Genomic DNA, 72089 nt, shown 5'->3' on the forward strand with positions numbered 1-72089 from the left:
AAATAAGTTTATGAGTTTAACAACTTCAGTTCGTCTACGCAATCTGTCTTTAGCGATTTCTTCTTTGTAGCTGCAATGGCTTTTTTAGCTGTGGTAGTGGACTATAGGTTTTGTGTCCAGTTGTATGAAATCGGAAACATATGAAATATTTATTTCTTTTATTTCAGTGAATAATTTGGTACTTCTTTTTACACAATAGCAAAAAAACAGGAACAAACCGCAGAGTATTTTAGCTCACATATTCAAATATTCAGCTCCGGGGACCTGTAAGTACCGAAAAAGGCCGTGAAGTGATCGACAGCCCTTGTAGGATTCAAAGATAATACGAAAGCTAAGACAGATTCCACTGGAGATTTAACAGACGTCAACGCCTTGTTAGCAAACTAAAGTTGAAAGAAGCGAATGTAATCTTAAGGAGAAGAATGCGAAAAGCTTTACCAAAACCGTGGGGATACTAGTCTTTGGTAAAGTCAGTAGCTCACCCAGGGACTGTATTGGAACATACACGGAAGATGACAGAGACACTGCCGGGTTATTGAGTTCCGTCTTCGAAAAATGTTTCACCGCAGAAAGTCGTTATAAGGTACTGCCTCTCATTTATCTCACGGCCCAAATGGCGTATATGAAAATAAGCGATAACGCGAAAGGAAATCAGCTAAAACTGCTCAGTAGTGGAAAGATATTAGGATCTTACGTGATTCTTGTAAGATTCTGCATAGAACTTGCTCCTCTCGCAGCATAAATTTATCGTAGATTTCAGGACCAACAGACGGTACCAAGTGACTGCAGAAAAATGCACACGATTGGGGATCTATATCGTTGACGTCATGCTATTGCAAAGTAATTAAAAAGCTTTAATGACAACGCCCTATGACATTTTTGGAGAACTAAAATCTCCTCTATAGATATCAAAACGAATTTTGGAAACAGAGATCTTATGCTACGCAGCTCTGGTGGACCACGAGATGCGGAGCCGACACGATGATGCCATGTCCCTTGAATTCCGAATGCCAATCGATACAGTTCCACATTGTCGACTATTGAACAAAGTTCGAGCAAACCGAATGTCTGACCAGAACTTTGGCTGTACTCAGTACGTCCTTGCAGACAGGATTCAAGAGGTAGAACATAACAGAACAAAATCGGTAGGTGGAAAGGCAATTACAGTAGTAAGAAAAACAACTGTGCATATATGATACATGTACAGTCTACGTCACAAAACTATCGTAATTAAGACCTGGAATGGACTGGCTGTTGGTGTTGAGCGCGGCCGTTGACCTTCAACGTAATTAAATGTAATGTATTGCGCAGAACTACGTAAAGAGCCCCAGTACTGTTCAGCTGTACTTCTGGTAAAGAATCGTTGGAATCATTAAAATACATTAATGAGTAACTGGCCGAAGGGATCGAACTTTGGTTCACATAAACTGGTTGCAGGAAAGCAAAAGCCAAGCGATGGGTTATCAGACGAATCCTAAGAAAATGTAATTCATCCACGAAACAAATGGCATCCATCAATTTTCGAGTACTGTACGCATGTTTGGGAACGATAGAGAGGACAGGGAATATACAATGAAGAGCAAGGGTATTCATTGTGCGTTTCTTCAGTAAGCGCGAAAGCATTACGCAGATGTTGGACGAATTCCAACCTCTTACTATAAAACTTCGACCTTCAGCTACTGCAACAAAATGTTTACGGCTGTAACTAACACTAACATATATTATAGTTTTTCATGTCCTTCCGCCCTCTTTCCGTACATCCATTTCAGAGGAAATCTTTTACTCCATACACAAAGCGAATTTTTCTTAAGGTCCATCAGGTTTTCTCTACTGTCACAGCATACAATGTGATTATACTACTCACATTTTTTGATGGATCGTTCCTTAACTGCTATATTCACACCAGAGTCATTTCACTGGTACCATGTAATCTGCCTTTCCCTTTTCAGTTTGCAGTCCTGCGAAGTTCAACATTCACTACAATCTATTTCGCTCTTTTTAATCTTCAAATTGCACAAAAAGTGTTTTCCTGCGTTGCGCGCTCCATTTCCAAGTTCACTACTCATTGGTACATAAGTGCTAGACTGTAACTCTTAACATTGGTAACTTCTCTATTCATACTTTTAGGAAATTTAAGTTATTGATAAAGACAACTCGTAAAACCGTCGCTAGCGTATATGCTCAGCGTTTCTCGTGAGCACAGCTAAATGAAGAGACACTCCTCATGCATCCTCTGTACTCTAAGTTCTGTTCAGTTTCTATCGAATACTTCGCTAATTGTGGTAATAAACGTTTCTTCGACACATATAGAAACAGTGTTTCGCCCGAATCACTATCTGAGAAAGCATGCAAAAAGGAGGGAAGAAAGGAAAAAGCTGTATCGGAATAAAATAATACATATTCTGCTAATACTTACCAATAACAAGCAACAGAGAAATCTTCATGGTGCTCGGGATGCCCTACTACTGTTTTATGGGTTGTATTTATACCAGGACCACAGTTTTATCACCCGCTAACGAAGGTTATCATACAGTTTGGCTAACCGTTCCGAGAATGACTTTCCTTGTACTTGAAGAGCTGCATTCTCGTTTTCCTGTCTCATATTTAGCGTTATCATCTTTGGCAAAGCGGGGGTTATCGTACTGCTTCATCCACGTTTTCCTTATAAATGTCTTTCTACGAGTTACACACTCCTTCCACGGCGAAGAAAATTCCGCTCACATTTAGGTATGGAAAGAGAGACCGAAAGAGTTTGAATATGGTAGATTTTATTAAAATCTTTATTTAGCCAAGACCGCAATGTAGAAAGAAATGATAGATTACTTATTTCAATCGATTACATCGTAATGTTCCGATCTGGAAATCGTTAGAAAATGTCACACGACAGAAGAATTACGGAATGCAGCAACGTTAAATAGAATAAATAAGTAGAAATCATAATGAAGATTGTTAAGAATAAAAGAATATTAGTGTTAATATTTCAATCTCTGTTACTATTAATTTATATTATTAGGCGTTGTGTAGACGTCTTCTGTCTTTGCAGTTTCAGTTTTCATTACACGTATTTCAATAACTTTATAGCTGTAACCATTTTGGCTACACGATTCGTTTTAAATTAAAATTTGAGGAATTTCCTCTTTTTGAATTATTGATTACACCGTATTCCGCCATTAAACTGTACTGTCACCTCATGGCATCTTCGTCGACTTTTAACTTGTGCACCAGGCGGTCAGTCTGTCTGCTATTGAAATTTGTTTGCTGTTACTGACACTGCAGCTGGGCATTACGATATATGTCAACTGTACAGTATTACAATCATGTTCGTGCAGTAGGTTTTATATACGTATATTGTGCATACGACAGCAATGTATGTTTTTACTGCAACTTCGTAGCGCGTAGCTTCGTACCAATAACTTCCGATCGTAACCATTTAATATCATTCTATTTTGTTCCACAGTTGGCTTTTCTTTAAGGATGTTAACGCGATGTTGACGAAGAGTCTAAGACGACGAAGTCAGCGTTTCTCCGATAGTTCTGCAGATGCTGCTTGGTGCGCGATGGTATTGCTCCCTTAGCGCAACTCTGCAGCTATGTCTGTTGCACTGCACTCTCTTGGTCGTTTTGTTTTGTTGACAACAGAGGCTTCGAAGTAGACTCTGTTATTGTTAACAATTTTTCCTACAGGTTAGATAAGTTTCATGTAAGTAAGACATGTACATTAATGAATTTTTGTCGAATGCTCTTATGGCTTATAGATTTACTGTTGCTTTAGTAACGATGTAATGAAATTATTCAGTGAGATTTGGTGCATGTTTAATTCGGTATCCCAATTGTCGACTGCTATTAATATGGCGCTTTATGAAGAAGCTAAAATGGGGATTTCGTTGTCTTACCAGCCTCTCTCTCTGTTGCCTTCCTGCTAATGGGGACAGTGCTTAAGAGGAAGACAGATTGACAAAAATGGAGCAAAATATCAGAAAAATAGGTTCGCCTAATGCCTTACTTTACGTTACCATACAAAATAAGAAAAGTCGCATTGAAGTAAGCTCTGCTTTTACTCATATTTAACTATTTTCGAAAATCTCATTTTAAATTTATATTTTCTACATTTATTTTTCATTTAATGTAGAACTAAAATGAAATCTTTGTGACTTACGATTTCGAAAACATCACAGTGAACGTATTTATTCACAGTGGAGTTCCTAACTCCATTTTTTATCCCCCCCCTAAGGCTAGAACGCAGTCTATTGGAGGTGACCATGAATCTGGTTGGAAAAATGCTGAATGTTTTGTAAAGTGGTTGGAGCATTTCCTTATACAAGTATAAACAATAGGAAGGAAACCCAATACTTCTGCTTATTGATAATGGAGTAGAAATTTAAATCCATGGAGAAGAAATAAAAACTTTGAGGTTCGCCGATGACATTGTAATCCTGTCAGAGACAGCAAAGGACCTGGAAGAGCAGCTGAACGGAATGGACAGTGTCTTAAAAGGAGGGTATAAGATGAACATCAACAAAAGCAAAACGAGGATAATGGAATGTAGTCGAATTAAGTCGGGTGATGCTGAGGGAATTAGATTAGGAAATGAGACACTTAAAGTAGTAAAGGAGTTTTGAGATTTTGGGGAGCAAAATAACTGATGCTGGTCGAAGTAGAGAGGATATAAAATGTAGACTGGCTATGGCAAGGAAAGAGTTTCTAAAGAAGAAAAATTTGTTAACGTCGAGTATAGATTTAAATGTCAGGAAGTCGTTTCTGCAAGTATTTGTATGGAGTGTAGCCATGTATGGAAGTGAAACGTGGACGATAAATAGTTTAGACAAGAAGAGAATAGAAGCTTTCGAAATGTGGTGCTACAGAAGAATGCTGAAGATGAGATGGATAGATGACATAACTAATGAGGAAGTATTGAATAGAATTAGAGAGGGGAGAAATATGTGGCACAACTTGACTAGAAGAAGGGACCGGATGGTAGGGCATATTCTGAGACATCAAGGGATCACCAATTTAGTATTGGAGGGCAGCGTGGAGAGTAAAATTCGTAGAGGGAGACCAAGAGATGAATACACTAAACAGATTCAGAACGATGTAGGTTGCAGTAGGTACTGGGAGATGAAGAAGCTTGCACAGGATAGAGTAGCATGGAGAGCTGCATCAAACCAGTCTCTGGACTGAAGACCACAACAACAACAACAACAATGGATAAACATACTACTCAGCTGCCTTCTAAAGCTCTTACTTTCCTCAGACGTATCTTGACAACTGTCCTAGGGTTTCCATGTCCCAGAAGCCACAGATTTCAACCGTTGTGTTATTTCACGGGCATATCAAAACTGCGTATATAAAATCTTGTTCTGACTCTCTTGCTAATGGTTCAGAGCAAGTGATGGTAACACAAATCATTGCAAGGTTGTTCAACATTACCACTAGAAAAGCTGCAACTTTAAATAATGCGATCATGGGCTCTGTAGACACAGAAGCTGGGCCATTACATTCACATATGTTTAGTGATGAAACTCTCCGATCTTTACTAAAAACAGACAAAGGCATCAATGAAATTCCGTCTGAAGCAGATGCCCTTCCTTGAATATCAGCTAACCCAACTGCAGAATTTGATACATTACCAGGGCCCTTATGTAACTCTAAAACTACTTCTATCTTACCTCCGTTACCCCATACACAACGTCCATCAGGCCTTATCTAGCTGTACTCTTATTTTACTTCCATTACCATACAAAGAGCTGGGTGCATTTTCAGTGGGCTCACCGATCTCTAACTCCACAGCTTCCTCTCCTTTAGAATCATTATCTCAAGCTGTACCTATAGGTGGTTCAAGTAAAGGAAGAAGTGAGTGTCTACCTCTAAACCTGTGAAGGTGCCCCAAAATTATCTTATCCAGCTCTAAGGTCTAGTTGACGAATGTTGCAATCACTAACAGAAATAAGTCTAACAAAGGGGTTTAGGTTTTAGGACATGTATAAGAGTTTGAAATTAAAAGAAATATATGAAGTAATAAATCCCCCGATTAGTGACCTTTTGTTACTATTTCCGGATCTCAAGATTAATTAATTTCAGGTCGATTCCGTATTTCTGGATTTCCGGAAGGCTTTTGACACTGTACCACACAAGCGGCTCGTAGTGAAATTGCGTGCTTATGGAATATCGTCTCATTTATGTGACTGGATTTGTGATTACCTGTCAGAGAGGTCACAGTTGATAAAAACTGACGGAAAGTCATCGGGTAAAACAGAAGTGATACCTGGGGTTCCCCAAGGTAGTATTATAGCCCCTTTGCTGTTCCGTAGCTGCATAAACGATTGCTGAGACAATCTGAGCAGCCGTCTTCGGTTGTTTGCAGATGACACTGTCGTTTATCGACTACTAAAGTCATCAGAAGATCAAAACAAACTGCAAAGCGATTTATAAAACATATCTGAATTGTGCGAAAAGTGGCAGTTGACCCTAAATAACGAAAAGTGTGAGGTCATCCACACGGGTGCTAAAAGGAACTCGTTAAACTACGGTTACGCGATTTATCAGTCTAAAAGCCTTAAATTCAGTTTAATACCTAGGTATTACAATTACGAACAACCTAAATTGGAAGGAACACACAGAAAATGTCGGGGGGAAGGATAACCAAAGACTGCGTTTTATTGGCAGGACACTTAGAAAATTTAACAGACCTACTAAGGAGACTGCCTACACTACGCTTGTCCGTCCTCTTCTAGAAAACTGCTGCCCGGTGGGGGATCCTTACCACGTAGGATTGACGGAGTACATCGAAAAAGTTCAAAGAAAGGCAGCAAGTTCTGTACTATCGCAAAATATGGGAGAGAGTGTCACAGAAACGATACAGGATTTGGGCTGGACATCATTAAAAGAAAGGCGTTTTTCGTTGCGACGGAATCATTTCACGAAATTCCAACCACCAATTTTCTCCTCCGAATGCAAAAATATTTTGTTGACACCGACCTACTTGGGAAGGAACGCTCACCACAATAAAATATGGGTAATCACAGCTCGTAAGGAAATATATAAATGTTCATTCTATCCGCGCGCTTTGCCGGATTGGAATAATAGAGATTTGTGAAGGTGGTTCGATGAACCCTCTGCCAGGCACTTAAATGTGATTTTCAGAGTATCCATGTAGATGTAGATGTTCAGACTAGTGCTCAATCATTGTTTGCTACACTGAGATATGGCCAATTATAGACTTATATAACATGTAATACCTTAAAGTTTGTGGAGCGCTGTCTCCATACTGCCAACGTCTGGTAAATGCATTATGAAATACATTAAAGAAGTTCTTGGAACATCAGCACACAGGTTTTGTGTATCCATTCAGTGCTAAAAGCACGTTCCTTTTCAGATGCACTGCACTTGTCGAGCACATTTTCGCTCTTGCTACAACAAATTTTGTGAGCGACAGTACTCTTATTTTCACATAATTCAGCGGATGTAAGCAGTAGATTCCGAGGTTTATTTCTAATGGTTTGTTTCGATACCATTATGTGGTGTGATGCTACCGTTTAGCCAGCTGGTGCTCAATTCGAGTATTCGTAAGAGGGCGTGCTGAAAAGTAAAGCCTCCGAATTTTGTATGAGAAAAATCATAAACTTTTTAAATAAAACCAACTTTCTTAACATTCTCCATCATTATTCTTCAGATCTACAGATTTATATCTCAACATAGCCTCCATCGCGATGAACACATTTCTCCCAAGGAAAGACTGTTACTGTAGAATGTTTGACTTTATTGACTGAACCACAGTATCAGCTCAGCTAGCAACGCTTCATCAATATCAAAGTGAAATCCTCGCAGGTATTCTGCAGGTTTTGTAAACACATGAAAATCGGGCGGGGAGAAGTTGGAGTTGTATAGAAGGCGATCGATGGCAGTGAATCCAAAGCATTACAGCGTTGTTTGTGGTTTGTTAATGTCATGCTAAAGGTTTTGGTGTCCCACATGTGGACAAAATTTTCGAGTATCTGGATTCAGAGGCATGAATTTCAGATGCACTTTGAACTATCTGCATCACTTTGCCTGTTGATGGCATGGTCTCGAGAAGTTTTATGGGGGCGGCGATCTTTTCTGGCGGAACTCTCTTGATGCCCTGGCTTTCAGTTTCAGAATGAAGAACCCTAACGTTCATCATCTGTTACTATGTTGTTGACAGTGTTCTAGTCCCCTCTGTTTCATGACAGCAGTGATTATATGAGGAACAAACCCTGCACACAGTTTCCTGTACAGCAGTTCTGCAATGATATACCATGCACTGCACACACGCTCGTTACATGTCGCACTTACGCGAGAGCTGTGTCTGTTTTAGCCGACGATTATCACTGATTGATTCATCAACACGTTTCAGATGAGTCTTGTTGTTTGCCGAACTTGGTCGTCGACTCCGCCCTCTGCCACGCACGTTAAGTCGTTTCCTACATTAAGAACACGAACCAGCCGACATCGTGCGTTGTTGACGTCGATACCATTGTCACCGTAGACAATTTTCAATCTTCTGTGCATTTCAAATGGAGGCGTGTTTTCTGCAGTAATAAAATCGATTACATCATGTTCTTTTTTACTCGCCGATATAGTTACGATACACACTACAATTCGACATATTTAGACAACCTGCTACAGCGAAGAGGCGAAGTCGACCAGGTAATATAAATGAAGGTCAATACCTCAGTCTATTTTGAGCACTACATATAGCGCGTCATCCTATGTACACAATACGATTTTCTTTCAGTATTCTGAGATCGATACTGGAAAATTTTCGTTCGTCCGTAGGTAAATTTGCCTCCACTGCCCCACAGAGCAAACAAAGCAAATGGTATTAGATGGTAAACAAACGGGTATAGTAACTTTCGATTATCACTGCGCAGTAAACAACTCAGATACGATATGCTTAATATGGTACTCATTAAATTTAATGTTAGTCAGGACATACAACCACCACGAATTTTTTTTTTTTTCCATCAGTCTACTGACTGGTTTGATGTTTGATGCGGCTAGCCACGAATTCCTTTCCTGTGCTAACCTCTTCATCTCAGAGTAGCACTTGCAACCTACGTCCTCAATTATTTGCTTGACGTATTCCAATCTCTGTCTTCCTCTACAGTTTTTGCCCTCTACAGCTCCCTCTAGTACCATGGAAGTCATTCCCTCATGTCTTAGCAGATGTCCTATCATCCTGTCCCTTCTCCTTATCAGTGTTTTCCACATATTCCTTTCCTCTCCGATTCTGCGTAGAACCTCCTCATTCCTTACCTTATCAGTCCACCTAATTTTCAACATTCGTCTATAGCACCACATCTCAAATGCCTCGATTCTCTTCTGTTCCGGTTTTCCCACAGTCCATGTTTCACTACCATACAATGCTGCACTCCAGACGTACATCATCAGAAATTTCTTCCTCAAATTAAGGCCGGTATTTGATATTAGTAGACGTCTCTTGGCCAGAAATGCCTTTTTTGCCATAGCGAATCTGCTATTGATGTCCTCCTTGATCTGTCCGTCATTGGTTATTTTACTGCCTAGGTAGCAGAATTCCTTCCTTGACTTCGTGACCATCAATCCGGATGTTAAGTTTCTCGCTGTTCTCATTTCTACTACTTGTCATTACCTTCGTCTTTCTCCGATTTACTCTCAAACCATACTGTGTACTCATTAGACTGTTCATTCCGTTCAGCAGATCATTTAACTCTTCTTCACTTTCACTCTGGATAGCAATGTCATCAGCGAATCGTATCATTGATACCCTTCACCTTGTATTTTAATTCCACTCCTGAACCTTTCTTTTATTTCCATCATTGCTTCCTCGATGTACAGATTGAAGTGTGGGGGCGAAAGGCTGCAGCCTTGTCTTACACCCTTCTTAATACGAGCACTTCGTTCTTGATCGTCCACTCTTATTATTCCCTCTTGGTTGTTGTACATGTTGTATATGACCCGTCTCTCCCTATAGCTTACCCTTACTTTTTTCAGAATCTCGAACAGCTTGCACCATTTTATATTGTAGAACGCTTTTTCCAGGTCGACAAATCCTATGAATGTGTCTTGATTTTTCTTTAGCCTTGCTTCCATTATTAGCCGTAACGTCAGAATTGCCTCTCTTGTCCCTTTACTTTTCCTAAAGCCAAACTGATCGTCACCTAGCGCATTCTCAATTTTCTTTTCCATTCTTCTGTATATTATTCTTTTAAGCAGCTTCGATGCATGAGGTGTTAAGCTGATTGTGCGATAATTCTCGCACTTGTCAGCTCTGCCGTCTTCGGAATTGTGTGGATGATGCTTTTCCGAAAGTCAGATGGTATGTCGCCAGACTCATATATTCTACACACCAACGTGAATAGTTGTTTTGTTGCCACTTCCCCCAATGATTTTAGAAATTCTGATGGAATGTTATCTATCCCTTCTGCCTTATTTGACCGTAAGTCCTCCAAAGCTCTTTTAAATTCCGATTCTAATACTGGATCCCCTATCCCTTCTAAATCGACCTCTGTTTCTTCTTCTATCACATCAGACAAATCTTCACCCTCATAGAGGCTATCAATGTATTCTTTCCACCTATCTGCTCTCTCCTCTGCATTTAACAGTGGAATTCCCGTTGCACTCTTAATGTTACCACAGTTGCTTTTAATGTCACCAAAGGTTGTTTTGACTTTCCTGTATGCTGAGTCTATCCTTCCGACAATCATATCTTTTACGACGTCTTCACACTTTTCCTGCAGCCATTTCGTCTTAGCTTCCCTGCACTTCCTATTTATTTCATTCCTCAGCGACTTTTATTTCTGTATTCCTGATTTTCCCGGAACATGTTTGTACTTCCTCATTTCATCAATCAACTGAAGTATTTCTTCTGTTACCCATGGTTTCTTCGCAGCTACCTTCTTTGTACCTATGTTTTCCTTCCCAACTTCTGTGATGGCCCTTTTTAGAGATGTCCATTCCTCTTCAACTGTACTGCCTACTGCGCTATTCCTTCTTGCTGTATCTATAGCGTTAGAGAACTTCAAACGTATCTCGTCATTCCTTAGTATTTCCGTATCCCACTTCTTTGCGTATTGATTCTTCCTGACTAATGTCTTGAACTTCAGCCTACTCTTCATCCCTACTATATTGTGATCTGAGTCTATATCTGCTCCTGGGTACGCCTTACAATCCAGTATCTGATTTCGGAATCTCTGTCTGACCATGATGTAATCTAATTGAAATCTTCCCATATCTCCCGGCCTTTTCCAAGTATACCTCCTCCTCTTGTGATTCTTGAACGGGGTATTCGCTATTACTAGCTGAAACTTGTTACAGAACTCAATTAGTCTTTCCTCTCTTTCATTCCTTGTCCCTAGCCCATATTCTCCTATAACTTTTTCTTCTACTACTTCCCCTACAACTGCATTCCAGTCGCCCATGACAGATTTTCGTCCCCCTTTACATACTGCATTACCCTTTCAATATCCTCATAAACTTTCTCTATCTGTTCATCTTCAGCTTGCGACGTCGTCATGTATACCTGAACTATCGTTGTCGGTGTTGGTCTGCTGTCGATTCTGATTGGAACAACCCAGTCACTGAACTGTTCACAGTAACACACCCTCTGCGCTACCTTCCTATTCATAACGAATCCTACACCTGTTATACCATTTTCTGCTGCTGTTGATATTATCCGATACTCATCTGACCAGAAATCCTTGTCTTCCTTCCACTTCACTTCACTGCCCCTACTATATCTAGATTGAGCCTTTGCATTTCCCTTTTCAGATTTTCTAGTTTCCCTACCACGTTCAAGCTTCTGACATTCCACGCCCCGACTCGTAGAACGTTATCCATTCTTTGATTATTCAATCTTTTTTCTCATGGTAACCTCCTACTAGGCAGTCCCCTCCCGGAGATCCGAATCGGGGACTATTCCGGAATCTTTTGCCAATGGAGAGATCATCATGACACTTGTTAAATTGCAGGCCACATGTCCTGTGGATACACGTTACGTGTCTTTAATGCAGTGGTCTCCATTGCCTTCTGCATCCTCATGTCGTTGATCATTGCTGATTGTTCCGCCTTAGGGGCAATTTCCCACCCCTAGGACAAGAGAGTGCCCTGAACATCTATCTGCTCCTCCTCCCTCTTTGACAAGGCCGTTGGCAGAATGAGGCTGACTTCTTATGCCGGAAGTCTTCGGCCGCCAATGCTGATAATGTATCAAAATTTAGGCAGTGGCGGGGTCGAACCCGGGACCGAAGACGTTTTGATTATGAATCAAAGACGCAACCTCTAGACCACGTTCCCTGTTTGAGACATGGGATAGACCTATACTGTTCGGCTCCTCTCATTTAAGTTTTCCGAGGTTTTTCTACGTCTCCTAAGGTGTTTAACGGACTGGCTCCTTCCAAACCGAGGTCACCGATTTCCTTCACCATGCTTGTCCCATCTGAGCCTCTGCTATGATTACTTCGTCTTCTTTCGTCAAGACTTCCTTGCGGCTACACGATAAATCCTTACGTTATGGATTTTATCTCTCTGTCACATTGCCTCCCATGCACATCAACCAAGATTACATGTACATCTACATCTACATTTATACTCCGCAAGCCACCCAAAGGTGTGTGGCGGAGGGCATTTTACGTGCCACTGTCATTAACTCCCTTTCCTGTTCCAGTCGCGTATGGTTCGCGGGAAGGACGACTGTCTGAAAGCCTCCGTGCAAGCTCTAATCTCTCTAATTTTACGTTCGTGATCTCCTCGGGAGGTATAAGTAGGGGGAAGCAATACATTCGATACCTCATCCAGAAACGCACCCTCTCGAAACCTGGACAGCAAGCTACACCCCGATGCAGAGCGCCTCTCTTGCAGAGCCTGCCACTTGAGTTTATTAAACATCTCTGGAACGCTATCACGCTTACCAAATAACCCTGTGACGAAACGCGCCGCTCTTCTTTGGATCTTCTCTATCTCCTCCGTCAAACCAATCTGGTAGGGATCCCACACTGATGAGCAATACCCAAGTATAGGTCGAAAGAGAGTTTTGTAGGCCACCTCCTTTGTTGATGGACTACATATTCTAAGCACTCTCCCAATGAATCTCAACCTGGTACCCGCCTTACCAACAATTAATTTTATATGATCATTCCGCTTCAAATCGTTCCGCACGCATACTCCCAGATATTTTACAGAAGTAACTGCTACCAGTGTTTGTTCCGCTATCATATAATCATACAATAAAGGATCCTTCTTTCTATGTATTCGCAATACATTACATTTGTCTACGTTAAGGGTCAGTTGCCACTCCCTGCACCAAGTGCCTATCCGCTGCAGATCTTCCTGCATTTCACTACAATTTTCTAATGCTGCAACTTCTCTGTATACTACAGCATCATCCGCGAAAAGCCGCATGGAACTTCCGACACTATCTACTGGGTCACTTATATATAATGCGAAAAGCAATGGTCCCATAACAGTCCCCTGTGGCACGCCAGAGGTTACTTTAACGTCTGTAGACGTCTCTCCATTGATAACAACATGCTGTGTTCTGTTTGCTAAAAACTCTTCAATCCAACCACACAGCTGGTCTGATATTCCGTAGGCTCTTACTTTGTTTATCAGGCGACAGTGCGGAACTGTATCGAACGCCTTCCGGAAGTCAAGAAAAATAGCATCTACCTGGGAGCCTGTATCTAATATTTTCTGGGTCTCTTGAACAAATAAAGCGAGTTGGGTCTCACACGATCGCTGTTTCCGGAATCCATGTTGATTCCTACATAGTAGATTCTGGGTTTCCAGAAATGACATGATACTCGAGCAAAAAACATGTTCTAAGATTCTACAACAGATCGACGTCAGAGATATAGGTCTATAGTTTTGCGCAACTGCTCGACGACCCTTCTCGAAGACTGGGACTACCTGTGCTCTTTTCCAATCATTTGGAACCCTCCGTTCCTCTAGAGACTTGCGGTACACGGCTGTTAGAAGGGGGGCAAGTTCTTTCGCGTACTCTGTGTAGAATCGAATTGGTATCCCGTCAGGTCCAGTGGACTTTCCTCTATTGAGTGATTCCAGTTGCTTTTCTATTCCTTGGACGCTTATTTCGATGTCAGCCATTTTATCGTTTGTGCAAGGATTTAGAGAAGGAATTGCAGTGCGGTCTTCCTCTGTGAAACAGCTTTGGAAAAAGGTGTTTAGTATTTCAGCTTTACGCGTGTCATCCTTTGTTTCAATGCCATCATCATTCCGGAGTGTCTGGATATGCTGTTTCGAGCCACTTACTGATTTAACGTAAGACCAGAACTTCCTAGGATTTTCTGTCAAGTCGGTACATAGAATTTTACTATCGAATTCACTGAATGCTTCACGCATAGCCCTCCTTACGCTAACTTTGACATCGTTTAGCTTCTGTTTGTCTGAGAGGTTTTGGCTGCGTTTAAACTTGGATTGAAGCTCTCTTTGCTTTCGCAGTAGTTTCCTAACTTAGTTGTTGTACCACGGTGGGTTTTTCCCGTCCCTCACAGTTTTACTCGACACGTACCTGTCTAAAACGCATTTTACGATTGCCTTGAACTTTTTCCATAAACACTCAACATTGTCAGTGTCGGAACAGAAATTTCCGTTTTGATCTGTTAGGTAGTCTGAAATCTGCCTTCTATTACCCTTGCTAAACAGATAAACCTTCCTCCCTTTTTTATATTCCTATTAACTTCCATATTCAGGGATGCTGCAACGGCCTTATGATCACTGATTCCCTGTTCTGCACTTAAAGAGTCGAAAAGTTCGGGTCTGTTTGTTATCAGTAGGTCCAAGATGTTATCTCCATGAGTCGGTTCTCTGTTTAATTGCTCGAGGTAATTTTCGGATAGTGCACTCAGAATAATGTCACTCGATGCTCTGTCCCTACCACCCGTCCTAAACATGTGAGTGTCCCAGTCTATATCTGGGAAATTGAAATCTCCACCTAAGACTATAACATGCTGAGAAAATTTATGTGAAATGTATTCCAAATTTTCTCTCAGTTGTTCTGCCACTAATGCTGCTGAGTCGGGAGGTCGGTAAAAGGAGCCAATTACTAACCTAGCTCGGTTGTTGAGTGTAGCCTCCACCCATAATTATTCACAGGAACTATCCACTTCTACTTCACTACAGGACAAACTACTACTAACAGCGACGAACACTCCACCACCGGTTGCATGCAGTCTATCCTTTCTAAACACCGTCTGTACCTTTGTAAATATTTCGGCAGAATTTATCTCTGGCTTAAGCCAGATTTCTGTACCTATAACGATTTCAGCTTCGGTGCTTTCTATCAGCGCTTGAAGTTCTGGTACTTTACCAACGCAGCTTCGACAGTTGACAATTACAATTCCGATTGCTGCTTGGTCCCCGCATGTCCTGACTTTGCCCCACACCCGTTGAGGCTGTTGCCCTTTCTGTACTTGCCCAAGGCCATCTAACCTAAAAAACCGCCCAGCCCACGCCACACAACCCCTGCTACCCGTGTAGCCGCTTGTTGCGTGTAGTGGACTCCTGACCTATTCAGCGGAACCCGAAACCCCACCACCCTATGGCGCAAGTCGAGGAATCTGCAGCCCACACGGTCGCAGAACCGTCTCAGCCTCTGATTCAGACCCTCCACTCGGCCCTGTACCAAAGATCCGCAGTCAGTCCTGTCGACGATGCTGCAGATGGTGAGCTCTGCTTTCATCCCGCTAGCGAGACTGGCAGTCTTCACCAAATCAGATAGCCGCCGGAAGCCAGAGAGGATTTCCTCTGATCCATAGCGACACACATCATTGGTGCCGACATGAGCGAACACCTGCAGATGGGTGCACCCTGTACCCTTCATGGCATCCAGAAGGACCCTTTCCACATCTGGAATGACTCCCCCCAGTATGCACACGTAGTGCACATTGGTTTTCTTCCCCTCTCTTGCTGCCATTTCCGTAAGGGGCCGCATTACGCGCCTGACGTTGGAGCACCCAACTACCAGTAAGCCCACCCTCTGCGACCGCCCGGATCTTGCAGACTGAGGGGCAACCTCTGGAACAGGTCAAGCAGCCATGCCAGGCCGAAGATCAGTATCAGCCTGAGACAGAGCCTGAAACCGGTTCGTCAGACTAACTGGAGAGGCCTTCCGTTCAGCCCTCTGGAATGTCTTTCGCCCCCTGCCACACCTTGAGACGACCTCCCACTCTACCACAGGTGAGGGATCAGCCTCAATGCGGGCAGTATCCCGGGCAACCACAGTCGTAGTCCGATCGGGGGATGCGTGGGACGAGCTGGCCGTCCCCGACAAACCCCCATCCGGACCCCCACAGTGATGCCCATTGGCATCAGCCTCAAGCTGTGTGACCGAAGCCAACACTGCCTGAAGCTGGGAGCGAAGGGATGCCAACTCAGCCTGCATCCGACCACAGCAGTTGCAGTCCCTATCCATGATAACAACTGTTTTGCAAAGAACGTCTGAACTAATCTACAGAGAGCGCAAACAAATCGACAAAATTTAAACGGTTATTAAAATACAAGATTGCCTAGTAAATGCAGTAGGATCGCGTTTTAGTAACTGAATAGTGTAAAGTCGCGTAGTCTCCTTCTGCCGCCGAGCAGTGTGTCAGCAGTGCGCAAGTAGCAGCAAGTGGCTTATTTAGCGTTCATATAAGTGTAGCAGTCAAGTTGAAAGTTTGTTTGAGTGTTCGTAGTTCACTTGTTTAGTCAAATCTGTCAAATGATTGTGCAGTTTCGTAATTAGCAGGGGCAGATTTGCATTTTAATATCTATGACGAGTAAAGTCGCACAGTCGTCTGTCATTTGTTTATTTCTTTCAAATAGTCTTTGTACGTTACTGACAGTACAGTTAGCCTTCTGCCGACGAGCAGTGTGTCAGGAGTGCTCAAGTAGCAGCATAATTGCAGTTACTAGACTGCCTTGTATTTTAATAACCGTTTAAATTTTGTGTCGAATTGTTTGTGCTTTCTGTAGACTAGTTCAGACGTTCTTTGCACAACGGTATTTAGCATGGATAGGGACTGCGACTGCTGTGTTCGGATGCGGGATGAGTTGGCATCCCTTTGCTCCCACCTTCAGGCAATTTTGGCTTCAGTCACACAGCTTGAGGCTGTTGCCTATGGACATCACTGTGGGGGTCCGGATGGGGGTTTGTCGGCGACGGCCAGCTCGTCCCATGCATCTGCCCATCGGACTACGGCTGTGGCTACCTGGGATACTGCCCACACTGAGGCTGACCCCTCACCCGTGGTAGAGTGGGGGTCTCGAGGTGTGGCAGGGGGCGAAAGACATTCCGGAGGGCTGAACGGAGGCCTCTCCAGTTTGTCTGATGAACCTGGTTCAGGCTCTGTCTCCGGCTGATACTGATCTTTGGCTGCACATGAATGCTTATCCTGTTCCAGAGGTTGCCCCTCAGTCTGCCAGTCGCAGAGGGTGGGCTTACTAGTAGTTGGGAGATCCAATGTCAGGCACGTAATGGAGCCCCTTAGGGATATGGATGCAAGGGAGGGGAAGAAAACCAATGTGCACTCCGTGCGCATACCAAGAGGAGTCATTCCAGATGAGGAAAGGGTCCTCCCAGATGGCTTGAAGGCTACAGGGTGCACCCATCTGCAGGTGGTCGCTCATGTCGGCACCAGTGATGTGTGTCGCTATGGATCGGAGGAAATCCTCTCTGGCTTCCGGCAGCTATCTGATTTGGTAAAGACTGCCAGTCTCGCTAGTGGGATGAAAGCAGAGCTTACCATTTGCGCATCGTCGACAGGACTGACTGCGGACTTTCGGTACAGAGCCGAGTAAAGGGTCTGAATCAGAGGCTGAGACGGTTCTGCGACCGTGTGGGCTGCAGATTCCTTGACTTGCGCCATAGGTTGGTGGGGTTTCGGGTTCCGCTTGATAGTTCATGAGTCCACTACACACAACAGGCGGCTACACGGGTAGCAGGGGTTGTGTGGCGTGGGCTGGGCGGTTTTTTAGGTTACATGGCCTCGGGCAAGAACAGAACGGGCAAAGTCAGGACATGCGGGGTCCAAGCAGCAACGGTACTGTACTTGTAAATTGCCGAAGCTACGTTGGTAAAGTACCGGAACTTCAAGCGCTGATAGAAAGCACCGAAGCTGAAATCGTTATAGATACAGAAAGCTGGCTGAAGCCAGAGATAAATTCTGCCGAAATTTTTACAAAGGCACTGACGGTGTTTAGAAATGATAAATTGCATGCAACCGGTGGTGGCGTGTTTGTCGCTGTTAGGAGTGGTTTATCCTGTAGTGAAGTAGAAGTGGATAGTTCCTGTGAATTATTATGGGTTGAGGCTACACTCAACAACCAAGCTAGGTTAATAATTGGCTCCTTTTACCGACTTCCTGACTCAGCAACATTAGTGGCAGAACAAAATGATTCAAATGGCTCTGAGCACTATGGGACTTAACTTCAGAGGTCATCAGTCCCCTAGAACTTAGAACTACTGAAAACCTAACTAACCTAAGGACATGACACACATCCATGGCCGAGGCAGGATTCGAACCTGCGACCGTAGCGGTCGCTCGGTTCCAGACTGTAGCGCCTAGAACCGCTCGGCCACTCCGGCCGGCCCGTGGCAGAACAACTGAGAGAAAATCTGGAATATATTTCACATAAATTTCCTCAGCATGTTATAGTCTTAGATGGAGATTACAATTTACCAGGTATAGACTGGGACACTCGATGGTAGGGACAGAGCATCGAGTGACATTATACTGAGTGCACTTTTCGATAATTACCTCGAGCAATTAAACAGAGAACCGACACGTGGAGATAACATCTTGGACGTACTGATAAGAAACAGACCCGAACGTCACGACTCTGCAAGCGTAGAACAGGGAGTCAGTGATCATAAGGCCGTTGCAGCATCCCTGAATATGGAAGTAAACAGAAAAATAAAAAAAGGGAGGAAGGTTTATCTGTTTAGCAAGAGTAATAAGAGGCAGATTTCAGACTATCTAACAGATCAAAACGAAAATTTCTGTTCCGACACACATTGTTGAGTGTTTATGGAAAAATTTCAAGGCAATCGTAAAATGCCTATTAGACAAGTACGTGCCGACTAAAACTGTGACGGGCGGCAAAAACCCACTGCGGTTCAACAACAAAGTTAGGAAACTACTACGAAAGCAAAGAGAGCTTCACCGCAAGTTTAAACGCAGCCAAAACCTCTCGCACAAACGAAAAAATGGTGGAAGTCGAAATAAGTGTTCAAGGAATAGAAAAGCAACTGAAATCACTCAACAGAAGAAAGTCCACTGGACCTGATGGGATACCAATTCGATTCTACACATAGTACGCGAAAGAACTTGCCGCCCTTCTAACAGCCGTGTACCGCAAGTCTCTAGAGGAACGGAAGGTTACAAATGATTGGAAAAGAGCACAGGTTGACCCAGTTTTAAAGTAGGGTCGTCGAGGAGGTGCACATAACTATAGGCCCATATCTCTGACATCGGTCTGTTGTAGAATTTTAGAAAATGTTTTATGCTCGCGTATCATGTCATTTCTGGAAACCCAGAATCTACTCTGTAGAAATCAGCACGGTTTCCGGAAACGGCGATCGTGTGAGACTCAACTCTCTTTATTTGTTCATGAGACCCAGAAAATATTAGATAAAAGATCCCAGGTACATGCCATTTTCCTTGCCTTCCGGAATGCGTTCGATACAGTTCCTCACTGTCGCCTGATAAACAAAGTAAGAGCCTATGGAATATCAGACCAGCTGTGTGGCTGGATTGAAGACTTTTTAGCAAACACAACACAGCATGTTGTTATCAATGGAGAGACGTGTACAGACGTTAAAGTAACCTCTGGCGTGTTACGGGGGAGCGTAATGGGACCATTGCTTTTCACAATATATATAAATGACTCAGTAGATAGTGTCGGAAGTTCCATGCGGATTTTCGCAGATGATGCTGTAGTACACAGAGAACTTGCAGCATTAGGAAATTGAAGCGAAATGCAGGAAGATCTGCAGTGGATAGGCACTTGGTGCAGGGAGTGGCCACTGACCCATAACATAGATAAATGTAATGTATTGCGAATACATAGAAAGAAGTACCCTTTATTGTATGATTATATGATTGCAGAACAAACACTGGTAACAGTTACTTCTGTAAAATATCTGGGAGTATGCGTACGGAACGATTTGAAGTGGAATGATCATATACAATTAATTGTTAGTAAGGCGGGTGCCAGGTTGAGATTCATTCTGAGAGTCCTTAGAAAATGTAGTCCTTCAACAAAGGAGATGGCTTGCAAAACACTCGTTGGACCTGTGCTTGAGTATTGCTCATCAGTGTGAGATCCGTTACAGGTCGGGTTGACAGAGGAGATAGAGAAGATCCAAAAAAGGGCGGTGCGTTTCGTCACAGGGTTATTTGGTAAGCCTGATAGCGTTCCAGAGATGTTTAGCAAACTCAAGTGGCAGGCTCTGCAAGAGAGGCGCTCTGCTTCGGGGTGTAGCTTGCTGTCCAGGTTTCGAGAGGGTGCGTTTCTGGATGAGGTATCGAATATATTGCTTCCCCCTACTTATAGCTCCCGAGGAGATCACGAATGTAAAATTAGAGAGATTCGAGCGCGCACGGAGGCTTTCCGGCAGTCGTTCTTCCCGCAAACCATACGCGACTGGAACACAAAAGGGAGTTAATGACAGTGGCACGTAATGTGCCCTCCGCCACACACCGTTGGGTGGCTTGTGGAGTATAAATGTAGATGTAGATGTAGTGACTCTTGAACAGGCATTCATAATTCTAGTAAATATAGGGCTCAAGAAAGGGAAAATCCCAGAGCCGTGGAAAAAGGTAAGAGTCATTCTACACCTCAAACAATGTGACATCACTAAAGGCGAGAGTTACATGACTATTAGTATTTTATCTCTATTTTATAAGCTGCTAACAGAAATCATTACCAACACACTCAGTCAGAAATTTGGGTATTTACCTGCCTGTGGAACGGTCAGTATTCTGAAAAGTATTCATTGCTATTAACATCTAAGTAGTGGTACAGAAATAAACCGCATGGCTTTCATAGCCACGATCAAAACCTGGGGAGTATTGAGGATGATGAACAAAGCCGCCATTCACTTCATATATAACGCAGCAATCCAGTGCATTTACGAGAATGGCACTCTACACACGAAAATCAACGAAGACTTGAATAGTGGAGAGGCACACGTGATAAGAGGAGCCAAACAAGGAGACACAATCTTACCTAAGTAATTAATCTACACTTTGAAGGACACCATGAAGTGTGTACCTTGATCACAGAAAGATGGCGGCATGGAAAACGACTCAACCAACTTTTCTTAGCAAATGATATCATCTTTTTTATCAGTGACAGAAACGAAATGTTGTCAGTGATCCGACGACTAAAAGATGATTCTCAAGTTGTAGGCTACAAAATTAACCATCAAAACCCCAAAATCAAGAATCCTGTCAGTTTCAGTCTCTATCGAAAACTATGCTTTTGAATTGGCGTGGACCACTAGCCCACGAACTCGAGCAGCATTGAAACATATCGAGAAGAACGGAATACTTCCTCCAACTACTTCCACAAACCACAGTGTTGCCTAATGGTACATATGGGTGGCCGGAGAATACTGAGGGAGGGTGGGTGGTATTGCTGACCTTAAGAGATCGACACATGCTTAGAGTCTGTGGCCAGTTATTTATGTCTAGGGATGTACGTGGAATCAAGGAGCAAGTTCATTCCAGTTGAAAGCGATAAATTTTCAGCGCTTTGTGACATATCGGTTCGGCTGCAGCATCCATGAGATTCCTGTGACCAGTGTATTTTTCTGTAGGCCCACTTTATGCGAGTATTAGGTAAATAAACTTCGTTTTATCATCACCGGCTCGGCACAACTTGCATTGTAATATTGAGCTGTAGGTGAAAGCGACTGGAGGGCAATGTAGAGATTATATTATATTCAACAAACTGTGAGAACACTGCATACGTGTGATACACTCCCGTAGGAGAGGAAACCGTGGTGGGCTAAATAAAACCAGTGAAATGACTAATGAGCCAAATAATACCATATGAAGGTACTGAAAATGAACTGTATATGAAGTGTCCATCTTCGATGGGTGTCCGAGATTCTCCGTGGACTCCGGATGAAAGAGAGATGAGCCAGTGTCAAGTGAAGTTTTGAGTCCACCAGCGGGGCTGAGGCAAAGCTGCACTGCTCACCAAACAAAAATGTGGGTGTTTACGTTGCAATCCGGCAGTTCTAAAGTTTACAAGTGATGAACTTAGTAAAAAAGAGTTTCAAGCCAGATGTTGTGGTTAATTTATTCGCTGTTAGTCCCACAGCATCACAGTAGAGCCTCCTTGGGGTCAAGAACTAATGCAGAGATGTCAGTGATAAGTTACCTCTTCGGTTCAAAATATTGTTCAAATGGCTCTGAGCATATGGGACTTAACTTCTTAGGTCATCAGTCCCCTAGAACTTAGAACTACTTAAACCTAAGTAACCTAAGGACATCACACACATCCATGTCCGAGGTAGGATTCGTACCAACGACCGTAGCGGTCACGCGGTTCCAGACTGAAGCGCCTAGAAGCGCACGGCCACACCGGCCGGCTACCTCCTTGCGTAGGTAACTGAGGCACCCAGTCGATCTCCAGTTGAGCAGTACTCGAAGTGAGAGGCAGTTATTTGGATCTGAGACCTAGTAGCTAACTCAGTTTTAGTCGTCAGGTTAATGAATTCAGAATCAGACGCGACACACACGATGGGTTTCGTTAGGTCCGCAAATTTTTTTTTTTTTTTTTTTTGGGGGGGGGGGGGGGGGGCTGGATGAACTATTCGTATCGTCTTCTCTAAACGGTTAACATACGTAGACGTGTAGCATTTCTCGATGCATTTGCAAATGTCAAGTGTTTAAAATAAATTACACTAAACGAGGTTAAACAAACAAAGGCACATCGTTTCCAAAACAGGAAGCATAGAGAAACGAATCCTCGTCCTGAATCAGGTAATGAATGGAACATATGTGGCTTGTTAAAACGGCACATTTATTTTCTACCATGACCATTACATCAAATCCTGGTTGATGTGCATGTGTAGGAATGTGACAGAAAGATAAAATCCATAACGAACGGTTTTATCGTGCAGCAGCAAGGACTTCCTGAGGAAAGACGACGAAATTATCATAGCAGAGAAAAAGCTCAGATGGAAGACGCATGGTGAAGGAAATCGGCGACGTCGTTATGGAAGGAATCACCCCATGATTCCCTTTAGACAACGTAGAAAAACTTCGAAAAACTTCAGTCTAAAACGTTTTGGCTATTCCTGCTCTCAAACAGGTAACATAATTCATGAAGGGAGCTACCTCGTATAACATGAAATGTCCTGAGAACTATTATTCAGAATTCCGAGTCTGCGGCTTTTCCTACGCAGTGGTAATCGAAATTCGTTATACCCGTTTGTTTACTATCTAATGCCATGTACTATGTCTGATCTTTGAGGGCATTGGGGCCATATTTACTTAGGAACGAACGAATCTTGGCAGTATCGATCTCAGAATACTTTTGAAAAAACGTATTACGTACGTAGGATGACGCACTGGAAAGTAATGCCTCCGAATTCATTATTCTGTTCCCAGTATCGGCTGCGGTATTAAACATGAATTATGTTACCTTGTCGACGTTATCCAGTTCGAGTTCCTAATGTAGGACATGGTAGTGATAACGTGCGCGACAGCGGTGTGGACGCATTCGTACTGAGACCACGACACTCTAAGGAACCCTGCTGATGAACCAATCAATGGAAATCGTCGGATAAAACAGACACAGTGCTCAGGTAAGTGCGGCATGTCACAAGCGTATATGAAGCCCACCACTGCAGAACTGCTGTACAGAAAACTGTTCACCGCCAGAGTGGTTATGAATAATGAAACTTCCTGAGAGATTACAACTGTGTGCCCGACCGAGACTCGGACTCGGGACCTTTGCCTTTTGCGGGCAAGTGCTCTACAGAAGCACGACGCACGCCCGGTACTCACAGCTTTACATCTGCCAGTACCTCGTCTCCTACCTTCCAAAACACAGAGAGCACTTGCCCGCGAAAGGCAAAGGTCCCGAGTTCGAGTCTCGGTCGGGCACACAGTTTTAATCTGCCAGGAAGTTTCATATCAGCGCGCACTCCGCTGCAGAGTGAAAATCTCATTCTTAAGAATAATGATGTAGAATGCTCATAAAGTTTCTCTTATTTAAAACGTAGAGTTTCCACATAGAAATTCGGAGGCATTACTTTAAAGCACGCCCTCGTACTAGACTCATAGTGTGAGGTAGCTCGGTAAGCGGTAGCAGCACACGACCGAATGGTATCGGAACAAATCGTTAGCAATAAACGTCGCAATCTACTGCTTACATCCACTGAATTCTATGAAAATAAGAGTACTGTCGCTCACAAAATATGGTGTAGCTAGAGTGAGAGTGTGCTCGACTTGTGACCACTTTGGGGAACTGCAGTGAATCTGAAAATGGACGTGCTTTTAGCACTTTACGGTACACAACACTTCTGTGCTGATAATTCAAGTCATTCTATAATAGCCTATAATTTTTATTACATGTACCTGACGCAGTCAGTCGGGGGACAGCGAAACACAAACTTTAAGGTATTACATTTTATTAAACCTTTATTTTTGCCATATCACAATGTAGGAAACATTGATTGAGCACTAATGTGAACGGCTTAAACAGTGATCTTCAGACCTGAAAATTGTTACAAAAGGTCACAAATCGGGGGGGGATTTCGAAATACAGTATCAGTTAACTTGAATGACTGTGCTAAAGTCGTTCAGAGTAGATGAAAGTTGGATTGGTTGATGACATTAAGGAATATAATGATTTTTGTGTCCTTTACTCTGAAGTCAAATAGTTACCTTAGTAGCAAATGTCGTTTATATTCAAACTCTTACACATGTCCTAAAACTAAGGAGTCTTTGTTAGATTTTCTTCTGTTGGTGATGGTACCACTCGTCATCCTACAGGTGGGTAAGATGACTCTGGGGCCAACTTCATATGTTGCTGTTTGCGTACGTGTGCAGATGGCCACTTATATATTTGTTTAGATGAATCGGCTATAGGTGCAGATTGAGGTAACGGTGGGAAATCAGCGTAAGATGTGGAGTTAGAGGTAGGTGATGGCTCTGATAATGCACCAAGTAGTAATGGAGAAAAAATCGCAGTAGTGATATTGTTGTGTGAAGGCCCTGACAGAGATTCTGCCTGGAGTAATGGAGGTGAAGTATATGTAGTTGTAGAAATAGATGAAGGCGCTGGTAGTCTATTAAATTTTGCAATTGGGTTATCTGATTTCCAGGCAGAGCATCTGTTACAGACCGAATGTCATTGACGGCTTTCTCCATTTCTCGTGATGATCGCAGAGTTTCATCACTAAATATCTGTGAATGTATTGATGCCATAATTTAAAGATACCGATCTAGAGGGAATGTTGATCAGTCTTGAAATGACTTGTATTGTCAGCACTGAATCCAGATAATTAACAAGAGAGTCAGATCAAGATATGCTACACTCAGTCTTTAGATTCCATTAACATAACACATCCAACGGTTCAGTCTGTGGCTTGTGTGAGGCGGAAACCCAAGTAGAGTTGTGGAACTGTCTCTGAGGAGAGAAACAGTTTTTTAAGTCAGATGTGCAGTAAAATTATCCGTAAACAGAATGACTGAATCTCTTTCCGTTGATCATATTGTCTAAAGAAATGCTCCAACCCCCAACAAAGTTCTTACTAATTGTCCAGCAACATTCATGTTCAACTGCAGAGGAAGTATTGGCTGCATTATTAGTCACCAAGCTTTTGAAGTCTCTGAGAATGTATTGCACAAGTACCTCATAATTATGTGGTTAGTGGTTACCCAAGAAATTCTTGATAACAGAGACGAAACTGCTCCAGGCAGATGCTTCAATGCAATTTACAACTTTAATGAATTAAATATCATGTATAAGCTTCCGAATTTGGGGACCATCAAATATACCAGCTTTTAATTTTTCATTATTGAGTCAAGGGAGTGATTTGAATATATATTTGAAACAGTAACTAGTTTTCTCCAATGCTTTCACAAATTGCTTCAGTAGACAACGCTTAATGTGAAGTGGTGGAACAATGATTTTGTCCCTGTCAACTAAAGGTTCTTTTAGGATATTAGCTGCCCCTACAGTAAAGCTATCACTTGATGACAATGAAATTTTTTCCCAGTGATGATGCTTTCCTCTTCTGTCCAACATGCAAATAAAGCAAGGGAATTTTCTGTACCCACTTTGCTGTGCAAGCAAAAAGTTAACCATCTTTAAATCAACACAGACAGGCCACGGGTGTCGACTGTAACGAATTTTCTGGAAAACAATCTGAATATTTTCATATTCCTCATGAAGTTTGGTCGAGTGATCGATTGGAATGGATGCATAGTAGTTACAATTATGCAGAAAGACTCATTTTAGGCTTCTGGTTAAGCAATCAATAAAAAGCCTCCAGTCTTCAGATTGATATTTTGGTAGTATCGTTTTTAGTAGTAAACAATGGATGTCACTGCAATAAACAGGTACATCATTTTGATTGAAGTATGGAAATAGATCTTCTTCTCTTGCCTGATAAGTCGTGATTTTAGTTCTTGGTTGCAGACAATTCTTCTCATTTAGTCTATATGCCAAGAGTTCATAAGACTGTTTAGAAAGACCAAGGTCTCTTATCAAATCGTTACGCTGTTCCTGACTGAAGAGCAAATGTCTTGTGAAACTTCCTTTGTATTCAGATTCACTACCACTAGCGCTCAAGCTCTGCAAGTCATCATCATCTGAAGGAAGTAGTTTTCGCAGAGTGGTGAACACTGGTATAGGAATGTTATCGCTATATCTACATCTGCATCCATAGACCGATAGCGCTCAAGCTCTGCAAGTCATCATCATCTGAAGGAAGTAGTTTTCGCAGAGTGGTGAACACTGGTATAGGAATGTTATCGCTATATCTACATCTGCATCCATAGTCCGATAGCCACCGGACGGTGTGTGGCGGAGGGTACCATGAGTACCTCTATCGGTTCTCCCTTCTATTCCAGTCTCGTATTGTTCGTGGAAAGAAGGATTGTCGGTATGCCTCTGTGTGGGCTCTAATCTCTCTGATTTTATCCTCATGGCACAGATCACATTCCTGATTCTAAATGGGGATACTCTCACTTACGCTTCATGTAGCAATTGAAACGTTTTACATTGACAAGGCAAAAAAAGTCATTATGGTTCTTTTTGGCTCTCGCCGCACCATTGGTAATCCAAAATTTAAACCCATTGTTTTACCATTAGTCCACAGTCGCAACGACTCGACACAGCTTTGGCAAAACTTCATGAGGAGCCCAGTGTTTATCTTGGTCTCCCAGTTTAATCCCAACATACGCAAGATAGGCGTGTTTCACAAAGTCTGTGATGTTCTTCCATTGTTTTTGTACAGTGTATTCTCCACAAATGTAACAGAACACATTAGGAGAGTTGAAATAACCACTACACGAAGAACTCACGTTTGTCAATGAAAAGAAGAAAATAAAAATTATATTTTCAAAAATATATTATTATAAAAATGATAATGTGGATGATTTAGAACTTACATTTAACTATCAGTAATGTAATAACTAATCGTGATATACATTTTTTTTTGATACAATGAATGATAAACGTTTAACAGCTGTTACACAAACCGTGTCCTCTCACACGCTCATTCCTCGCTCGACTGCTACTCTGAGCCCAGACAAGGAGGTGGGGGACCATGACGTTCAATGCAGCAGTGTGACCAACTCACTCTCCTTGAAATTGTGAAACACAAGAGGGTGTCTCAAATTACCCCCATATCCCAGAAACTCACATTCTCCTCTATAACGTGTAACATGTAAAATATTACATTTGTATATAAGCAGTCACAAAGTATAACATGAACAGGCACACAGAATTATATAATTCATAGCCGATTTACTGACATTCAACGATTAAACGCTACATGTCAGAGATAGCCTGTATCTAAGAAACTAGAGCCAACAGAGGAAATCCGTTTTGAGATTCAGCATACCAAACATATCCAGTAAACGTTCAAATATCCCTGGCAACAAGAAAAAAAAGTTTGTAGAGCTGTGTAGTCAAGCATCTACTAAAAAGGGAAAACACAATTTCGATGATAGTAAATGTCCTGTTTCCATGAAAAGAGGTTCAGTCCATTTTCTTTTGGTTTCATGAGCATTTCATTATATTGCGACATCCAGAGTAGTGTACCGCCGCCGATTACAGATGATTAGCAGAGATATTTGTACACCCTGTGCAAAATCGGGAAGAAACCTTCCACTACTTTGATGTGAAAACTACCGATCACCACAGAATGTTCTCGTTGTTTCAAAACCGTCATCGGAGTAAAGAAAAAGCTAAAATTTAAACTCAAAAGAAAAAAAATCCTTGTTAAGCAATTTCTTTCATCTTGATTGACAAATTACATGACCTAAGAGCGTCTCTTGCGTTGAATTCAGCGTCTGTAAATCAACTGTCATGCATGTAGGTATTATAAACATTTCAGACACGTGAAATAACATTAGAGAATACGGTATTTCACAATACTGGCTGACAAGTCGGAAAAAACACATACATTTTATGTTCGACAAGAACACGCCATAATTCAAGATAATATAGCTGTTTTCTACTCTTGGGCAGGTCCCATTTTACCAATACGATGCTATTTCATACTAGCATTTACGAAACTAACTGTGAGAGCCTTTATCGCCCTATATAGGTCGGATATTGAAATGGAAAAGATATCATGGCAACCAAATAAATGAAACACCTGTCAAGAATCATTATATGGTGCTCTAGCCATCTCTTCCACCCACCAGTCGGCACATTGTTATCAAGTTGATAGGTTAATTAATTAATTAAATTGATCATAAGGGCCATTTTTAATGGCGAGTATTTTTTTCAGTTGTCGGACTTCACTCTCCAGGTAGCTCAAATGGGAATCCATGTAGAGAAGCTGATGTTGTTTTCGCTTTTCGAGGAACGCTATTGGGAATCGACAGTTGATGCTGACTGCAGAGGGATTCATCAAGCCACAACATACATTTAACATGAGGACCAATCTATTAGAAACATTATCATAACGACTATGTTCCATCATCCTGTATAATAAGCGGTCTTGAATCTACAGGCAGACATGAGTTGCTAATAGCGTTACGATTTCTGGTATAAGTGCTGTCTGCAGTTGGGAATCAGGTCTATCCATGCAACCACATACTGGCGTTGGATCCTGTAGAAACGACTTTTAATGATTACAGCCACTGATCATGCCACTCTCATGTCTCAAAACGAGTCCCTTTATCGAACCTATCTGCTAAGTCTCCCATACAGCAAAATCACCAGCGCAGTTTTTAGACAATCCCTCTGCTTCTTGTAACTGCTGCTCAGTCTCTGCCCGCCCTCCCTACAGCTTCGTCCATGTTATCAAGTCGGACCTGAACGGAAGTCGGAGAGAGATACATGGAAGGCCTTCTCCATCCCGTGGAGGAACCGGACGAGCTAAGTTAATGCGACAAGACCGCGTTTTGACCACTCAGTGGAAATGGGAATATGTTGTTGTAGCTCCGCCAGCTGTGAACAATGTGTATCACCAGCACCAAGCGAAGCTTTCTCCTGCGACTTGAGGTAGTAGGAAAGATCGTAGGAGCAATTATACTGGTATCTCTTGTTTTGAAAATTGGGAAGGCTCCACATCATACAGGGCATGGAAGAAGAACGAGAATTTTGCTACTACATTGCTCTACATCTTCAAACTCCATACAGTTTCTGCAGTCTGAAGGAGATCTGCGTCTGTCAGGGTGCATTCATATCTGTCACCAAAATATTGTCTTCCACTATTTTTTGTACCATCCAAGAGAAAAAATCTATGAACTATAATTACACCACTAACGACATCCGTTAGAGAAATTGATATTAACATGACCGTGTCTTCTGGTATATCGAAAACAAATTCAGACTTCGTCCAGCATTGGTCATACGTGGCGATCGAAATAAATATACAGCTATTGGCTAATGGAGCAGGTGGCTCGTGATCAAAGTCGCTTCCACAGATCAGTGTCACGTTTCATCACCTGTGCTGTAGGAGACCTTCATCACACAGACAGTCGCAAGAGGGGGTTCCTGTGTTGTTGTTTGATACAGTGTTTTCTTCCACTATAACGCATCCAAACAATGCATGAATACAGTATCATACTAGCCCTAACGAAAGAAATTGTGAGTTCCTTTCTCGAACTATGTAGGTGGGATATTGAAATGTAAAAGACATCATGGCAATATTTTGTTTTCTTTTTCCATCACTGAGTTCTGTTTAGGTGCCTAACTGCCTTAATACGTCTCAATCCACTGGTTCGCACAGAAAACTGGACATCGCATTGTGTAAATTATGCAGCTTCTGCTTCCACAATACACACAGAATTACTGAAATAAAAGACACAAGCGGTATTTCCTAATGAAAAAAAAAATGTGGAAGACATCGCGACAAGTGGAAACTGGTAGAGTCTTGCGACGTTGTGGGGCGTTTCCAAACAGCTGTTCCAGGGTGACTGATGACCCCTACATTTAATGCCATCTTTCACAGTGATGTGGTAGCAGATGTCCAGGTGGTCCGTTTCGAGTGAAGCGGCATATTGGAGTAATGTACGCTATCACTGTTTCGGAGCAGGCCATCCTCAGAAGGTTTTGCTCCACCTGTCTCTCTCTCTCCATTTCAAACATGTGATGTCAGTCAATCGTAGTGTGGTAATCGATAGCGTAAAAGTGGACGTTTGGGATGGAAAATGCACTGTCTACTTACTGTAATAAGCAGCACAGTTGATTGTGCGATCAATTTCAGCAATTTTACAAACTTTTCTTCAATTTCAACGCCGACCAATGAGGCGGCAGCGTGCTTCCCAAAATCTGTATCATCCCTAAACCGCCCCTACACTACTTTGCGAGTACCACAGACAAGATTGCGAATGTAGATACGTGACTTCGCAGTACGTCCATTCACTGTTAATTCTCGAACATATATAATCCCAAGTATACCTTGACATAATCCAATACTGATCTACATATTTCTAGCCCTTCGATCATAGTGCGTTATTTACGATTACCATTGCCCATCTTTCCCTATGTGGATGGGAGTCACAAAGCATTCTCGTATCCTTAGGATAAAGTGGTAGATTGAGACATCTCCTCGCATTGTCTTTCACCAATCCTCCCTGAAACTCTGTCAACGACTAAATTAGCAGCTGACCCGGAGTAGGAGGCTACTATGTGCATTACATTCCAGGTCTCGTAAGGAACAGAGAGAACCAAGCTGTAACTGCTGTCCAGGGAAGGCAGTTCGTCACTCATCTTACACATATCGCCCATCCAAGTTATAAGATCTCTGCAGATGCGTGTATGTCGAGGACGTTAGCACTTATTATCGGTGTATATCAGACATGAGAGTCTCGTGATGATACAACAAACGGTTGTGAAGCAGAAGCGTGTGGTTAATGCATGATGGAGCTCCAGACGGATGTAGTTTGAAGCATTTTACGTGAATCAACTGCGCTACCAGTCCAGAAGTATTGTTCTAGTGTCTGGGGTCAGTACCAAGAAGGTATTCGAAAGGCGGAAATGATTGTAGAATCGATTCTGAACTTAAAACACGCCATATTGCTAGAGTGGCGCGGGTTCCGAACTATTACTCGTGTAGAACACGACGCTGTTAATACTGCTTGTAAAAAATATATTCCCAGCACATGATATACTTTCTAATTGAAAATTTCTCAGCGACAAACTATGGTGATAAAATGTAATATATAAAGCTACTATCTTGCACAACAAACAAAACATAGATTCTTTGTAATACGAACACTAGAAAGGTTTTCCGGAGGTGTATGACGCCTGTCGTTTACGAAGTTCAAGCCCGATTACGGTTTGGAAATTATGATCACAAAAGTCGTACAAAATGATCGTCGACAGCATACAATGCGTATGAAGAAATAAACACTACGATCAGTAACCAGAGGAGATGTAAAATATTTTTGCAGTTTACCTCCACGCCTGGTAACCTTCCTCTTGCACACGATTCTGTGTGGTGTCATAGTCCGATGTTAGGCTGTATCGCTCAAGTGCGAGATAACATTGCCATTTCGCCTTGACGTCACGTCTCTAAAATGCCTCCTCTCTCTATTATTAAGGTATGTATATGTAACATTAGTCTACTATCCTCCTACAGAACATGCAATTTTTGTTGATTTTGCACAGTACTCTTTTCATAATATTTCTCTATAATTTGATGTATTCTCAGTCAGATTATAAAATTTTACTAGGTTTTCGTGATTTTACATATTTCATGCTATTTCCCTCAATTTTTACGTATCTCGGTTCGCGGTCTTCCTTCATGAGACACTTTCTGTTTTCTACTCCATAACGTACTTTGGACATTTCTGAACATTTTGGTATTTAATACATTAAAATTAGACAATTGCGAGACCTTCAAATAATATTTTAAATGTTGACGTGAGACTGTCAAATTTCGCGGCTGCGCATATACTGCCACAGTTGAGCAGTCATATCTTGGGAACTACACAGTCTGTAAGGCCGTGAATTGCTTTGTTTTGTGCCTACTGCTACGTCTCAGAAGTTGGCATTACGAATAAACAAATCAGTACTTTATTTCTGATACTAGTTTTCGTTGAAAGCAGTGTGGTGAGTGGATATTTTTTTAATAAGGTAAATACGTAAATAAAATGGCTAAGCGTAAAAGTAACTTCACGAAACGCAAATTTTCGGGTTATAGATATGTGAGACCTGTATTTTCTTTTGAAGTATTTGAAAACACGTGTGCTGGCAGTGAAGGAAACCACAATAATGTTTGTGAAGTGACCATGAGCCCTAGTGCACACTGAACGAATTTACGCATAAACATTCTCTTCCTCTGGCAGTAATGGAGGCAATTAAACCTATTTACAGAGATTTGGCAAATCCATAGCTACTATAGAAGTGTTTACATGGGAAGACACAGAATGTGAATGAGTCCTTCAACAATGTTGTGTAGGGCCATGTGCCTAAAAATGTATTTGTTGGCCTTATGACTCTTAAGTTAGCAGTGCCTGATGGTGTAATAACTTTTAATGGTGGGAACTATGAAAGACTTAAGGTTCTAGAGAAGCTAGGGGGTAAGATTTGGACAGAACACAGCTAAAGGACTGTGGGAACTGGATGAGCTTCGTGTTATGTGAAGCAGTTACCTGCTCAGAAAATGACAAAAGAAGCAATAAAGAAACGGAGGAGGCAAGCACTGGGCTGTTGTGACACTGAAGAAGACACAGACTATGGGCCAGGGCAATTTTAGTCCATAAAAGATGCACAAATTTAAGTCTGTATAAGAATTTGTAATAAAAAATATTTAAACCTCCTTATCTCTGAACTACATATTTGCATTAAATGACCCATTTTCTAAAAAAGTAGTGATGTTAGAGACATGTAATTTTCGCAGCATTTCAAGTGTGAAATTCAAGACATATGGTACTAGAATAATTAAAATATACTGAGTTGTTTTTTATGTTCATTTATTTACAGAATTCTGTCAAATAATTGAGTGTTTGAAAAAAAATTAAAGATAACATGCCCCACAATACAATTTTGGTAATAACTCTGGTGCAGGGTATCCAGAAAGGTGTATGTAATAATTGAGTGTTTGAAAAAAAAAAAAAAAAAAAAAAGGATATCATGCCCCACAATACAATTTTGGTAATAACTCTAGTGCAGTGTATACAGAAAGGTACATGTAATAATTATGGAAAATTGTAAGTTGGTGTCTTAAGAAGTTTCCAAGATAATGGATCACAAAATTCAATAATTTGACATTGGCGGCATAGGATATACAATGTTCCCTTAGCAATAAATGGACTTACTGTAAAGTTATGTATCTATGTTCGCAATCTTGTATGTGATACTCGCAAAGTAGTGTAGGGGCGGTTTAGGGGTGATACAGAAATTCATTCGTATCATCGATATTCGCCGGTGTTGAAATTACAGACAAGCTTGTAAAATGGCTGAAATTGATCGCACTATCAACTGTGCTCCTTATTAGAGTAAATCGACAGCGTATTTTCATTCCCATCCGTCCACGGGCACGCTATTGATTACCACATGATGATTCACTGTCATCACTTATTTGATATGGAGAGAGAGTATGAGGGCGAGCAAAACACTCTGAGGACAGCCTGCACTGAAACAGAGATGGCCTATAATACTCCAATATCCCGGATAAATCGATGGGAGCAACCTGGAGATCTGCTACCACATCACTGTGAAAGATGGCTTTAAATGTAGGGGTCATCACTCATCCTGGAACAGATGCTGGAAACGCCACACAACGCCACAGAACTCTACCGGTTTCCAATGTCGTGATGTCTTTCGCATTTTTTGTCAATAAGAAACACTGCTTCCGTCTTTTATTTGAATCATTCTTTGTGTATTGCGGAAGCAGCAGCTGCTTAATTTACACCATGTGATGTCCAGTTTTCTATGGCAACCAATAGACAGACGTGTTAAGTCAGTTTAGCACACAAACAGACCTAGGAATCATGGTGGAAAAAACAAAATGGTGGTGGTGTGTGCTAGTGTATTCGTGTACTGCTTGGATACGTTACAGTGAAAGGAAACACTGTAACAAACAACAACACAGGGACCCTACCTTGCGACTGATAGTCTATGGGATGAAGGTCTCCTACAGCACAGGTGGTGTAACTTGACACTGATCTGTGGAGTCAACTTCGATAACGAGCCACTTGCTCTAGTGGTCAAATAGATATATTATTAATAGGACCACCACGTATGTTCATTGCTGGTATGCAGACTGTTTTTGTGTTGGATATATCTGACGACAGAGACTTAGCAGATAGGTTCGAAAAAGTTGATGCATTTCTAGATGTGAGAGTGGGACGAATATAACTCACCAGTTGCTGTAATCATTAAAAGACGTTTCTACTCGATCCAACACAAGTTTTTGGTTTATAACACTCGTACTGCCTCTCGTATGTGTGTTCTGATACTAATTTGTTAACCAATTATGGTATTTAGAAGCAGTATAATGTTACCCTCTGTAAGGATTTTTGTGGATTTGACCGTGAAATGCCAAAAACAGTGTAGCCTATCTGACATGAAATTAATTTTACAAAAAACACAAAGAAAGTAACAGATCAAATTTATAAACTGTTTTAACTATTCAAACTGCTCAAATGATAAAGAATACGGTCATCAGCCTAATTGGGGATAGAACTGTGTAACATTTCTTTTAAAAACAAATAAAACTGCTTTTAGTGGAAAAACACAGCCTATATTTTTCTCTCAAACGAAAGTGGAATCAACCCAGTCACAAGAATATGAAAATGGTATAGTGGGTGCTAACAGTCATAGTAGAACAAGCCTATCTTCGCAAACACAACAGACACTGACAAACTCTTCTATATTAAATGTCTATCTGAGTAACTTCATTAATACTACAAACGCAAGTCAATACTAAATTGGAAATTGTCCTTGGACTTAGTCTCAAGTTATCAAATACCTATTACACAGCATACATTTAAAGAAAGTTCACTAGTATAGATAATCACACTGCTCCTTAAAAGCAATGAAGTAACAGTTCACTGTTCCTTAAAAGCAATGAAGTAACTGATTTCATAGATAACGTTATTTTTTGTAACTTTACCTTCAGTAGGAACAAAATAACTAGTGGGTGTTCATAAACTGGCATTACACCTCTTCACACACACAATGAGCATAAAATTCAACATACATTTCAAGACCAGTTAATATTTTCTTTTATATAGTAACTTTGTATATTTTGAGCAATTTTCAACAGGAAAGGGGGCGGGCTTTAATCTTTGCAGCAGTTATAAAGCAAACTGACATACTTTCTCATACGCTGACTCAACTTTTGTGCTATTTCAATAGGCTGCACAACACATTTAATTACCAGGAAAAACATTTCAAACCAATTTTTGATAACATTTAATTTGAAACCAACCTGAAAATAGAATATTGCCTTTTCGTTATCTTCACAGTCTTTTACTTTAAAATCAGTAATTAAGCAAATGGTTTTACAAGTCCACAAAACTTTAATTTGATATATCTCAAATACTGGGAGGCTTTCACAAAGCTACACTTACTAGCTTCCTCAATTTTTTGCCAAATCCACAGTAATTTTAACTTCTCTTTCACACTTAATATCAAACAACATTAATTAAATAGCTGTTACGCTTTGAGACTTTCATTTTTTCACAACAAGGACACTCGGTAACCATAATTTAAGTGGAGAGGACCATGAGAGGTTTTTTTGATTGGAAACAGATCAATGTAGGGTTATAAATATTGTTCTGAGTGACACTGTATTTTAGAAACATTAAAGTGCTGATTCTTCACTTAACACTTCTATAAATCGTCCATTTCATCATAGCGATTCTGCAATGTGGTGGCGAGTATATTATGGCAGATGGATTTACTGTTGGTAGTGGTATGTCCTATCATATTCTTGGTAGCGATGTTCTTCCGAATTTTTAAGACAATTGCGAGTAATAGAGCATAATAATTAATCCATCCATCCACTCAAGGCTTTGGCGTAGTGGAAACTGGCACAGAAAGTCTCTCTCGGGTTCTATACCATCTACTATTTGATCGTTAGCTGCCAGCGGTTCGGTAGCTACTCTCCGACTGACTCCCTTGTCCACCTTTTCACCTATGACAACCACATTTTGCGCGCGCTACATAGTTTCCGTTACAGAGGGGAACCACAACACTTTTTCTACACAAAGAACTAAGAACCCTGAGTGAGAATCAGCAAGTACAGAGCAGGAAACAAACATTTTAAAGAAATCATATCATTTGCCCACATTGACAGTTCAGCATAAAATTATTTAAACTAAACTAGTCCTTTTTAAATACAACCAAAGAGTTTGTGTAAGAAAGACAAAACATATTACAGCATAACACAGAGCACATGTTACAGAGATTACACTTCATCTCAAATATAATTAATTTGAAGAAAATTATTTGTCATCTTACCATAGTGTCACACATGCACATGTGCCCCACGTTTTGTTGAGGATTCCCGTTAGGGATACTTCAAGGAAACATTTATAGCACCTAAGTGGTGTCAGCTTCAAAAAAAAAGTTGCATTTAACTTCAGTTGGGAAGAAATAATACATGTTACAGACATACAGTATATGCATCAAGAAAGAATCATACATTTCTTTTAAATCATTTAAAAAAGAAATACATATGCACCAATACAGACTAAATGTTTTTAAATTGTCTTAAGAATAACAAATTTATCATAAAGCAAGACTATCCTTAACCATTATCATCTCATATACATATTGTTCAAATATTTTGATTACTACAGAGAATAAGGCATTCCCACATTGGTTTACAAAAAAAAAAAATATTTCATCATTACACAGAGCATGTATTAAATTTTTCCATCTCGTCCACATATACTACACCAATGACAGACAAGCAGTACACACATATATCTGCACAGTAGTAAATAGGCATAGACTTTTATAGCAAAACTACTGCACATAAATAAAAAAAAGAAATATTTTTCACTATCCAGAAAGAACATAATCAAGAAACCAAATTGTCTTCACCTAAAAACACACACACACACACACACACATACACACACACACACACACACACACACGCACGCACAGATATATATTAATCAGAAAAAAATTATTTGCCATCTTACCATTGTGTCACACATGCCCCATGTTTTGGATTTCCATTAGTGATGCTTCAAGGAAACATTTATAACACCTAAGTGGTGTCAGCTACAAAAAGAGGTGGTCACAAATTCATCTTTCAGAGTTTAACAACTTTGGGAGAAATTAATCAATCTTTTCCTTGAACTTTATACTTCTCACTACAATGACCCCAGCAAAATTAAGTTATTTTAAAACATGTGTTTAGATGCAGTAGTCTGTTTTGCAAACAATCTAATACATAGAAACACATTTTTACATAAGTACACTGAAATAATACTCTTTTTGAAGTAACACTTTGCCTATCACCTAGGTTTGGCAGTCTTTTCACACAAAAAATTTAATATACAGAAACGCAATTTTGTATAAGGAAATAAAGAAAACTTTTTGGATAAACACACTGCCCATTAACTAAGTTTGGCAGTTTGTACTCACTCATCAACTCCTTGTCCCACATTCTCACATCCTTACTGCCTGCTGCAGTTGGCAGTACTTACTTTGTTATTCAGATCCTCACCCCACATTGGCTTTTCTTTTGGCTACTGCTCATAGCAGTTTAGCCAATTTTCTATTGCAAAACTACTTGGCACTTCACTAAATTGGTTTGTTACCCAAAAACACAACTTTTGGGTATTCTGTTTCATTTCGAACTGCAGTACTTTTATTACTGCAGTCTCCATTTCCTCATCTCCAGTACATATCATACATACTGTATAATTACAACTTCTTGGTACCTGAAATTTATACAAAGTCTTTAGACACTGGTAACAAAAACAAACTAAACTTTTCTTTTCAACAAGATAACAAAGAGTAGTACACACATTCTGTGTTATTTAAATGAAATGTCATATTCCAGAACAAGTCAAGAAAATTTTTGCTAGTCATTTTGCATTACTTTTTCGTACCATTAGTTCATTACACACATCGATTCAGGAAACCAATTTAAAACTTACTGCAAATGATTTTATGACAACTCCTGTAGTTGAGAAAAAGAGAATATCTTACTTCTAACACTTATAGTAGACACATTTCCCCTGCATTTGACATAGCCGTTTTTCATATCTGCTTTATATCAGTTTTATAGAAGCATCTCTGGAAGTTAATCATATTAAATTATTCATTTTAAACATTACCTTTATTTACTCTTTTGCATTTTCATGCTTAAAACCATATTTTCCTTTATTTCCATTTCATGTTCCTACCTCTATTTACAGTATCCACTTTACTTCCTTCTCTAAATCCTCGCACAAACGAAAAAATGGCTGACATCGAAATAAGTGTCCAAGGAATAGAAAAGCAACTGGAATCACTCAATAGAGGAAAGTCCACTGGACCTGACGGGATACCAATTCGATTCTACACAGAGTACGCGAAAGAACTTGCCCCCCTTCTAACAGCCGTGTACCGCAAGTCTCTAGGGGAACGGAGGGTTCCAAATGATTGGAAAAGAGCACAGATAGTCCCAGTCTTCAAGAAGGGTCGTCGAGCAGATGCGCAAAACTATAGACCTATATCTCTTACGTCGATCTCTTGTAGAATTTTAGAACATGTTTTTTGCTCGAGTATCATGTCATTTCTGGAAACCCAGAATCTACTATGTAGGAATCAACATGGATTCCGGAAACAGCGATCGTGTGAGACCCAACTCGCTTTATTTGTTCATGAGACCCAGAAAATATTAGATACAGGCTCCCAGGTAGATGCTATTTTTCTTGACTTCCGGAAGGCGTTCGATACAGTTCCGCACTGTCGCCTGATAAACAAAGTAAGAGCCTACGGAATATCAGACCAGCTGTGTGGCTGGATTGAAGAGTTTTTAGCAAACAGAACACAGCATGTTGTTATCAGTGGAGAGACGTCTACAGACGTTAAAGTAACCTCTGGCGTGCCACAGGGGAGTGTTATGGGATCATTGCTTTTCACAATATATATAAATGACTTAGTAGATAGTGTCGGAAGTTCCACGCGGCTTTTCGCGGATGATGCTGTAGTATACAGAGAAGTTGCAGCATTAGAAAATTGTAGCGAAATGCAGGAAGATCTGCAGCGGATAGGCACTTGGTGCAAGGAGTGGCAACTGACCCTTAACATAGACAAATGTTATGTATTGCGAATACATAGAAAGAAGGATCCTTTATTGTATGATTATATGATAGCGGAACAAACACTGGTAGCAGTTACTTCTGTAAAATATCTGGGAGTATGCGTGCGGAACGATTTGAAGTGGAATGATCATATAAAATTAATTGTTGGTAAGGCGGGTACCAGGTTGAGATTCATTGGGAGAGTGCTTAGAAAATGTAGTCCATCAACAAAGGAGGTGGCTTACAAAACACTCGTTCGACCTATACTTGAGTATTGCTCATCAGTGTGGGATCCGTACCAGATCGGTTTGACGGAGGAGATAGAGAAGATCCAAAGAAGAGCGGCGCGTTTCGTCACAGGGTTATTTGGTAACCGTGATAGCGTTACGGAGATGTTTAATAAACTCAAGTGGCAGACTCTGCAAGAGAGGCGCTCTGCATCGCGGTGTAGCTTGCTCGCCAAGTTTCGAGAGGGTGCGTTTCTGGATGAGGTATCGAATATATTGCTTCCCCCGACTTATACCTCCCGAGGAGATCACGAATGTAAAATTAGAGAGATTAGAGCGCGCACGGAGGCTTTCAGGCAGTCGTTCTTCCCGCGAACCATACGCGACTGGAACAAGAAAGGAAGGTAATGACAGTGGCACGTAAAGTGCCCTCCGCCACACACCGTTGGGTGGCTTGCGGAGTATCAATGTAGATGTAGATGTAGATGTACTTACAACATGCTCAGTCATTTTCTAGTGAACCTATAATAATTATTCACTTCTCTGTCCATAAACAATTCCACACTGTTCAAAGTAGTGTGATAGAGAAGTAGGAAAAAAATAGTAAAGAGTTCTGAATGAAGAAGGTGAAGATCGACAACACGAAAAGAAAAGGAAGTAGTGCTGTCAATACCTCGAGTACCTGGTGTTCGTCAAACACCCAGCATTGCATAGAGTGCAATGCCCCCTGAGGGCTTCCAACCAGTCAAGTATGTTGACATATACCTTTAAGTCTACAACATTGTGCCGTTATAATCACTTTCTGCTTTCTGAGTACACTAGAAATTAATCATTACCTTGTGTAGTTCTTTGTACTATAAATATAATCACTCATAATGTTGTCGAATTTTGTAATGATCTGCCCAATTCTCATGATTGACTGGCATTAACATATTCTCAATTGAAAATAAACAGTTTCCTTGTAAAGTCAGTCATCATACTACAACAAATACACAACATTCTGCCCCCAGGTCTTAAGATTAAAGTAGCAGTAACACATTTGCAGGCAAAATTCAGTAACTTAGAAGGTCATTCATTACATTAGCAACATATTTACAACACTCTGCCGCATGTTTCTGTATTAATAAGACAGTCATTTATTATTCGCTAAATATTCCCTTAAATCTGGTGGCTTCTCAGGCCTCCAGCTTTCTACATCTTTGACAATGCTGTTTAGCTCTTGCCATCGTTTCGGGTCGTCAGGTGGCTGTTGAGGTTTCTTGATCTCTATGTCTGTAGAGATTTTTAGCAGTCCTTGTCTCACTAGATTTTTATCAGGTGGTTCTTTCGTTTTCTTTAAGTCAAATTCTTTCATAGCATTAAGTTTTGCTTCAGTTTGGCATGCTGGATTTTGTTTTCAAAAAATATTATTTGCTCTCTCGTAACCTCTTTCTGTAAAGGTATATTTACTTTCGTCTACCTCTAAGAATCCATCTGCATCTGAATCTGTAGTCTCTTCTTCATCTGAGCTATCATTAGGCTCTTCCCCATTATCAGATTCGAGCAAGAATGCAACTTTTAAACAGTGGGGAAATTCATCACTAGACGTTTTAGTCATTTCAGCTTTCTGAAAAGTCTGCAGGCCTGCTTCCCTAATCACATTCTGGAGTGCTACAGTAAATAATAAGTATGCTCCTTGACGTAGCCCATTTTTTTTATTTCCAGGGGGTCTGAGTCAGGCAGCTTCTTGTCAGACGTCATCATTTTAACCATTCTCAGGAGCTTTCCCTGTATCCCCATCTCCTGTAAGGCATGAAACAACTGGTTTCTAACGATGCTGTCGTACGCAGCCTTAAAGTCAATAGATAGGTGATGTGTACCAATTCTGTGTTCAACAGTTTTCACCTAAATTTGGCACTGGTTGAAAATCTGGTCTATTGTTGATGTCCATCTTCGAAATCCGCTTTGGTGTATTCCAATTTCCACCTGCGGGAGTAGGCGATAAAAAATAACATTAGATAACACCTTGTACCCCAGGTTCAGGAGAGTGATTCCACAGTCGTTTCTACACTCCATTCAGTCGCCCTTTTTATGGATGTGACATAATATTCCTTCATTCTATTCATCTGGTATCCTTTCCACTTCCCATATGAGAGTGATAAGTTCGAACATAGACTGCTGTAATGTTGCTTCTCCACATTTTGGCAATACTTCAGGAATGCTATCAGTGCTGAAGGCCTTGTTACTCTTCAGTTTCCTTAAAGATTTTTTAACGTCCTCTAACACTAGGCCATCCAGTGGCTGTCCATCATCCAGTCCGTTCTAATTTTTCAATGAGATGCTCATAAAACTAAAAGAAAATAGACAGCGCCTATTTTCGTGGAAACAGGACATTTACTCTAATCAAAATTGTGTTTTCCTTTTTTGGCAGGATACTTGATTATAGGGGATGTGTTGATGTGAAATACAATTTTCAATGTAAGTAAAATTCACTAATAACTGTATACCTTAAAATATTTTATTTTCTTCTGAAAGAAACCAGTTTTGGCATTTCATTTTGCCATCTTCAGATCCCATACTCTTCTATTCGAATGAGCGACCTATTCGTATAGTGCTGTAAATAATTGGATATCGTGAATTCCAACCGTTACACGGTTCATTCATACAAATACGTGGCAGCGGCTGTCACGTCTTGGAGCATGAAGATGGCAAAATGAAATGCCAAGACTGGTTGCTTTCAGAATAAAATAAAATATCTTAAAGTATACGAATTGTATTGACTTTGAAAATTACTTACCAGCCGATGTCCCCTGGCCCTTATGGACCAACAGAGATCAAATACAATTGTTCTCCAACGCAGAATGGCGGGCTGCTGGCGGTGATAGGGGTGTGCCTACTCTGGAGGTTGCTGGACACAGCCGCGCCCTGCGCAGGGGAAGGGCGTGTTGGGGGCCGTGCCGCTATATTTTAGAACGAGCTGCATTTGGGTTGGCTCTCCTTTTATCTCCCATTGTTTCACTGACTATAAATGCTTTTGTGGTGCCAAAGAGCCATCGCATCTAGGCAGACAGCGATTTCAACCACCTCATGGTGCGAGATGCTGATCAGATCAGCTGGGCACTTGAAAAAGCCTGTGTCCCCCGCATAGGAGGATGGAAGGAGGGAAAGAGGGAGGGGAGATAAGAGGGCCTTGAATTTCCGGCAGTTTGTGGGAGGCCCTGGAGGAGAATGAATATTCAACTACTGCTCTCTCTGCAGACTTTTGAGATGACGATTTTTCCCCGTACATGTGTTGAAGTATGACCTGTTCATTACGAGTGCTGGTTTTTTCACGACAGTTTCGAAGTTTAATTACAACTGTGATGCATTTTCTCCATAGGTTGTGGTAGCATGTACTGGCTTCGTTTACCAGGGCTTCTAGGTGGTTTTTGAGCAGGTGTCTGTAACAAACTCTGATGTCAAACCACTATAGATACTGTCCTCACCTGTATGCTTACAGGTAATACACGTATTAAACTCCTCTCTGTGAAACACCACCACCTCGTCAGTTCAACATATTTCCCACCAAAAATAATGAAGATTTCTTACACACCAGCCTTTTTCCCACCAGCTTGTAGGTGAAGGGTTGAGTTTGAATGTGTCTGACACTAGTTTAGAGTGGTATTGTGAAGTATTTTCCTAGGGGGTAACACCAGACGTGTGGTATGGCTAATTTTTGAGAGATAATCCGATTTTAGGTTGTCCTTGTTAGCAGTATGCATATAGTTGTGTAATTAGGCCCAATCTTTGTGATTAATTACATGATTAGGACTGATCTTTACATGAGTTTACCAATCAAAATAAATAAAGTGTACTAACTTTTCTCTCCTACATCTGGACCGTTTACATGTGTTGGGGGGTGCACCATGGCTTTCCATCCAGAAGGAGCAAGGTTCGAGTAACAGGAAGGACACTCCCATTTTTAATTCCCCATCAAATCCAAACGCCTCTGGAGGTATAATTGTGTTAGGAGGCGGCACTTGGACTTTGCGTCCAGTAGCATCAGGTTTCGAGTCCCAGAAAGGGTACCACCATTTTCAATTTCCCGCCACTTCCAGGGAGACGTTTGGGATTGGAAATCAGTATAGCCCTGGGACAAAGTAAAAAATTCGAAATTCCCGCCATAATTCAAAATCCCAGCCAAAATTCGAAATTCTCACGAATAGTGGAATTGGGTGAGGGGGAGAGGTGAGGGGAGCAGGTTGGGGCCCACATGCAGGCTGAGAAAAACACCTGAGGTTATCGGGGGGTGAGGCTGGGTGTAGCGAGGGGGCTTTAATTGATCGGTTCAATTAATTTTCATATCAATTTGACGTCAATTTCTAATATCAAATTTGCACCTATGCCTTCATCTCCCTACTACTATCGTTTAACAAGTGGGACAGTGTTTGATGTATGGATTCTGGTGCAAAAAATTCTCGCCCATTACTGTTGTGCCCCACCTAAGACAACTGAGCCCTGGCACCTTTGCCAGGAGGACGCCTACTTCATGATTGGCAAGACTCATGCTCTCACATGGTTTAAAGACATATCCAAATACAGTTTATTCTGCGATGATGAGAAAATGGATCTTGACTGTTGGCAATATCTCCAAGAAAAACACTGTGGACTTGAACAAACTGTTCGCTGTCAATAACTCTTCCCAAATTTTTGGTCTTCATAACCCCCACCCCCGCCCCCTCCTCCCTGACAGTTGGGATGTACTGGGCAGAAGAGAATTCCCTAAGTTGACCATGATATGAAGCAAAATGGTTATCAACTCGGCATCAATGACGATTGTCTGCAAATGGGAAGCGTACGTGGAGTGATGTGAAACATTCAGCATTATTTTGATACATTTTAACGTTGTTTCAGCGATATAATTGTTGAAATTTCCGTTCTGTTATTTGTGGTTAGATCTTTTGAGTTCAGAAGAGTATTCGAAGACGGACGCATGAAATAAATGTGATTTGGAAAAAGTATTTTATGTTGAGATGATTAATGTGATTTAATTTGTTTTCAATGCTTTCTTACCAACAGAAGCAATTTTTATTACAGTTTTATCCCAAGTTTTTGGAATTGAAGGAGAAACTAAGTATATAAATAAAAATAAAATTAAAAACAAGGTCGCCTGGAAAAATCTGGCTGCTTTGGTTCCCGGTTCCAGTCTCGCTGAAGGATACGTTGCTAGTCATTTAGGACAAAGCCATAAACAGCCAGGTCGAAAATCAGTAATGGAATTTAGTTATGAAATTGCAGTTTTCCATACTATTTCATTGTGATACAGAACGGCTAGTAAACACAGAACATTTCAAAGTCCAGTCTGATTAACATCTTACTAATTCGTGCTGATGCATGCACTCTGGTGTTGCAGATACTTTATGTTTCGTTAAAATATAGTTTCATCGTGAGGACGTCGTTGTGATATCAGTTTCATTTGTATTGGTGCAAAACGTATTTTAATAGCGGCGTGCATTATTTCGCTGAGCCCAACAGTTAACATCACAGATAAATTAATTATCAGTAGCATACACACATCAGCCAAAACATCACGCCGCCGCGACGTTGGTTGCCGCCTGGTGGAGTTGTGGGCACCGACGCGGTAACAAAAGTACCGGATGATCAAAAAGTCAGTGTAAATTTGAAAACTTAATAAACCACGGAGTAATGTAGATAGAGAGGTACAAATTGACACACATGCTTGGAATGACATGGGGTTTTATTAGAACCGAAAAAACAAAGTTCACAAAATGTCCGTTAGATGGAGCTGTACAGCAAAACGTCGGTGACTGCGCATGACAATCGTGTATAAAAGGAGCTGTAATGAGAGAGAGAATCAGATACGCCAACAGTCGCAGCTTGTTTACGTTACCTGAAAGGGTGCTATTAGTGAAGCTGTATTATCAGAATGGGGAATCTGCTAGTTCAGCGTTACGATCCTATCGCCATAAGAAGGGGATTCGAACGGATAAAGGTCCGTTGACAAATGCAGCTGTGGCGAGAATGATTTCGAAGTTCGAAGCCACGGGTTGTTTAGACGATAGACCTGGTAGTGGCCGAGCGAGCACAAGGCGTAATGCTGCGGAGACGGTTCAGGAAGAAATGGAGACTGCAGCGGGTTTGCTACGCACGGGAAAGTCAGCGCTCGTGCAGTCGCACGTCGCACCGGCATTCCATACACTACTGTTTGGTTGGCACTTAAGCGTACCCTCTGATGCTATCCGCACAAAATCCATCGGCATCATGAACTGTTACCTGGCGATTTTGTGAAGCGGAGGGCATTTGCGGTGTGGGCGTTTCAAAAGATGGGGAAGATGACGATTGGTTAAGCAACGTGTTGTGGACCGACGACGCTCATTTCAGTCTCCAAGGGTATGTCAACGTCCACAACTGCAGAATTTGGGCTACCGAAAATTTTAGAACTGTCGTGGAAACTCCATTGCATGACGAGAAAGCCACGGTATGGGTTGGATTTACCACATCTACCGTTATCAGGCCACTTTTCTTCGAGGAAATGCTTGATTCTGGTGTTGTAACTGCTACCTTGACGGGTGAGAGGTACGCCGATATGTTACAGAATCGCATCATCCCCAGCCTGGCTGATAAACACCTGCTAGAAGATACGGTGTTTATGCAGGATGGCGCTCCACCCCATATTGCTAGACGCGTGAAAGATCTCTTGCGCGCGTCGTTTGGTGATGATCGTGTGCTCAGCCGCCACTTTCGTCATGTTTGGTCTCCCAGGTCCACATACCTCACTCCGTGCGATTATTGGCTTTGGGGTTACCTGAAGTCGCAGGTGTATCGTGACCGACCGATTTCTCTATGGATGCTGAAAGACAACATCCGACGCCAATGCCTCACCGTAACTCCGGACATGCTTTACAGTGCTGTTCACAACACTATTCCTCAACTACAGCTATTGTTGAGGAATGATGGTGGACATATTGAGCATTTCCTGTACAGAACATCATCTTTCCTTTGTCTTACTTTGTTGTGCTAATTATTGCTATTCTGATCAGATCAGATCTGTCGGACATTTTTTGAACTTTTGTAATTTTTTTTTTGTTCTAATAAAACCCCATGTCATTTCCAGCATGTGTGTCAATTTTTATCTCTCTATCTACATTATTCCATGGTTTATTAAGTTTTCAAATTTATACTAACCTTTTGATCACCCGGTATGTTAGCAGGGCAGACACGGAGGGGGAATCACTCTATGAAAGACACAGGTTACGAGTGGGGAAATTCATTGATATAAGCGACTTAGACAAAGGGCAGCTTATTATCACGCAGAGCCTGTGAACAAGTATCTCGAAAATGGCGAAGATGGTCGAATGTTGACGTGCTAGTGTCTTGAGCATCTACGGAGAGGTAGAAGGACATTGAAACTACCATTAGGCACTAAATAGTTGGAATTCCACTACTCTTCACAGAACGTGGAGTTATGAATCTTGTCTACTCTGTAAAATAGGGTAGACGGTGATCTCTGGCATTTCTGCCGAAAGGGCACAATGATGGTGCACGCACAAGTGTTGCGAAGCACAATGGTGCACGCACAAGTGTTTCGAAGCACACTGCTTATCGCATATTGTTGAACAAGGAGGTCCACAGCAGACCACCCTTGTGTGTCCATATGCTGAGCTGACGACATCGTCAATTACCACTTCAGTCGTACGTAACCATCGGGATTCGACCGTCAGTCAATGGAAAATTGTCGGCTCCTCGGGTAAATCACATTTTTGCTACACTAGGTCGATGGTTGTCACCACAAATCCTTTCATCGAAGTGAACGGCGGCTCGAAGCGGTGCAGCACGCCACAGACGCAGGTTGTTCGAAGCAGTACTACACTATGAGAGAGATTCTCTTGCGCTTGCATGGGACCTGTGGTAGTAATAGAAGATACGCTGACAAATGCGAGCCACCTGAATCCTTTCATGCTACGTGTCTTCCTTGACGGCGATGTCATCTATGAGCAGTACAACCGTATGCTCCTCGGACGCAAACCGCGCTACAGTGGTTTGAGGAGCGTTGTAGTGAATTCACTTTGACGTCTCGGCGACAAAACTCGCATGATGTAAATCCTATGGAACCCATCTGGGTCACTATTGGCCACCATCATCGCGTACGCAAATCAGCAGCCAGTTATTTGCGCGATTTATGTGACATTTGCATAACATTTATTTACAAATAGCTCCAAAAACCTACCAACAAACTGTCGGGTATCTGATACACGGAGCAAGTGAAGCATTGCGTTCCAAAAACTGACAAACAACCTGTTAAACGGGTTGTCATAATGTTTTGGCTCATCAGTGTATTCTCTCCGATTCTCTGACAACTCTGAAATAATTTACCGAAACCTATTGGATTTGACTTAAAGGTGTCGTCAAACAAGACTTGAAGTGAATTTTCGTCCAGAGGGGAATTTTCTTGGCTGTTTTTTGATGTGGAGGTTGAAAGGTAAACATTGGGCATAAGGTCACAGAAGAAGTACGTGGGGGTGACTTTTCAAACTTCTGGACAGTTTTGTTAGGGAAATCGGCGGACTGCGTTATCGTAAAGTATTGTAGTGAAGTTTTGTAGGGCGTTTCCCTTACACTACAACACAGACATATCTTTGTTGTTGACAAAACAGTGGGGATGTTTTCTTAGTGCACAATAAAGTTTTTGAGCTACCAGAGACAATTTATTGTCTTCTCACTGCCTATGTCATTTAAAAGGGCTCATCCATCTTCTGAAGAAGTTGATATCAAGACCTCATAACTATTCAGCAGTAGGGATATTGCATTGAAATTGTTAATGAGGCAACTGAAGACGGTCAAGTAAAAATGTGTGCTTGTTGTGTTACATTAGAACATGCTGTACAACTCCTTCCGGCTCCTGAACGTACCTATTGAATCGAAACTTGGCGCGACGCTTAAATGTTTCACGACGAAACGATCTTTGTTGAAGCAACAAAAATCATTTTCTGACGTGTTTTGCGCCAAAATACTAACCCCACACACAGTACAAAAGTTCAGAGCTGCCTCTGCTGCCTTCACCCCTCCACTAAAGCCAAAGCGAACAACATATCGCAAATGTTAGACCTTTCTGCGTTTGCGACTGTATTTTATCATACTTGAACAAGGTCCATGTATTTCAAGCATGAAAAATCCAAATCATAACTGCGATATAAAAACGAAAACTTTAAACGAGAAACTGACCGTTGATAAATACACACATAGCGCAGTTCCACGTTCACCAGGTCGTAAACACCTGACGTTGGTGGCTGGCGACGTATGGTCAGCAGTTGGCAGCTGCTTTGGGGCAAGGCAATTCTCGAGTATAAACTGTTCTGTGGAAAATGAACGAAATTGTATTTCAGGTTTCATTAAAAAAAATCTTCAAATATGTGTGAAATCTTATGTGACTTAACTGCTAAGGTCATCAGTCCCTGGCCGGCCGGTGTGGCCGATTGGTTCTAAGCCCTTCAGTCTGGAACCGTGTGACCGCTATGGTCGCAGGTTCGAATCCTGCCTCGGGCATGGATGTGTGTGATGTCCTTAGGTTAGTTAGGTTTAAGTAGTTCTAAGTTCTACGGGACTGATGACCTCAGATGTTAAGTCCCATAGTGCTTAGTGCCATTTGAACCATCATGAGTCCCTAAGCTTACATACTACTTAACCTAATTATCCTAAGGACAAACACACACGCCCATGCCCGAGGGAGGACTCGAACCTCCGCCAGGTTTCATCAGACTCATAACATTAGTATAAATTCGATTTAAAGAAGTTATGGAATGGACTGGGCTTGAACGCGTGACTCCATCTTGTACAAGGCACAAAGCTTACCATTAGACTAGTTGCAGTCACATTTCCGTAACAGCTGGAGAAAACTGACAAACAATCCTTCATATATTTCCGAATTGTAGAGTGTTGCCAGATCGGTCATATGGCTGGACTTCTAATTCTAAGTGGTAGCCGCCATTGTTAGCTATCTTAAGCGAACGACTCGGTCTTTGTCTCTGCAGTTAGGGTTTATGTCTAACAGTGCGCATCACAATGTTAGAGCACTAAATTCGCAGTGTGGCAGGTCAGTATCGGTACTCAGCAGCCGACATCTAAGGTCAGAGTTCCCAGCTGCTTATCTGCTGCTATATGGGGTCAAGAATGCGATACGTACGGAACTGCGTCAGTAATTTCAACGCTTGTTACAATGCAGAACACCGTTTTGTTACTTACTAATGAAGATTACATAGTGTATACGTTATCCTTGCAATTTAGTTTTGAAAACGTTTTTCGGCCAACAAGATTATTATCAGATTATCACTAAACATCGTAATGAAGGAGAATACATCGCGAAACAACACCATGGGAAAAGATAATACACATGAAGACTGTGATGCAAAACCTTCCATGGCGAAATCGAAGTAAACGTCGTCTTTGACAGTTCAGTTGTAATGTTTTTAAATATATGTAAGGTAAACAGTAAATGTAAATGGAACACACCAGAAAACATTAAGACTAAAAGAAAGGAAGAAAAACTGAGTTCTACGAGACACTGACGAAAATTAAAAAAAAAAATTAATATGAAAAATTTAAATCTTTAGGCCGAAATTTTCGTTATATAGTTAAATCATGATAACTAGTTTCCGTTGCTTTTCAGACCTCTAAACTAGTAGATGAATAGTAGCCTAAGAAAATATCTTTGTAGAATAAAATAGGATATAAAGCGAAGTATAACTGCTGTACAAAATATATGAGGAGAGCCAGTTGCAATAGTAAAAGTGAGTATGAAACAAATCGTATAAAGAGTTATCTATAAGTAATATGTTACTGCTTTCAAGACAACATGCCTTTCACATCGTGAAAACGATTGGAACATGCACGAAAAACATCACCATTGGCTACACTCAAGTACCGACATGCATTCGTATTAAGGGCCAACAATACCAAACACCATACTAAGACAGCATGTAGTTAAAATCTTTGCCGAGAAGGAGCTAGGTTGTAACCTGCCGAAAAATATTCAAGCTCAAAAGCCTGTACCTGAATCTAAGTAGTTTTACAATTGTAAAAATAACAATAGAATTAGGACAAAATTACGAGGCCGGGAAGATGCCTTATGTAGTTATCTGGAAAATCCCGAGTATAAAAGACGAACCCTTGTTAACCGTCAAATGACAAAAAAATCATCGAATTACAGAGCAGAGCTAAAAATATGAACAACATACCATAATCTCGCAAGATACAGATAATAAAGAAGGAAAATAGCCAGTTCTATTAGTACAAATTGTTTCAAATGATTATTATCTTGAACTGTATGGCGGCTATTATAGTGAGAAAAGCATGAGCAACGGCAAGGAGAACTGTCAGTTGTTCAGATGGCTGTGAACATACAAACCAGTCAGTAAGCAGTAATTTTATACATTAAGCTATATGTAAACGGTCATAAAATTTGTGATATGTACGATATTCCGGCTTGCAGAGGAGTTGAAGATTTAAAATTATGTCACACCAGGCCAGTCAGCCTGGCATATAGTTTAAAACTGACAATTCTCTACCCACACAGCTGTCAAGACCCAATTTTTAATCGTTACTACTTCATTATTAGGCTGTTTTTTAACTGGTTCGGGTTGGTCGGATGTAATATTTTTCCTTAAGTTCATGGAGAGATAAAATTGGTTGGAACACTTGTTCAGAATTAGGCATTGGTTATATGTCACTATAGTTAATTCGTGAAGCAAACCTAAGCCTTAATGAGATTAGATGTCTATGGTTACAAAGAATGTCTTTACATTGTATATTTACTCTTTGATACTAAAATGCACATTTCTTTAATATTTAAAAAATCATATTGACGAGTTGTCGTATTAGTTACGGTTTTTTTTCAACAGAAATATGTTCAGCTTTGTACCTTTTAGATTTCACCCTTACACGACTGGTGCAGGTTTAGTGTAATTTTTTATGCAGGTTTCCAGGACACTTCACAGAATTTGTATGATGGGAAATGTCGAAGGGATGGGGGCGCCAAATCATAAGTCGCTTGAGTGAAAAATATTCTCGAACGGTCCCTACCTACATTCAAGGGGGTTGTGTAGCAAATCATTTCATCTGGCAGAGAAGGTAAGACTAAACCGCTGGTGATAATCGTCATCTCTTTATACATTTAGTTTGTGAAAGTCACTGAGCCGTGTCGTTCTTATCGATTGCTCTTCGGTGCGACTTCCTCTTCTTGGCTTCTCCACTGTTCGTCCGGTGGCGCTGCCAACGCGCTGCGGCCGGTGGGCCTAATCTTCGTGGCATGCGAGCCTCGTTTGGACAGCGCTGGGAATAAGAAGCGCTGGAGCGGTTGGAATGACGGTTGGCTGATTATGCGGGAAGTGACCATGAGTTCCGTTCCGCAAGAGGCTGATGGCTATTGGTTTTCCTTCGAAAGTGTGCTACCGCCGCCGCCCATTGTGTTGCCGTCCGTCGAAGCGACCGCTTGGCAACATGCTGTCAGTTGGGGATTCACTTCCAACTTTTTCCGTAGCCTGTGAATTCATAGGGAACGACCATTGGGTGGTTGATTGGTCGGTCGGTCGGTCGTCTCAGCGGACGACGACTATTGCATCTTTTGGCCGCTTCTGGTTTCTGTGAGCCGCTGATTTCTTGCAGTCAGTTCCTCTTGCTCCACAGTGACAGGTTTATGAGTTACTTATGGTGTTGTTTTTTGGTGGATCGGTGAAGAGGTTCAACTAATAGGAGTGCTGCTGGGATAGACATTGCAAATAGTGGACCAACCTTTAAATCTTTTTTTAATTATTTTTTATAATTACATTGGACATTCAGAGGAGAGTCGATTAGTCCATGCTGCATAGGGAGTTGGCTGTCATGTAGCGGACACTGTGGACTGTTGATGAATGTCCTATATTGTAAGATTCAGTATTTGTATCTAGTGAAATCTTTAATATTTCTAAGTCGTCTGGGGTCCTGTACTGATCTTGACCTAGTAATTCAAAGCAATTTCTACGCTTTGTGGTGCTTGATGATTATTCATTCTGACCTAGTAGTAAATTTTGTAAGACACATTTTAAGCCCTTCTGGCGCTCTGTGATGATTGTTTGTTATTAACCGGCTTTTCGTTACATTCCATTGTGGAGGAAAATTTTCAGTGTTTCCAATGAATTCCTGTTGCTATCAATGAAAGAATATTCCAATCGTTGTAATGGTTTTTGTTAAGGTAATAGAATATAGTGATTTCTGTCTTGAAAATTTGTGGACGATTAAAACTGTGTTCCAGACCGAGACTATAATTCAGGGCCTTTGCCTTAAGCGGGCATGTTTTCTTCCAACTGAGCTACCAATGCACGACTCACGATCCTTCCTCACAGCTTTACTTCCACCAGTACCTAGTCTCCTACCTTCGACTGCAAAGGTCCCGACTTCGAGTCTCGTTCCGGCACACAAATTCAAACTGCCAGAAAGTTTGATATCGTCTCACACTCCGCTGCAGAGTGAAAATTTCATTCTGAACTTTTTTCTTCCTTGCTGAAGCTCGCTGCTAGAACGCTGCATTATTCCCGTAACTTGAGTTTTTTTGTGAAACAGTTATGCTATTTGAATTATTTCGTCTTCATTGTGTAGCATAGAGCAACACCCAGCATTTTTGTACTAATGAAATTAGCTGGAAATATAGTAGTTATTTTGGTGACGCCACGCTTGCATGTTTTAAACTTTTAAGACTCGTAAATCAAACCAGCAATTTATGTTTTTAAACGAAGTCAGATTATTATTATTCAAGCTATTTCTTTGCATTGACTCCTAACAACATTGTGGCCTCTAGTCAACAAGCTCGGTGCATTCCAATGACGTCTAGTGGGCTCACCCAATTGTTCAATGGAACTGAAACCAAACTAGAATTCTGTTACAGAATCACTTAGGCGCGGTTCCCACTGAGATGATACGATATGCGATACGACACGACGCTTGCCGGTGCGGCGCTCGTGTTTCTACTGGGATGATTCGATATGTAATGCGATACGGATTGTGGGTCGTTGTACTACATGCGACAAGACAGCACGAATCACGTTTCTGCCTCAGCTGCGATTTTGATCTCTTCTGAAGTGGTCGTTATTGTGACGTACTATTTACAGCTCAAAAAACTTAAAAAGGAATTACTGGGTACACAGATACAGTGCTTTCAATGTGAAACACAGTTTCGCTATGGTTTCTCGTGAGGTCTATCTATAGGAAAGATTTCACGAATCCTACAGAAGGAGTCCAGACAGTTTCGAATTTTTCGAACTATTATTTTCAGGCACTCTGACTAAGCAGGACACAAATTTTAGATTTCCAGTTTTACCGATGACAAGTCACTCGTTTCAATTAGGGAAATTGGTGAAAGTGTGTGGGCTACGTTAGAGACGTCATCATGAAAAATTTAAGTTTGCAAGACCACCTACATAAGTAATGAATACAATGCGCCTTGGAAGTATTCGGAGGAAACAGTGCTGGATTTGAAATGAGATCAGCCATCATGGATAGCGTAGCACTGAGTGGTAAACTCTGCGTAAGTGTAGACAATGTGTTTGAAGAAATGGAATCAGTCTCTGAACATTAGAAAAATGACTTCTCCTTCTTGGATTTGCCCAGCTGCTCAGTAACCGGTCTCTTTTACATATGAAATCAAGGGCCATGGAGTGAAACTAATCCAATCACCACTATCAGCTCATGATCCTCGGTCTCTCTTCACTTCGGTAAGGTTTTCATTTCGAGCTTCGATTTGTACTGGCACCGTACGAAACAGAAACACGACGCAGCTCCGGAGTTCACACAGCAAGCCATAGCAAGCAGCAATAGCGTTGCAGGTGGCGTGCAGCTACGAACATGGTCGCGGACAATCCCCAATATTTCTCACGTATTGCTCGAGTATGGGAAGAGGTACTCATTCCACCGTTACAAACAATTTCAAGATGTTAGCTACAGTTTGTACGCTTTAATGGATGTAATAAAACGTACCAAACGTAAACTTGGCAGCAATTACATTTTTCACTGCAAACTTCTCAAGATATGGTCAAAGTTTTACGTTATTCCGATGTATCACAGTAACTATGCGTTGTAACGAAACGAAAACAGGTCATTTTACAGCTGTGGCTATAAGATGTCGATTTTTTTTACCGAATACTTCTCCCAGAATCCAACGAGAGCCGGCCGGAGTGGCCGTGCGGTTCTAGGCGCTACAGTCTGGAACCGAGTGACCGCTACTGTCGCAGGTTCGAATCCTGCCTGGGGCATGGACGTGTGTGATGTCCTTAGGTTAGTTAGGTTTAATTAGTTCTCAGTTCTAGGCGACTGATGATGTCAGAAGTTAAGTCACATAATGCTCAGAGCCATTTGAACCAGCCAGTCCAACGAGAAAGATTGCATAGCGGAGGATATGCGCGATTCCCAAAATAGCCATTTTCATTTTTTAACGTAAAGAATAAAATCCTCACAAGAAAATTAACTACAGAGGGCGATGTAGTTTCGTTTCTTATACACTAAACAGTTTTTAGGCAAATCAGATGACTTGAATTTTCACTCCCTGGGTATCGTACGATAAGAGTTGCGTGCAGTGACCAGCACTCCGTCTAGCACCGGGCGATACGATAGAGATACGTATGGGTGTCGTGTCGCTGTCGTCACAATCTGAGCCGGGTAAGTCGCTTTCGTTATGTATCTATGAGCTCCGACGCTGCGGGTTGCTTCTGCATCATATCACGCATCCCATATCGCCTCAGTGAGAACCGCACCATGGGCAGTGAGAAAAGAGTGGGTGAATAACTCCATCCTAATTTTTATGATTTTGAATTTTCTTTTCTTGTTAGCAATGAGTTGTGTCCTTTCTTTGATAAAGCTTCAGTCGCATGGACACATCTAAAATAACAAAACCCGTACTGGGAAAGAAAGATGATACTAACATACATTAATACTTCTTCCATAGATCATGAATACGACATTTCGTAATGATGTGGAACGTGTCACTGTAACATAAGTTTTCTTTACAAGGAATTTTTTTTTACAGTTACTATTTAATATCTAAAAATTCATCTGCTAAGTTGAAGGAGGTGTCATTCAGAAAATCTTTTAATTCTTTTTAAATGTTGTTTGGCTATCTATCAGACTTTTAATTCCATTTGGCAAATGACCAAAGACTTTTGTAGCATCACAGTTCACTCTTTTTGTGCCAAAGTAAGATTTAACCAAGAATAGAGAAGGTCATCCTTTCTTATTGTGTTGTAGCCATGCACATCGCTGTTACTTTTGACCTGGAAGGATTATTAGTAACAAATTTCGTAAGTGAATATATGTATTGCGAAGGTACTGTATATATCACGAGTTCTTTAAATAAATGTCGGCAATGTGATCTTGGTTGGGCTCCATTTATAATTATGACTACACGCTTTTGTGCAATGTACACTTTTTCACTTAACGATGCATTACCACAAAAAATGATGCAAAATGGTAGCATTGAATGAAATTATGCATAGTAGGCTAATTTACCGATACTTTTATCACCAAAATTTGCTACAACCCTAGTACCATTAGTAGCTCAACCTAACTGACTCAGCAGATCATCGAAGTGTTTCTTCCAGTTCACTTTCTCATTAATGCACACACCCAGAAATTCTTAATATTCTGCCTTAGCATCAGACTTTTGTTAATAGCCTATATTTATCAATGGTGTTATGCCATTTACTGTACAGAATTGTATATATTGTGTCTTCTCAAAATTTTCTTAGAGTCAATTTGTAGAGAACCATTTAATAATTTTCTGAAAGACATTATTTACAATTTCCTGAACTGATTCTTGTTTATTGAGTGTGATTACGATACTTTTCTCATCAGCAAAAAGAACTAGCATTGTATCTCCATAAATATAGAGTGGTAAGTCATTTATATACATATTGAGAACAATAAATGCTCCATACTAAACCCTGTGGGACACCATTCTTGATACCTCCCCAGTTAGAGGACTGTGTTGATATTTGCAGACATTCTGTACTGTTAATTTCAACCTTCTGTATTCTTCCAGTTAGATGTGAATTAAACTATTTGTTCACTGTCCCACTCATACTTAAGCTTATCTAGAAGTATTTCATGATCCACAAAATCAAAAACCTTTGAGAGATCACAAAATATCCCAGTGGATGTTGTTTCGTTATTCAATGCACTTAACTTATGATCAGTGGAAGAAAAACCAAATTGTTATTTAGTTAGAACTTCGTTTATAAAAATATTTACTGCTACTCTGGAATACACTACTTTTACAAGAATTTTGGATAAATGTGTCACAAGTGAGATTGGGCAATAGTTGTTAGCATCGGGCCTAATCCCCTTTTTATGCAATTGTTTAACAATAGAATGTTTCAGCGTAATCTGGAAAAATGCCCTCTTTCAGTGAGCTACTACATGTGTGGATGAGAATCATACTTATCTGTTGGGAACAAGCTTTTAATTCCATGTGAGCTTTTACTTTTGAGTGAATTTATTGTTTTCCTAATTTCATTAGGAGAGATGGGCTGATTTAAATTTTATCAAATTGCGTAGGTATTTCCTCTTCTATAGGCTGCCTTGCATTTTCTAATGAATAGCTGGATCCTATTTTCTCTCAACGCTTAAAATGATTATTAATAACGTTTTCTACTTTGACTTCTTGTTAACAAACTTTTCATTCAGTTTGATAGATATACAGTCTTTCTGTGCTCTCAGTTCCTCTGTTTCCCTTTTACAAACATTGCTTTAATTTTATTATCAGATTTGCTAATCTCAGACATATTTCACGTAGCTCTGGACTTTTCAATATCTTTTCTTAGTACAGTGCAGTAGTTATTATAATGTTTCACTACTTCTGGATCATTACTCGTCCTAGCCCTAAGATACATTAATCTTTTCTATTTACAGGACAGTTTTATACCTTTAGTAAGCCATGTCTATTTAGATAGTTTCTTATGATTATATTTCACTAATTTCTCAAAGAAACTCTTTTCAGATATACTAAAAAAGGTATCATCAAATAGGTTAAATTCTAAATTACCATCCGGTTTCCTGTACACCTCATCACACTGTAACTGTTGCAAGCTTGCCAAAGGTACGCAGGTGATGAAGTATCCAGGGAACCTGATACAATGTTAAAATTTAACCTGTTTCGTGATACCTTTGTGACTATGTTTGAATTGTGACCGTTGCAAAAAGCGCTTGGCATCACCTTGCCAGATGGTTGATGGGTTTCACTTTTTATCACTGTCCACACCTCGCTTTGCTCCTTTGTCTCCAGGTCAATGGTGATTATGTAGCTAAAAGAGCCATCTAGACTGACTGCTGATTATCAGCACCCTTGCTGCCTATGACCGTGTACTGTTAAGGAGACAAACCAATTCCATCCTTGTAAACAGTCTTCTGGTGACTATTGGGATAGGTGCTGATAAAGCCATGTAGGACGTTGTGTGTGAATTGATGTCTCAAAGAAGGAAAAATAACCGCAAAAGTTCTGATTAAGGTTTTTGAGGAGTTGACTGTAGAGTGTTTACGAGGGGGAAACACCACAGTTTCATTATGTTGCCACTTGGAGTAAATAGACATTTATAGCTACAATTCGTAGTTTAATGCTTGCTATTCACTAGCCAGCCGTAGCCTACACTTTGCTGTTCCACCACTTTGTCATACTTAGCACCAGATTCCAAAGGGCGTGAACTGTTCATCTGGTAGCATATACAGACAGTTTTTACATGTACCAGAATTTTTAACTTTTCCGTCTGCACCCTGTAATCATCAAAATTCCTGTAAAATGCTGTTGACATCCTTCTTCCCCTTCGTCATTGTATCGAGTCTGCAGCAAGAGTTCAGAGATGATTGGTGATTGTGATCATGTGACTTTCACTTTATTTAGACCTTGATATAAATGTGACTATAGTCTATTGCCATAGTGGTGGCAGTGTTGGGTGGAGGGATGTTGAGCGTTGTGGAGGAGAAAGGGGTTGAGTAGTGCCATAGCCGAGGACTGATAAATCCTGCTAGTTCCCTGTCTCCGTGTAGAATTTTCCGTGGAGTTTTAATAGATGCAGCTTGACCTTTGTACAGAAGGTGGCAGGGTAACACATATTTGTTTGGTCCAAAGCATTTCTCTCCACTGCTGGTCTATTAGTTGTCGATGTATATGGCGTGCTAAAGCTCGGTTTACGATTTTCTTCTCTCAGGCATTTCCAGCTATACATTAAATATTTTCCTGAGCAGCTAATGCACAGTGGTGAGAATAAGCATGTCTCTTCTGGCCCATGAATAGAGTGACCAGATCTTCCACATGTCATACAGCTTTGTATTGTAGAGGAGTACGGTAATTAAAGCATTCTAGAGGATTTGGTATTAAAATTTTTTCTTTTTGTGAAATGAGGTTTGAATGAAGATACTCGCTGTTCTGAAAGATAACAGAAACGCTTCAGCTTTCTCTAGCATGCCATCAACATTTTCTGTTATAAGGCGTAACACCTTCTACTTCTTCCAATTATTTCCGAAGTTGTCCTCTGTCTACTTCTTTACATGTCAACATGTCACAACACCTTTGTTTCATTTAAATGTTAATTGTAAATGGAGCTTAACAGTGTACATTCGAAGTTCGTTACATGTTGATTTGGTGTCTCGACTGTAATGAGCAGTTCTCAATCCATTAGCGGATTTAAGTATACTATAAAAACCTCAGAAGCTTTGGTTATATAAAACGTCGAAACTAAAGATCATTTTTTACGTTTGTTGCTATAAACATGGTCCGTATTGTGAGACGTGTTCTGTTACAATCTTTAAGTGAAGCTCGATAAGGAGAACTATCTGCTGCAGTTTCACGGTTTATTTGGGTTTTTGTGCTCCCTGATAGTATACGTATTCTGCTGGGAGTGTTGTTGATTAACGAATCGAGGACCAAGTTGTTCCCACGTAACTGGTAGGAAAATACAGAGTAAACCTATCCAGATTCCCGCTTATTTTGGGTGGGTCTTATGCAACTGAAATGCGAAAGATTCCACAGCTGTTGCTCTCTGACGAATGTTTCGCTTCAACATTCACCCACCTCATCGGAATGTATCACTAATTAAGGTCGACTTTTAATGGAGATGAAAATGTCGTCCGCTTAGTGTCTGTCATACAACACTCCGCTGTGGAGCACAACGGCAGGCGCTGACACATGCCTTATTCACAAAAGGATTTTGAAACCTCCTGGGGATGCAAGTCACAAAACTTAATTTTAATAGTTAATGGTTTACAATAGGACTCAGTTACGTAATACAAATTCCTCGAAAGCAGAACGTGTGTAAATCAGAAGTGGGACTATCACATTGCCCGACGTAAGGATCTAGAAAGTTTTGGACTTTGAATTATTTTTCCAATATTGTCTACTATACTGACTACTCATATGAAACCTCACACAGCGTATACTGATATAGTGCGCTAGCCTGTGGAACTCAAACACTCGCATGTCGCCCTGCAAGATGACTCCTAATGTATAGGCTACATAAACGGAAGGGTGGTGTAAAGCTCATGAAAGAGTGTCCACTGACAAATGTTCTGACAAGACTTCAAGATATCCGGCGGAAACCTAGTAATTCCTGCAACCTGCCAGAACAGAATTTATGAATACCTTGCACCCTTTTACGTATCGTCATAGACACTTTGAAGATGAAATTAAGCTCTTGGTTGCTGGCAAGAATACATACGAGCAACCAGCCACTTCTGCTCCTTCCAAGTATGGAATGGGAATTATCAGTACGTAGACATATAACGAAAACCGAGCTTCTCCGACGTATATACAAAGTACTGATCTACTACAAAATACATTGACGAAAACAAATCTCAGCCAAAAAAAAGAATAAAATTAATGCACGACAATGAAATTCCGGAAACACATTCGTTTAGGTACCATATTTAAGTGATCAGCACTGCAAAATCGCACATTAATACAAGCGCGATATAAGCCACTATCAATTTGAAATTCCGGTAAGATAAAAGCTGGTGTAACTACCAGAATGTTGAATGCAAGCATGCAAATATGCACGCATTGTGTTGCGCGGGTGCCCGCTGTCAGTTCGTGGTATGAAGTTAAATGCTTGCTGTATTTGGTCGGTCGCTACGGTGACTGTTAATGCTGGCCGTGGATGACGCTGGAATTATCTTCCCATTTTGGGCTATGTGTGCTCAATTGGAGACAGACCTGGTGATCTAAAAGGGCAAGATCATATGTCAACGCTCTGCAGAGTATGTTAGGTTACAATACCTGTATGCGGGCGAGCGTTATGGTGTTGGAGAAAAGCCCTGGGACTAATGTTCAGCAATGGCAGCGAAACAGGTCGAATCAACATATTGACATGCTGACTTGCATTCAGGGTGCGTGGGATAACCCGAGAGTGCTCCCGTTGTCAAATGAAATCGCACCCCAGAGCGTAACTCCACGTGTAGGTCCAATGCCTCTAGCATGCACACAGGTTGGCTGCAGTCCCTTAAATGGCCTTCTAGCCAACATATGGCCATCACTGGCGCAGAGGCACAACCAGCTTTCAGAAGACGAAGGACCTCCTTCCTGCCTTCCAGTGAGCTCTCGCTTAACATGATTGAAGTTGCAAATGGCGGTAGTTTGGGGTCAGTGGAATGCGCCCCACAGAGCCGTCTCTAAGGTAATGTATGAAGTGCTCTGTTCCACTTTGGTGCCAACTCCTACTCTAAATGCTGCTGCAGACGCAGTGCGATCTCCCAGAGCCATACGCCGAACACGATGCCCCTCGGTAGTGCCACGCGGTCGTCGCAACTCTGTCTTGTTGCGGCTGTACATTCCCTTGACCACAATTGCCAGCACTCTTGTACAGCGATTGCATTCCTGCCAAGTCTTTTTGCACTATCGCAGAAGGAACAGCGAGCTTCTCGTAGACCTATTACACGACCTCGTTCAAACTCAGTGAGGTGTTGATGATGGTGTCCTTGTCGCCTTAAGCTTACCACGTCCAATCTTAAAGGTAACTAAGCCCCATGACCATTACAACGTGTATTTAAAGCAAACCAGATGTGCATTCTCATAGTGGTACTACTAGCACCACTCATACGCGAATGGCTTCAAACGTGAACAGATATCTTGTTTCAAATGCAGAAACACGCCAATCCACTTTAGTTTATGCCGCACAACTTTCTTGGTGCTGCGACTTATTTCCGTCAAAGTATGTTGTACAAAACTGCACACTTACCGACATCCGTAGGCCACAACCAAATTTCTTAAACATAGCACTTATGACATTGAAGGTTCGGAACCGCATGAAACCATGCTTAGGGTAACACTCGCTCTTAAAAACAGCAGTGGTCTGTGTCATTTCCATGCGACGATCCGCACTTGTCTGCTAGTGCGATCAGTCGGTGGCATGTTACAGCTGCAGTAACAAGTGCTTGAGTAGCGTGAATGGTATAACTACACTGTGAATGGATCTGTTGGAGTGTTCGTATGCGAATTAATGTGTAAATTGTGTACAGTGATATCATTAAGAGAATTAATCCTACTAATACTGTCCAAATGTTAGGGACAAGGTTGCGACTTTCTGAATATGGAAATGAAATCTGAGCGGAAGACAGTTTGCGGATGTTTTGCATAGTATAAGAGTTAAGAAATATAATGGGATAACACAAAAATACATGATATTGCGATGGATAGATACACTGATTTTGAGGTGCAGGAGGAACCTGAACCGAAGGTGGCTGTTCAACCAGTACACATCTTTCCTCTCCAGAGCACCAGGTACAGTCCAGTTAAATGGAGTACGAACTATCTTCACAAAACAGTCGAATACCACTGTACTACGAAAGAGAAAAATCTGTACAATTACTAAGTATAAAATAGCATGTACTATGGTAGTTCGATGGAGCAAACTCGTATGAGTCTACAGTGCACTACTGACAACTGTAAATGTGGCCGCTAGAAGCTTCTCAATGATTGTCTTGGACAATTTCAAAGATTCCACTTCTTTTATCGACAATGCCAATTCATCCAAGTATTTTACTACATTTGTAACACTTAAGGACACAGAAGATTATAAATGTATCGATCAGAAAGCACACCGCTTTGTGGAAAATGTGAATATGTTTATAACAGAACAGCGTGCGGAGAAAAAAAAATGTTTGGAACATTGACCAAAGCCAAATCCAGTATGAAATGTCATCATCAACTACACTGTCTTACAGAGGAGAGGAAACTACAGCTAATGTAGTCTGTGCATAGGTCTACCCATAGCTGCCCAACTGATTTGGCTTTATCAATGACAAGCAGCCTAGTAAACAAGTTGTACATTTGTTTTCAAGAAGGGAAAGGCATTTTTGGCCCAATACACGGTCCACTATCCTCGAGGTCTTACCGGCGTTTTCAGCTAGAAGAAGAGCACGAAATGGCTGACTCGTCTGAGAGCCAGTAAAGCCCAAGTGGCTGTCCTACTGATAAAAAGTCATTTTAAGGCAGAAGAGAGTGACTTCTGTGTTCCCAGGCACCAGGAAACCACAAGAGTAGCAGAATTCACCTCATGTACTCACAAAAACCGTCGAAATAAGCTCAGCAACTATTCTGTAATTTTCGGATCCGTCGACTAAATGTTTCGGGCTTCTTTATCTCCTTCCTTTGTATAATAGATTTACTCAAATCCGAAGAAAATTTTAGGGAATCTGTTGCTACATCCATATCGAAGTGTTTTGTCGTGCAGGAGGAAGAACCTCTTGAGGAAAGACGACGATGTCATCAGAAACGGAGCACAACCTCAGATAATGATGGTGAAGGCCATCTGTGGGGTCTATATTTATAGAAGCCAGCCAGGCACGTGCCTTAAGCAGCGTCGGGTAACCTTGGAAATTTTAAAGGAAAATAGCCGAATGTGATTTGGTATCTCCCCACTAGAACAGAAAACGGCTGTATCATTCACGACGGTGATGTATCTTCAGTACCAGGAAACTGAATGTCGTTTCTGCCATGTTAGTTCTAGGCAACAGTCAAAATTTCATCACATCGTTTCGTTTCCGGAATTTTTAATGTTATTTATTTTCTGTTTTCGTGAATCCACTGAAGACAAATAAACTTACTAATTGAAAAATATGGGTGGATATCCTTATCAGACTGCTAATAAGATGATAACTATGTAAGCATTTGTTAGATTTAGTAGCAAGGCAAATTGTGGGAGAATACGCGATAAGATGCAGTAGTATCGGAATTTACAGCTTACAGAAGCTGGACGCTTTAAAGTGGTGTGCATTGTTCGTAATGCTTCACATCATTTATAGGAAGAACGAGCAGATAATCGGCTTGTTGAAAGGCCTTTGGGGAAGAGCAGAGCATCTTAAATTGGCCATGATCTTAGTTCTGTATGGACAACATCTCTGTGCACACGATTTAAAACATTTAAAAAAATTCTTCTAGTTCCTTTTTCTAGTGCCCGTGAAAAGATTTAGTACATATGCAACTGGTGAAACACCATTTACAAAGAAAACCAAAGAAACTTAACATTGTCATCTTAAGTACGTGTGTGTACCTGTGTGGGATGTTAGTGAGATGTGAAGCAGCATCGCCACTTGCTATATAACCCGTTTTTGTGTGACTTTGAGGGTATCTAAAGCGTAGGGGATCATGTTTTAACTGGAAACATTTTACACACTTTCGCTAGTTGCCAGTTCTGTAATTGAAGGTGAAGATATTTTTTTGTTCTAGTTTTTAATGTTGGCATTCACTTTTAACGTGTTGCAGGTTTTTTCTGAAATTGTGATACTTACTGCAGGAAATTGAAGTTTTCTCCAAGTGTGAAAACTTGTTCCCCATTACGACGTAGTCTTCTACATAGGTACAAATATTATATGAAATTAAAAGACATTGCTATCGAGACTACCTTATCAGTACCGTAATTAATTGTTTGTCTGTTAAATTATTGCTTTACTACATGCCAAAGATCAGTCAGCGTGGCCGTGCGGTTCTACGCGCTACAGTCTGGAACCGAGCGATCGCTACGGTCGCGGGTTCGAATCCTGCCTCGGGCATGGATGTGTGTGATGTTCTTAGGTTAGTTAGGTTTAAGTAGTTCAAAGTTCTAGGCGACTGATGACCTCAGAAGTTAAGTAGCATAGTGCTCAGAGCCATTTGAACCATTTTTCAGCCAGTGATATCAAATGAGGCAGAAGCTTTATCAAAAACTAGTTACCAATTAAATACTGTTTTAAACTGAAGACCTTGGAACCTAACAGAAATTTCCATTTTAAAGGTAGATAAAGTTGTGTGTACATTAAGGAAAACCAGTTAAGTTGGAAATATGACATGCTCCATGGTAAAAGACACTCTACTGTCTCACCGTAGAAGATGGCGCACAACCGACGCCATATGTTTACAGTATATACGTTATTCAGAGTGTCTCTCCTAAGGGTCGTTACGTGCTTTTTCTCTGGTGTTTCAGCAGATATTTGCAATTTCAGTTTTGCATTGTGTAGCTGGAGTTAGCTCTTACGAATAGTGCTCGTCTCGTCATTCACGTGACGGTTAGTGTCGAAGAATAATGACGATTTGTTTCCCGTTACAAGCTAAATGATACGTTAAGGATATATAACTTGACATAACAATCCGTAACTGAAGAATTAACAACATATCTCAAATAGTTCCAATATATTATACAGGACAGAAATGTGTAGATTTAGAAGTATTTATAAATGCAGCAGAAAACAAAATTCAACATCGAAGAACAACAAAAAAATATAGGAAGTGATCTCCAGGGCGCATTCCTTCATGTGATTCTAAAGTCAATAACTAGTCTGACATAGCGACTAAAAAAACATCACTTGCTCCTAGGTATACTATCGACTAGTTAAAAGACTCTCCCGTTCAAAACGGAAAGCCGAAAGCAAGGTGAACGGTATAAACGATCAGTGACCTCTATACGAATATACCCCCTTTTTCGGAATTTGAGACGTCTGCATTAATAGATAGGTTTTACTGAAAGAAAAAGAACGTTCCTTTCAAGATTTTTGCAAAAATTTTTTGTGCTAATTTAAAAAAGCGTCTTGAGCAATTTGTAGTGACTCACTGTTTTACTAGCTTCTTCTCTTCTCACTTCGGCTTTGACATAAATTGCCCCGAAGAAATGGATATATCAGCTATATGTTGGTGAGCCGTAGCATGTAAATTCCGTAGACATTGGTGTTCAAAAATGGTTCAAATGGCTCTGAGCACTATGGGACTCAACTGCTGTGGTCATAAGTCCCGTAGAACTTAGAACTAATTAAACCTAACTAACCTAAGGACATCACACACATCCATGCCCGAGGCAGGATTCGAACCTGCGACCGTAGCGGTCGTGCGGTTCCGGACTGTGGCGCCTTTAACCGCTCGGCCACTCCGGCCGGCCAGACATTGGTGTTTTCATTTCCTTGGTTGTATCTCAATGACACACAACGAAAAAAATTAAAGTTGCAATGTGACAGTATGATAACCCGCCCTTTTGACAGTGGCTGTTAAAATGTTGTTGATAACAAAAATGACACAGCCATCGGTAGCATCCTTTTATGTATAAGGAAAGTCGATCTGCTGCTTGCTGTTGCAACCACAGTTCGTGGAAGGGAAAATCAGAATGGAACACAACGATAACCGATGGATCGGGTGTTTAAAAATATATATATAAACGAAAACACAACGCTAGAAGCAGTAGTAGTTCTTACTGAGTACAATGAAGGCTGCACTGTTGCTTGTTGCTGGTGAGTATTGGCAGAATTCATAAATTTTCATTCACGGTAACCTTTTTCCCTTCGTTACTTCCTTTTACATAGTTCCTGAAGAAGTGTTAGGTTGTGAAAATCTCTTTCTGCAATCGTCGAAGAATTGATCACTGCCGCACCTGTCGAGGTAATAGTCAGAAAACAGCTTAGAGTATCGAGTGTTCTAGGACTGTTCCATTCGCTGGCGCTCGCGAGCCGTGTAGTGCATAGGAACTTGACGAAAGGTGTTCTTAAAGTCTATATCAATAATTTCAGTGCTTTTATGGTATGACCTAAGCAGTTACCAATATTATGTGTATCGGAATAAAATGTGTGTCAAATCTTATGGGACTTAACTGCTAAGGTCATCAATCCCTAAGCTTACACACTATTTAACCTAAATTATCCTAATGACAAACACACACACTCATGCCCGAGGGAGGACTCGAACCTCCGCCGGGACCAGCCGCACAGTCCATGACTGCAGCGCCTTAGACCGCTCGGATAATCCCGCGTGACGTGTATCAGAATAGTACTTATACACCGTTGAGTAGTTAGAGAGCAATCGAAGGGAAAATTCGAAGCGCCACGCGAAGGCGAAAACAACGGTAAACAGACAATGAAGTATGATGGATTTTACAGGCTTGCAAGGCTAATAGGGTAGCACAAGATAGGAAAATATACAGGATACCAAACTGAGGAATGAATGAGCTGTGAATGTAGAAATCACCGAACCACATACCAGAAAATGTGGGTAGCACACTTTTATTGTTTGCTGACAATTCAGTTGTCCTAACCAAACAATAACTGTAGAGGAAAAAGTGACCGACATAAAAATAAATTCGCTTTATGGATGAAATAGCAGCTTGCATGAAAAGTGACTAAACGGGAATGCAGTGGTAGAAACGAAACTCATCATGTTATGTCACTGTGTTAGGTACAGCCGTAATAATCTTGTTACTGATGCCAAATATCGGCGTGAGAATAAGTGGAGTTCGTCAAGCATCTCCTTGTTTAAACGTGCCACCCTTCACTGTATCTTCTCTATGTCTGCTCTATCGATTCCAGACGGATGAGAAGTATTCGGGGACCTACTGAGAGATTTTTTTGCAAGCTATCTCTTTCGTAGGAGAATTATGCTGTCTTAAGAATTTTCCAATAATTCTGAGACTGGCAATGGCTTTTCTTGCATCCGGTTTTGTGTGGTCGTTCCACTTCAGGTCACTTCGGACAATTACTGCTAGGCACATTCTAGTTCCAGTGATTGGTTGCAATTAGTGTAATTTAACAGTAGTGGATCTCTTCACTTATTTATGCCCAATGCATTATACTTGATTACGTACGTGGTCAACTTCCAACATCTCCCCCAATCGTCCAGCCTCCGTAGGTTTTCATTTTCCTGCAGTCTTCAGACATTGCAGCCTCACTACGGAGAACAGTATCGTCCATGATGTATCTCATGAACCTTCCGCCGTTGTCACTAAATCATTTATATACAGGGTGTTAAAAATGTATCCCATGTTTTGAGTGAGTGTTATATGGACGAAAACAACAAAAAATTCTAATAAACATGGTATGTAAAATGGCATGAGCACTTGTTCATCTTTGCTACCGCGAAGCACATCTCGTCTACTGTAAACCCTTTGGTATTTCTAACTGTCTACAGAATGCAGTAAAAATGAGAAAACAAATGAGACGACATTATTAGGTTTCTATGTAACGGTATATATCGCACCTATACTCTTCAGTGCATAAAAAGATTTATTGTGACATGTGTACAAACGGTTAAATTACTAGCTGAAACAAGGTATATAATCCGAAGATTACGTTTCGAATATAGACAGTTACAAACTAATTGTTACTGCGTGAGTGTTTACTGTGTACAACAACGGCAGAAATGAAAAAAAACATAATAAATGAAAGTTTTACTGAAGTTAGACCGAATTCTGAAATCTTGCAAGGTCAAGTGAGCAAGGCGGATAATGCAGCAAATAAGCAAAATGCACTTGTGTGAACTTAGATGTAGAAAAGGTCCGTAACATGAACACTAAAAACGTCAATATGGGTTGCAATAATGTTAATTATAATTATGCTACGACACGCAGCAGTCTTCATTAATTTGAAAAACCTTCTAGCGACTGTGTACTATGCCCATACACGTGCTCGCTCACTTATATTTTACCTTGCCTCTTATAATAAAACATGTAGGGTAGGTGGGATATAAAATACCACCCGTGGACCAACACAGGACCAGAAATCCAAAGGCGACTGTCTCACATTGGGCGGTCTTTGGTCAGCGTCTGTTCCCCAGGTTAGGGGCGGCTGGGAAAAACCTCCAGGGCTAACAACCGTGGTTGTAGATTTGTGGCTCGAAGAGTCACCCCTTACATAATACTATCAATCATGGAAGAGTGTAATGTGAAACAAATTACCCCAGGTGGACAATCCACCGCACCAAGGTGCGCAAGCAGACTAGCGGATTCTGGGGAGTCTGCAGCATTGCACAGAGATGAATCGGGACATGATAAGACATCAAGCAAATTGAAATGTAAAAAAAACAAGTTACATAGCTACTTTCAATGTAAACTCTCTTTTAAAAACAGGAAAATTAAAACATCTTACAGATACCCTCAAACATCATAGAATACTCATAACATCACTACAAGAAACTCGATACATAGATGAAAACAATTTTGATTCCGGAGGTTTCAGAATATACAAAGGAAAGGTAGGCAAAAGAATAATGAAAAACACACCCCACCTCGGAACGGGCTTTATAATAGATAAAAGTATTTTAGACTCCATTATCAGCTTTCAATCACAATCGGAAAGACTCTCCACACTCACTTTTAAATCTGCTAATAGAGTATACACAATTGTGAATGCACATGTCCCCATAAATGAAGACAATAGGAAAAATAAGGACAAGGTGGAACGTTTTTGGGAACAACTAGATGACGTGGTGCAAAAGATCCCAGACAAACACAACATCATACTTACGGGGGACTTCAATGCTCAAGTAGGAAAAGAGAAGAAATACAAAAATATTGTTGGAAACTACCCAGCGCACAATAGAACTAACCAAAATGGAGTCAGATTAGTAGAACTCTGCCAATCGCATGGCTTGATCCTGAAATCCACAGCCTTTAAGAGACTACCCAGAAAACAGAAGACATGGACCTCACCAAACCCACACTTGGGTGAATTTCAACTTGATCATGTGGCGATAAAATGGAAACACCATACAGAAATACAAAATGTCAAAGTACTCAGAGGAGCAAACTTGGATTCTGATCACTATCTTTCTAAAATGAAACTCAAAATTATCCCCAAAAGGAAAGATAGAAACAGTAAACCCAAAAGCAGAAGATACGATCCAGAAAAGATAATGAATTCGAAGGAGTTTCCCCTCGCGACTCAAGATATAAGGAACCAAAATTGGGATCAAATGAAGGAAAGCCTACTAACCAAAGCTGAACAAATAGCACCTATAACCAAAATCAAAAAACACGCATGGTGGACAGAGGAATGTGACAAACTTATTGAGCAAAGAAAGAAAGCATGGCAACAGATGCAATCTCAGAAAAATGAATATAATAGGCAAAATTTCCTGAGTGTAAGAAAACTAGTGAGTAAAAACCTCAAAAGAATTAAAAAAGCACAAGAAGATCAACTCCTTTTGCAGATCAACGAAGACTTCAACAAAAACAAGACTAGGAGCTTTTACAGAACTTTTAAACAAAAAATAACCAAGTACAGCCCACCGACACTCCAATTACAAGATAAAAATGGTAATATTGCACACAACAACAGGGATAATTGCAAACTTTTGAGGGAATATTTCAGAAACCTTCTCAACTGTAAAGAACCAATTGAAAAAATGGATTTCAGCAACTCAACTTCAGCGAGTCCTAACTCAGAACCACCCACCGTCGAGGAACTACAATCAATCATTTTGAATCTCAAAAACTATAAGGCTTCGGGAGAGAACCAAATTACAGCTGAACTGTGGAAAAATGTCAATAGAAATGCCATAGAGTCTCTCCAAAACATATTTGAAGAAATATGGAAAACAGAAAGAATTCCGGATGAATGGAAGATGGCCCTCATTCACCCAATTCATAAGAGGGGATCCAGAACAGACCCCAACAATTACAGAGGGATTTCGCTCCTTGACGTAACATACAAAATACTGTCTAAAGTCCTTTTGAACAGAGCAGAACCCCAGCTAGATTGTCAACTTGGAGAATACCAGGCAGGCTTCAGAAAGGGAAGATCCTGACCAGAACAAATTCTAAACCTCAAAAATCTTATGGCCTACCAAAAATCGAGAGCAAAAGCGTATGTCATCACATTCATTGACTTTCAAAAGGCGTACGACTCCATAGACAGGGAATCTCTAATCTCCATATTAAAAGAATTGAACCTAGACAATAAAACTACAAACCTAATTAGAGAAACCATCACCAACACATACTCCAAAATTAAATTTATGGGAGAACTCTCAGACCTATTTGAGATAAAAACTGGAGTACGACAAGGTGATGGACTCTCTCCACTGTTATTTAACTGTGCCCTAGAAAAAATAGTAAGAGAATGGAACAAGAAAATCAATAGTGGTATCCGACTAGGAACAAAAAACAAAGGCATCAAGGTTAATTGCCTAGCATTTGCAGATGATATGGCCCTACTAGCTGAAACATGGGAAGAAGCCAAAGAACAGATCCTCGAACTACAGAAACAAGCAGAGAAAATAGGCCTTAAAATTTCTTTTGAAAAAACCAAAATAATCACAAATATAAAAAAGCCAATGAAATATCTTAAAGTAAGAGGCCAAAAGATCGAAATTGTTAAAGAATTCAAATATCTTGGTGAATGGATTAGCTGGAACGCCCTTGAGGAAAAAGCAATAGAATTAAGAAGAAACAAAGTTGAACTAGCCTTTCAGCTTACTAAAAATACTTATAATAAAAAGTCCCTGTCATGGAATTCAAAAATAAAACATTACAACACTGTCATTAAACCAGAAGCACTATATGCAGCTGAGACATTATCTATCACTAACCATTGCCCAATTGAAAGGCTAGAGATCAAAGAAAGAAAAATATTGAGAAAAATTTTAGGCCCCAAATTTCATAACGACAAACTAATTCATACCAAAAATGAAACACTCTACAAAACCACAGAAAATCTTTCGGATACAATGAGGAAAAGAAGAATTGAG

Source organism: Schistocerca piceifrons, chromosome 2 (assembly GCF_021461385.2).
Source record: "Schistocerca piceifrons isolate TAMUIC-IGC-003096 chromosome 2, iqSchPice1.1, whole genome shotgun sequence".
In the NCBI taxonomy this organism is placed as follows: domain Eukaryota; kingdom Metazoa; phylum Arthropoda; class Insecta; order Orthoptera; family Acrididae; genus Schistocerca; species Schistocerca piceifrons.